General features: G+C 45.0%; 1 protein-coding gene and 2 pseudogenes across 1 annotated transcript; 1 reads left to right on the forward strand and 2 right to left on the reverse strand.

Annotated features, from left to right (window-relative positions):
- Window positions 1-10,189: 10,189 nt before the first annotated feature.
- On the forward strand, window positions 10,190-22,543 carry LOC136495665 (protein ALP1-like; annotated as a pseudogene).
- A 12,415-nt stretch (window positions 22,544-34,958) lies between these two features.
- LOC136496880 (cysteine proteinase 1-like) lies at window positions 34,959-39,805 on the reverse strand (annotated as a pseudogene).
- A 7,025-nt stretch (window positions 39,806-46,830) lies between these two features.
- LOC136496991 (3-oxoacyl-[acyl-carrier-protein] reductase 4-like) lies at window positions 46,831-54,607 on the reverse strand. The gene is made up of 11 exons (XM_066492772.1): window positions 54,195-54,607; window positions 50,874-51,016; window positions 50,312-50,365; window positions 49,016-49,096; window positions 48,869-48,914; window positions 48,690-48,784; window positions 48,587-48,619; window positions 47,917-48,051; window positions 47,739-47,832; window positions 47,116-47,198; window positions 46,831-47,031 (listed from the first exon to the last, which is right to left on the reverse strand). Exons 1-11 carry the CDS (start codon window positions 54,349-54,351, stop codon window positions 46,999-47,001), a joined length of 954 nt encoding a protein of 317 aa, XP_066348869.1. The 5' UTR covers window positions 54,352-54,607; the 3' UTR covers window positions 46,831-46,998.
- Window positions 54,608-72,089: the final 17,482 nt, after the last annotated feature.

Raw genomic sequence — 72,089 nt, forward strand, 5'->3', positions numbered from 1 at the left:
TAGTGACTCCGTCTGAGTCATTTAAGGACCGATACGCTGTACGTCCTCATGTCATGTTGAACGCAGCCTAACACTTAGCTAACCGGATAAGTCGTTCCGACCGCGAAGCCTAGTAGCTTGATTTAGGCCGGGAACGCGAGCAGTGGCGGCACTCTAGAGGTAGTAAGGATGTGCGGAGAGCCATTGGCATAAGTCCAAGGCGGGTTAGAGTCCTGAATAACCTTGGCAGAGTGGTTCTTTGAGAATGCCGATCTGTTCGGACCCGTGACTCCTGAATTGTACCAAAGGTGACTTGTTGCGACCCTGACAGGGGAAGCCGGGTTTGTGTTTAGGAATACCCCTCCAGCTGGATAGGAATCGATTCGAATCGCCGTCTCTCCCGGATAGTGAGAACTTGACTGAGCAGTGGCAACGTAGATTCAATTAATTTAACGATATGGTTAAATGGATGATGATAAGGTTGCCACAATGAATACCTGATATGGTTATTAATGTTTGCACCCTAATAAAATGATTGCTTAGTACAGGTGCTAATATAGATGATAGGTTAATGGCTAAAAAGTTACTGCTAGTTTAGGTTAAGAGTTGATCATTATTACTTATGCTTTTCTACAAAAAGAAAGTGTCAGTCAGCTCCACTACATTAAGCTTTGCATAATCCTTGGTGTCATTTGTTTGGTTTTCGACGGGTAAGTCTAGCTGAGTACATTCCCGTACTCAGGGTTTATTCCCTCTTGTTGTAGTTGACCTTCTATATCAGAGATTCTGCAAGTATTGTCTCCACCCGGCAGGGTGATGAAGACTAGATCATGGGCATGATCTCTTTTCTCTTATCTGAATGCTTTTGCGGTCTGTGATCAGCAAACCAGTATGTGTATTTGAACTCGGTGTGTGAGTTAAACTATTTGCTTCCGCATGTTTACAAGACTTGTTTTGTAATAACAATGACTCTGTGATGATGTAACCTATTTGCGAACGTATGCGAAATGTTGTAACGTACGATATGTTATGTTGAATTACTGTGATCTTGGTTGTATGCAAGTTGGTTTGAAATCCTTCGAGATTTCGGTTGACTACCGGGTTTATATGGGCTCAAGTTCGAGAATTTGATCGTTTCGGCGATTGTTTTTGTACTTGTGCTCTTATAAATTGGTCGGTTCCTGTGACACTCGCTACCCGCCCGCAATCCACACTAATGTAACCATAAAGAAATGGCGGCTCTAACATAGATTTGTCTCAATATGTCATGTTGTTGAAAAATCCTGTGGTAGCATGGGATGATCGACACTTTAGTTTTAGTTATTGATTTACGCATCACGCATTAACTAATATTTATGGGGCTAGAGACTTCGCTAAAGCATGCACATAAATAGATGAATGAGAGATTACAAGGCAAGGAGATACAGATCTGGGGGTTGACTCAGAACTTGTACATAGGTCAGCTCACTAATGCTTAATAACCAATAAATAGTCAATCAAGAGATATGCACCAGCAAACAACATTATACTTAAATAGTGTATTAGGCGGCAAATGGCACAGAAGAGGAGGCCCACGATAGATTCTCTGCAACAGGTAGGGATCGGGGGTTATACGCTCTTTTCTATAAACAAAGTAGGCTTGTGATTGTCCGCATCCATCACTCAATCATGCAATTAAAAGAAATGGTTTACTTATCTTCTTCTAAAGGATGGAATTGCTAGATTGTCAGTAATATCAATTGAAGGAAGAAGCTAGTCCCACTTAAATTCGAAAAGAAGACCTCTATTGTGACAGAAGATTCCTCGCCCACAGCATCTCACTTATTGATTGGAACATGAGAATTCCATACTTTAAACTTTCACAAAGACGATGATGATGGGAGAAATCCGCTTTTCTCGATCTTCAGTACACCACACAATCAGTCGAGCTCAAGGTCTACATTTCCGAAGAAAAACCAACTAAAGACTTGACTGATTCACTGAAAAGTGTTCTTATCGAGAATCTCGATCATCGGAAACTAGTAAAGAGCGTGTATATGCCCTTGATCTATGGTAAGACACTAATGTCAACTGTTAAGGATAGTATCATTGCTAAACTATCTTGACATATAACCCGTAAAGAAGGGTTTACAGCAGCCCAAATCTTCTTTAAGTATTTTCGCGAGAAATATAAGACAGTAGATAACTTGATACAATTAATTCGGGATATAGCTTGGGTAGTCACGTCAGCGAACCAAGTAGTTCGGATCCTAAATGAATTTGTGTACTTTACAAGATTATCTCTGCCATGAGAAAAAAAATGTATATGTACAAGTATACGATAAAGTCAAAAAGAAGATGGATAAGAAAAAAATCACAATGGAATGTTGTGACCGGTAAAAAAGACCGTCGTAAGAGTGTTACCGCCACATTTGTCAATTTAATCCATCAGAGGGATGGGTATATAGCAATGAAATTTGTGGAATCTCTTGATATGGATACACCTATCTATACTGTTCATGAGAATTGTATATCTACAGCTAGACATTGCGAGAAATTCCCTGACTTCTATCTAGATGTCTTTATCAAGATGAGATCACCCTTGTTAATAATCAACCAATTGAAAAAAGCTAGAGGCTCCCTTCATCCCTGGGGCCCACTAAGCATTCGATTAAACACCTCTCAGAGAGACCTCCAGTTGCTCCTACTATCCCTAGAAGCTGATGTTGGTTGTTGGCTTTCGCGGCAGTCAAAGCTCCATTCGCGCGAATTCCTATATTTCTTTGTTCGCTAATCAGAACATTTCCATGATTCCTTTGTTCAAAACCAGATCCGAATCCGAGTGACTGGCCTTTCTTCCTATTCGAAAAGAAACAACTACTGTCACTCCTGCTCCAAAGAAAGCTGATCAAGAAAGCAGAGCCATAACTTCACCTGCAACCCAACCCTATGCTAAAGAAGGTGCAAGAAAAGCTTATGCTGGTGCAAGAACTTACCCTCTCTACGAAAGAGACCTTCCCACTGCCCCAGCGCCCACTTCCTCGGACGAGTTATATTCCTTTTTAGCTATTTCACCCTGTCTCCGCTTCTTCTATATCTGATGATACCTTAGCCGAGGACGAAAACTGACTACGAGGAAGAAAACGAATGAAGGCCGATTTCCTTTTCCCGGTGGTGGCTACCTCGACTCCAATAACAAAGAAGAACTGTCTCCCGTACTACCAATCTAGACTAGACGAAGAAGTTTCGATAGCCAGCCCAATCTGAGTTCATCATGGGTAGTACTATCTTCCAGTGCCATCTTCCTAAACCTATCTTCCTGAGTGGGATTTCTCCTAGCCTTCATTGCATTGACTGAAGTCGCTTACGCTCTCTCGACTATTCGCTTACGATCTGATCCTTCTTTCTAGGATTTCTTCTATCACGGATAGTACGAGTTCGTAGTCCTTTGCCTCTGCTTCGCTCCCAAGTGCTATTCCTTCAACCCTTGATTCCTATCCTAATGACGGGAAAAACCTATCATTCATATCCGGAACTGAGCAGACGGACTAAACAGTTCCTCGAAAGCAAGGGTGGTTGACGAGCCCTCTTACTCCCTTCTTCTGTACATCAATACTGTTCCTCCATGGTTGCTCTCCCTAGTGCCAGTTTCCTTAGCAGCTCTGATTCTCCTTGGCCCCGCTCCGCTCCTGGGTAGATGACAGCTACAACCATCCTCCCTGGTTTTTCTAACCAGCTCACTATCCGAATTCCGTTGCTTGTAATTTCGAATGGGAGTATACTTTCCTTTTCTTCATACAACCCCTAGCCAAGTAAAGGTGAACCTCCCTTACCTAATATAATAAGGTAGAACCCCCTTTCCATTGATATCCTACCTCCTGTCTTCCTCTCATTTTATGCAATTATGAAATCCACCACCATTTCATTAATAGAAATGCACATTATCTTTATATAACCCGCATAAAGCTATAAATTATCTTTAGTTTGAAGAGGTACCCTTTTTCTAGGACTTGAGGGAAGGCAGTACAGTGGATCCTCAGCTACCTTCGTGGCACAAGCAAATATGATGTTTCCGTTTGATCAAAGCAGAGATGGAATTCCCTTGATGATAGCCTTTATTTTCTGATTGGAATAGAGATCTGAATGAAAGTCGGTATCTTGCTTCATTCAAGTTGGCAAATCCTCCTCTTGATGGCAATCGAGGGGAGAGCTGGTGTTGAGAAAAGAAACCTATTAGTTGAAGGAACGGATTTCTGTATCTTTCTTGTCTGTCCCCTTCTTTCCCTTGATCTTTTCTGCCATCCCGACCTAGTATGGCATATTTCCTTATCTTTTTAGATGGGATGGGCCAAAGATACAGGTTTCTAGTCCGCGGAGGACAAACTGAATTCAATTATCCGAGCTCCCTTCGGCCTGTAGAGAAGTGAAGTCATCAACCCTATCTAGTTCTGGTTTGCGAAGGAATAAAACGCGTACAACACTAGCAAGAAGAGACTTGCCAAAGAATTCGAATGCCTCACAGGATCCTGCAAAAGCTGAGTCCAAAAAAGCACGAGTCAGGGTCGGCGGTTTCAGATTCAGATAGTTCAGTTCAATCATCATCTGACACCTTTCGGTGCCATTCCTTTTGAAACTGGCGTTTCTTTTGTCAAATAATTCGATGCCCCTGCGAAAAACCGAGTCAAGAAAGAGGTAAGGGCCGGGTCAGAGGCGGAACAGACATTCAAAGCAACCGAACCATAGATCCAGCTTTGCAGGACAAGCATAACGAAAGTAAGCATTTGGCCAGACATTCAAATAAACCCTATATCTAGAAATCCATCATCCCTGTCTGAACAGTCTAAGCATCATATCTTTTTCTTTTCACTTCCGCTGCATCGTCCAGGACATCAGAAATAGCTTGCATTAGCAGCATCTCGCTACAACTCCCTTGGCAACCCTAGCACCAACAGGAACAACTCAGTTCAAGCTAGCAACAACTAACAATTTATACTTCCTTGAACAAGAGCTTGCTTTTAGTTCACGTTAGCTACATTTGTTTTAATAGAAAGATGGGAAAGGCTAGGTTAGCAGAAGACTATGCTTGTGCCACAAACTTATTGCTTCGGAGAAGCATTTCTTCAATGAATCTTACTCAGTACAGTATTCATAAGGGACCTGTATCTAAATATTATGTTCTAACATTCCTATTTTGGTTGGCAGTTTCTCAAATGAAAGAGCACAACCCTTTCCATCACTTCTCTACATACTGGCATTCGGAGCTAGGAGCAGAGAAGAGAACTTACAAGTAGCAAAGCAGAAATACATTGGAATGAAATGAAAGAGGGAGGAGCTGATGCATCGGCTACCAAGCTCAGCTAGGAGGAAGCGGGTGGTATTGGTCTTGAATTCAAATCAGCAAATAAGTACTTTGAATCTCGAATTGACATATAGTAGGAGTGAACTAGCCTGATCAATAGTCGAGAAAGCTTAAGGCCCAGTATGGATTGTTTGCCAACTTCACAGATCCGAAGTCTAGTGTTACAAGAGATAGTAGCCCGGAAGACGGATTGCTAGAAAGAACTACATGTTAGAGGCGCAGGATAACTTTTTTTACTAGACTCTGCCAGCCGAAGGGACAAGAGAGACTATAGCCTGGTCCGAAAATAAGGGCAATATGACTAACAAGACCTGCTCTGCTCAGTGATGGCAGGAAAGCTAAGCTGGTCTTATTAGGTTTTGTAAAAGGTAGAAGCATGTTTTCGTCACTCTATAGAAGCCGCAATCGAACTGTCATGAACATCTGGATGGGTGGGTCCTTTGATTAGTATTTCTCATATCTCCTCTTCTCAATAGATACAATCATCATTAGCTGCATTCTTTTTAAAGCTTAACACATTTCTTTTCTTCACTTCTGGCCAGAACACCCTGCGGGAGTACGCCACTTGCTCAAGCCTGGGCAACAACAACAATCAGCTTTTTCATCGCAGCAAAAACTCGTATCAAATCGATATGCGTTGGCAGGAACAAGCAGAAACAAGTTCGAAGCCAGGGCACTTCTGCTCTAGTAAACCTCTTGTTGCTACACCGGGACAGGGCCCATGCATTTACAACTCATTTACTAGATTGACATGCTCAATCGACAGCAGCAAAAAGTGGTAAGTATGGGTCCCGAGAAGCACTCTGCAGGAATGTTATTATAGTGAGTGCTCCGCACTAAGTTAGGGAAGGAATGCTTTTACCTACCATAGCATAACTAGACACTTGCCTCGGGAACATGTCTCACTCCTTTCAGTCGTTCAGTCACTTTCAGTTCCTATTTTGAACGAAATGGCTATGTTTTAATATGTTTTTTATGATCTGATCTTAGGTACGCTTTTGTTCCCTTTTCCATCAGAAGATAGCAGTTTGCAGAAGGTTTTAGCCATGCTTTTGCCCCTTCTTCCCTCGAACTGATTAAAATTACATAAAGGATAAGAATAATGATACAGATAGCTTATACTATCAATACGAGACTCTCTCTATTATACGGGGTCCAATAAAAAAGTATGAAATAGGAAGCAGAAGAGCTGACTGTATGAATGAAATAATCTAGTATTCCAATCTTTTTATCCCATGCCAAAGGGGTACAAATGATAGTCGGTATCTTCATCGTACTCTCTGGGGAGAGGCTTTGAACCTGCTTGCGTCTACCAATCTCTTCTCTTCAAGCCTAATTCTTGCTGAGGATCAGTTCCCTTCTTTTCTGATAGGACATGGCTTCCTTTCTTTTCTGATGGGTCGGAGTAAGTAAGGGCGATTGCTGATTGAAAAGATAGCTGCAATGTGTGTTGACTGACGTGCCCAATATAGATATGGCAAGGCGCAAGGGATAGCCAGCTTTTCCCGAAGAGAATGGGATGGATATGTTGCAACAGGAAGCAGCAGAGGGCAGAATCTATTGATTGAGGAAAGGATTGTTATCCTACATACAAAGGAAAGAATCCCGCCAAACCAAGACAAAGTACGGTCTTCCTCACTAGTTGCTACTGCCCTTACTAGTTTAGTTGCTATTGCCCCCACGCTAAGGGCGCTATTGGTCCATGTGATGCTTGGTTAAGTTATTCACCCGCTTTCTTGGACTCTTGGTAAGCTCGTATGATTATCCACCTTTAGCTCGTATGATTATCCACCTTTAGCTCGTGGGTTGGCTCTCCGATTTCTATCGCGACCTATCAATATTGGAAAGTCAAGGTAGTGAAAATGCACACCTGCTTTAGTAGCCAGAGTGAAAATGCACACCTGCTTTAGTAGCCAGATACAATACAGTTGAGTGCTCAGTTCTTCCACTACTATACTTGCTTCAGAACAGGAAAGGGGCGCTCCGCTCCTATTCCTATCACCCTAGGTATCTTCCAGCATTCGATTATCTTTGCCTTCAGCTTGGAATGACTAGAATGGCTACGGCTAACTCTATTTATCTGGAATGGCTGAGTCAAACTCTCTATTGATTTGGGATTGCTATGCTTGTGAAAGTAAGCTTTCTCGTTTTCGAGTTCTTGCTTGACAATGGATTGACTATCACCAGATCCAAGCGGTAGTATCACAGGGCCCTTAGCTATTGTTCTTGATGAGAAATGGTAGGTCTCCTGCTGAAACCCATTCTCTTCAGCTCTATTCTGCTCTTGTCTGAACTTTCCACTAATCTGGCAAAGGGCAGAGTAACCACTTCTCTTACTGATACTGAATCTAGTGAAAGTCTAGTTAGAATGTCTGGGTGTGTCGAATTGAGATAGAGTTGGATGGCTAGTTAAGCGGGGAAGCTATTCGCTGTAAGACCAAAGATGCTAGGGCACACCCTTTCTTTAAACCACCCGGAGATCATCCATCTATGTCTTATTCTGAGATCATCTATGTCTTATTAATCAGGTAGTATGTGAAAGTAAGGTCTCCTATTGATACCACGAAGTCAGGATAGGCGCAAAGTCTTGCCTCAAGATCAAGTCTAGTGGTTCCGCAAGGGTAGCAAGTATGAAGCATTTCTACGGCTTAGTCAAAGAAGTAGGTTTGTTTTGGAAGGATAGATGCAATGCGTGTTCCCTCTAGATATTGTTTAGTGTCAACCTTGTGCCTAACTAATAAAGTCGAAATAAAAGCAAAAAAGATTGGTCACAATAGCTCCTTTTAAGGTTCTCAACTAATAATAGATACGCGGATGATTCCACTCTCTATCCTATGCCGGTCCTTACCTTCTCCATTGATTTAGGTTACTGCGCAGGAGCTTCATCCAGTATATCTATGGCAAAAGGGTCGGGCAACATCAACGGAGAGAGAGGAAGCCGCTTGAGAGTTGAGGAGCTGGTTAATGCCTTCCATAAGATGGGTAAATGATGAGACTACATGTAATCCATGGCTAATACCACCATTCATTGTCTATCCCTAGCCTTGGTGCCAACCCACAACGAGAAATCATTCATTAGGAGCAGGATACCTATACTTACCCATCTTTCAGGACCCTATATTTGTTTATTTCGTTCATTAATTTGTTAAAAGAGCCAACCTAAATTCGGTGAAACCAAGGCGAAATTTCAGGTATCTTTCTTTTCCGACTCTGCTGCTCCATTCAGTTCTGTTCCACGAGCTGATGGAAAAGTACAAAAACAAGAGGAAAATGCACTATCATTGTCTATTATCCACCTCTGCATCTATTCTTTCTTAGCTAAACGGGTGGAAGATCCATCCAATTTGGTTATATCATGGACTCGAAAAATGGATCTGAATGTGACTAAAATGCACGATCTTCACAGGTATCACTTTTCACGATACCTAAACCTAAAAGGTGGAATAGCGATTTTCGAACCATGAACGAGAAAAGGCATGAGAGAAATATTGGCTAGTAATTGTGAAGCCCCAATTCTTAACTGGAAGGGACACCAAAGGACTCTGCCCTCCCTCTCTATTTATCCAAGAGATGGAAGGGCAGAGCTTTTTTTTGGTTTTTTCATCTTTTCTTTTCATCAAAGAGTTGAACAATGAAGATAGATGGCAAGTGCCTGATCGATTTGATCAGGTCATGTAGGAACAAGGTTCAAATCGTTCATTCGTTAGGATGCCTCAGCTGCATACATCACTGCACTTCCACTTGACACCTATTTAAACGGCTCGTCTCAGCCAGCTACCTTATCCTATTTCCATACTTCTAGTCGCTCCATCCCCGTATGGGTGGAGAACCCGTCGCTGTCTCGGCTGTGCTACCGGAGGCTCTAGGGAAGTCGGAGGAGAGAGCACTCATCTTGGGGTGGGCTTACTACTTATATGCTTTCAGCAGTTATCCTCTCCACACTTGGCTACCCAGCATTTACTGTAGGCACGATAACTAGGTACACTAGAGGTGCGTCCTTCCTAGTCCTCTCGTACTAGGGAAAGGTCCTCTCAATGCTCTAACGCCCACACCGGATATGGACCGAACTGTCTCACGGACGTTCTGAACCCAGCTCACGTACCGCATTAATGGGCGAACAGCCCAACCCTTGGAACCACCTATAGCTCCAGGTGGCGAAGAGCCGACATCGAGGTGCCAAACCTTCCTGTCGATGTGGACTCTTGGGGAAGATCAGCCTATTATCCCTAGAGTAACTTTGATTCGTTGAGCGATGGCCCTTCCACTCGGCACCGTCGGATCACTAAGGCCGACTTTCGTCTCTGCTCGACGGGTGAGTCTTGCAGTCAAGCTCCCTTCTACCTTTACACTCGAGGACCAATGTCTGTCTGGCCCGAGGAAATCCTTTGCACGTATATAGCACTTAGAAGAGTGACTTCTCCCCGATTAGGGTTTAGAGTATAGAGAGGATGCCTTTTATCAAGAGTGGGCAAGATTGCCTGATGATGATAATACGATCCCTGGTTTATGGGAGAATCCTACGATTAAGGATAGTAAATGGGTTAAATCAATAAGTTTGGGTGTATTGGTCTGTTTCTGTGTAACAGTCGGTGTACTCCCGAATATCAATAGTCTATTCTGATTCGTAAAGGAATTCTAAGTAAAATGTTAGGAATTCTAACTAAAATGATAAAGAATAGAGACTTTATCTTATTTCTGGTAAACTGAGTCTCCTTTAACAACAATAAGTGAACTCAGTCAAAATCCAACCAAAACGTAACAACAAGAAAGAATAACAAAGATATCATGTTAAACTTCTTAAAACAATTTCTTATAAATTACATCGATGATTTGGATTCATTATTGAATCACATCATTGACAATACTAATATTATGGTGGAATTGGATTCTAAAGATTCAGGATCAAATGAGGAATCTAGCTCAGAATTAGATAGTGAATCCAATACAGAGATTGAGGAATGGTTAAAAGATTGGATTGGAATAATCGCTAGTATCTTTGGAGGATATCGTTCAAACGATGGTGATAGTGGTGATAGTTCAACTAGTGGTGATAGTTCAACAGGTTCTAGTTTCCCTGGGGATTCTGTAGGTTCTAGTTTACCTGGAGATTCCGGTATTGAGAATCGGGCAGGAACTTCCTGGTTGTCTAGTTTGTTGAGTTAATTTTGCCAGTGTGATTGACAAAATCATTCTGAAACAATTACTCTATTTTGGTGGGACATCGATGGATTATATACTCAGTTGGATAAATATGTCAGATATATTCGGATATATAACAACGTGGGCATTTAATTGTGTGGTTCTTTATTTCACACGAATCTGTCTATCTTATTTGATTCGTTATATACGACATTTTATAGCTCAAATAAATGAACTAAATCAAATTACTACTATGTTTAGCTTATCAGCAGTCAATATTCAGAATATTGTATCCCCAATTCGGGATGAGATACATTATAGTAATAGTCATAGGTGGAATGATCTAGAAGGGGAAGAGAAACAATGGGCTCTGAAACTAAATAAACCTTATCTAAAAAGTAGGTTTCAAAAGCTCGTAAGACAATTAGGATTGATGTCTCTGTGCTGCAGCAGCGGCCATCGTGATTTGTTTTCTAGATACTTCCATTATACTCAAATGGGAAGCGGATGTAAATCTCTTGTGCATCATGGATTTGTTAGTAGCATAACACAAGTTAGAACTTGCACTTTTGACAAATCAATCCATAAGTTTGTCTGGGGTTTCTTTAATATCCTTGTATTATCGGGGATAGGAGTTGTAGTTTGGTATAGGTATATTCCGTTTGATTACCCCCCGGATATTGGGATTCCCCAAGAAATAGGTGACCCATTGGCTAATGTTAATGCTTTTAAGAACCCGGATGCGGTTATTGATGGTTACAAGAGGGCTACTTTCTTGATCAAGAAAGACATAATGAATACTGTTATTAGTACATTTCAGCAAGATCCAACCTTTAAGGAGATTGTCGACTTGAACGCCAACGTGGCCCACTTCGACTTGGAGAATGAGAATAATATTGCTACGATGCTTATTCTAGTGAATACCTGCACAGCCATCATGGTAGCAAGCCTTATAGCGACCAAAGCGTTGGTTTTACCAGCATAGCATAATAAGATGTTAACCTTGAGATACCAGTCCGGATGGTTGGGAGAGTGAGTGATACCCTGGCTGGGTATCAGGAACGGAGAATAGAGGACTTAAAAGAGAGTTAAGACTATTCTTGGGAATTCGTCGAGAATTCATCTTGATGTCTTTGATTCAATTCTTTCCTAAGAGAAATACATTCTTCTTTTCCCTAAACAAACAATCCTATTCTACAACCCATCAGTCCTATTTGCTGAAAACAATCCAAACAAGTTCTATAACCAACGCCGACGTAAGGACCGAGTCTGGATACTCCCTAGGTTGTGCACCACTTCGGGAGCGAATAATTATCAATCGAGAATACGCTATCAATCGAGAATACGTAAAGGATCTGGTATTACAGGTAAACACTGTACTCCAAAGCAATGAAACCAACAGGGAACTCTATCATTCTAGAGAGAGATATTGTTTCCTCTCGGAGAGGGAAGAATATCGGAGTTGAGATAGCCTTTCCTGAGTGGACCTATTCGATTTCACTATGGACTATGGACAGTTTCCTTCTAAGGACTATGGACAGTTTCCTTCTCTCACCCGTAGTTCCGTCTTTTGTTTTGGTTCTCTTTCTATTCCTTGATTGTTTTTCTACAAAGAGATTCGTTAGTGGGAGAGGTAGGATTCGAACCTACGTAGAAGGATACCTTCAACAGATTTACAGTCTGTCACTTTGAACCTCTCTATCACTCTCCCTGGGATACACCCTCCTCATGATAGTCCTCTGAGCGATACCACGAATAGTAACCTTTTCCTCCTCATGATAGTCCTCGCTCCGGGATTAGTGTATTGGTTGGTTTCCTAGGCTCGTTCATTCACTCTAAGGGTAAAGCTCCTTCTGCTTTCAAGAAATAAGGCACAACGGATCAATCTCATCTCAAAATCAGAACAGATCGAAGGAAGCCAAGAAATTAGTACAGTTAGTTGCAACCTAAGAAAGTTCCAATAATAATAATGATTCTAATCTAGAAATGGAGAAACTAAACCATTTAAAACAAAGAAAGATTGCGGACGAAAAGGAAGTGCAGTAGTGATTCTGACTGTGAGCAAATAAAAGGATGAGTACTGGCCAAGATGGAATATAATGCATCATGAGTTCAGTACATGCATGTGGTTGCAGCCTTGCCCTAGCTAGAAAAGGTCTAGCATTTTATACCGAACAGAAAGCAAATAAAAGCAGATGGGCTTGAATAGCAAATAAAGAACGCGTATACATGCATTTCACCATAGTAGAAATATAGCTCACTACTTACTAAACGAAAACGCCCTATATAGGGTTTGAACTACCCTTAGCCAACACATGATAAGCATATCTGACTGCTGCCCTGGACTACCGTGATCTGAAAATCTTCCCATTGAGATTGTACGGTGTCACCCCAGTTGCCTCTGAACCGCTTTCATGTTTGTCCTCGCGTTGTGCTGAAGCTGTCAGACCAATGACCATGTCAAAGGTACATCAGCCAGTACAGGCAACGTATGCAGGCACAGTTTGCATGCTAGCACCTACTACATGGGAATATATGCGACCTCAGAGATGTCTCAAGTTTACAGCGTACATGAACATAAGATGGCTCTTTCCCGTGCCCTTCACTGCTCCTCTCTCCTCATTGCAGCGTTGCTGCTCATTTTCCCTTCATCTGCAGCATTGTCTCATGCCATCTTTATCTTTCTCTTAAACTAACTAAGTATTATCTCAAATATGTCTATGAGGTATTTTTACTTAATGGGAAGTAGGCATCTCATTCATAGGCAAGAGCAGGCCGGCCTGAAGGCATGAACTGAAGGCAGGCAAGAAGGCATTAAATGGCTTTGAAGGATGCGGTGTAGCCTGTGCGGAGTACAGTATCTTTCTTTCTAGAAAAATATATGGAATCCGCGATCCTATCCTATTTTTTTAAGTAATTTTAGCATTCGAAATTCTTTTCTTTCGCAAGAGCACTCAAACATAGATTGAAGATCTTCAGTTCTTCGGTCGGCAGCCGCTAGTCAGTAATAGCAAGCTGCAGGCTGTCCCATACTACTTTTCCTTTGAATGTTCATTCTGGAATTGAATGTCACAAACAAGACTCATACTTCTGACTTTGAACAGCTTGAATCAGGAGCTGTAATCCGCAGCTTTAGAGATAGGGGCGGCAGTCACAGCATTGGCAGCAGTGAGCAGAGGTCAAGAAGAAGAAGCGGTAAGAGCAGTTAGAGAGCAAGCAGCGGCTCATCAAACCTTTCTGTTTCGGTTACAGCTCAAGCGGTTTGTTTTCAAGTAAGGTACTCAAGCAAGCTTTTCCTCCTGAAGACAGAGGGTGAGCTAGCAAAGAAAGTCAGCAGTTAACCGGAAATTTAGGAAAATTATCATTTCGTAAGTTTTAGTAAGGCCAGTTATGGGAAGCAGGCCATGGAGAAAGAGAGGAATCAATCGTCCAACGCTATGTTAACAAATACGTGAAAGGTTTTATTATTCCATACACTTGAACGCGTTCCTTATCAATAGGTTTCGGAGAGACGAGCAATGATTGCTTGACGATCTTCACTGCATGAGACTAGACTTGACTCAAGCTTCATACGAAAGCATTTACAGAACTAAAGCCGTTAAGCCAAGTCAAGCGAAAGACTTATTCGAAGAAAGCTTTAAGAGAGTTTGTTGTCCCATGCCTTTCTGATGGTGAACCTCCTCCCCTGAAAAGCAAGGGTTACGCGGGAATGGAATAGCTCCGGCAATGATGATAGTCTTCCTATTTCTATTGCTATTTCCACTTCAAAAGATAAGTAAACTAAAGGTGCGTGTGAGGCAATCAACGAGTAGAATGAGTTGATCAAAGTCACATCAGTATTTTGAAAAAAGGAATCTATCCCATAAGAACTGCTGGCTGTAAACGCGACTTGCTCTGCTCCTCCTAAAACCCTTTTCGATAGTAAGATAGATATAGATCTAAAGGGCCTAGAAGGGCAAGCATGGACCGAATAATACACATACTCTGTCTAGATAGACGATTTCTTCTTTCATTTCAACTCAAATAAAAGCACTTTCTTTCAAGCTTATTTGCTTAAGCTGTAAAGAAAAGAGCAAAGCAATTCCAACATAAACTGACACTATAGGATCCTCTAAGCCTTTCTATAGAACCCCTAAGTAGGGAAGAAAAAGAAACTCAAAACTAGCACTACTAACACAGGCTGAAGAGGATGACCTCAAAAAGAATACAATTAAAGATGTGGCCTTCCCTCCAAGCACATATATGGATATGGAGCACTCTTTTCAACCTGCACTTTGAAAGCCAAAGCCAAGAAAGACCATATCAACGACTCTCCTAATTTTAGGATAAGTAAAAGAATTCACATCCAAGACAGAAAGAGAAGGCAATTCAAACCTAATGGCCAAACATTACGAATCCAAGACAGAAAGACTTATAGCCATAAAAAATAACAAGAGAACGAAAACCACTCCATATTCTACTGGCCTGCCTCTCTGATCTACTATCCGCCTGCCAAGGAAGCACCACTGAAGACTGGCTTCTCCGACCTTCCACCCGATCCTAGGCGATCCCGGATCGACAAGCCGACGGTGTGTATTCCCTATATATGGATGGTAGGAACGCTTCAACTGCAGAGCCCTGAATGCGTCAGTGAGGTTCTCTCTATGAGAGAAAGAGAGGTTGCTAATCTTGGATCAGACTGGCGTGTTGGTATTATTGATAAGGCTTGGATTAGCAAATTAGCACTGCTTGAGTTTTGGTATTCGAAATAGCGAAATACATAAATTATCTATCTAAAGTACGTCTCCAACTTATCTTGAGCCATCAGTCAGATTGAATGCAGCGCCCTGCCGACAGCTCCTGACCTTTGTTCCTATGGGGGAAAGAAGGTGTGGCTTTGGACACCAAACTCTTCCATGATGCCGTTCTTCTTATAGCGTAGGTAAGTGATCAATACAGACAAAAATCACACCCATTGGATCCATCCTGATATGATTGGGTGATTTGCATGCGCCAATGCTTTTCAAGGGAACTTATTATGTAATGAACATAATTGACCTTATTGCAAAATCAATGTCTTACTTCATGGATTCGAAAGAATAGGAGAATAGTAGCCTGACAAACAGTCGGTTTAGTCTGATTCAGGTGCCAATTCAAGTGCTTAATCAAATAGAACCCCTATTGATTTGCTAGTTGATAAGGTAAATATCCAGCCCACTCAATGCTAGGCGTAATGAGGATAAGGGCCTCCAAAAAACTTCTTTTCGTTCTATGAACTTTAAGGTGTATGAAGTCTCATAGTAAACTCTTGCAGCGGAACGATAGAGACTCCATTTCACTTAGGTTGATTTCATTTAGGCTGGAGGCAGACCTAAGTCAAGGTAATCCTCCTTTGAAACACTTTGGTATTGCTCCTAGATAGATCATAAGACAAATAATCAATCAGAGCACAGGGAGCCATCTTATTATCTTTCCCTAAAGAAAAACTATGGTGGATTAATTGATCTTTACATCAGTTGATGAAAGAGCCAAATGTAGAAAAATGCATGTTGGGTCTTTGAAACAGTTCGAATCATTTCGATAATAATCCGTTTGATCTGTTTTACCGAGAAGGTCTATGGTTCGAATCCGTATAGTCCCTAATATATACGTATTTTTTTCCATTTTAGGATGGATATCTTATGTTTCCTTTAGTATAGTTTGATTTTCCTTATTAGTAGACTCGACGGTCTATTCCGACATAGAATAGAGATAAAAGCATTACCATAGGCTCATTCATCGAAAATCATAGAGACAGGAAAAGAAAAAAGAATTTTGATCAAATCAATAGAAGGAAGGATCCCTTACCAGATTTGAATTCCATCCTCCTTCAAATAGGATATGCTCTAAGTCCCTAGACTTTCTTATAATGACTGCAATGATTTTCTCCATTTTGCGAATTCCCATTTTTGGTATTTTTGATTTCAGGACTTTTAGCCTCGGTTAGTGAAGGACCAGAAAAGATTTCTAGTTATGAATCGGGTATAGAACCCATGGGGGGGCTTGGTTACAATTCCGAATACGCTATTACATGTTAGCACTAGTTTTTGTTGTTTTTGATGTGGAAACGGTCTTTCTCTACCCTTGGGCAATGAGTTTCGACGTATTGGGTGTATCCGTTTTTATCGAAGCTTTCATTTTTGTGCTTATCCTAGTTGTTGGTTTAGTTTATGCATGGCGAAAAGGAGCCTTGGAATGGTCTTAAGTGAATATTTAAACAAAAAGGAAAAGATTCCATTGACACAATTATGAGTTTGATTGAGTTTCCATTACTTGACCAAACAAGTTCCAATTCTATTATTTCAACTACACCAAACGAATTTGCTTGTTTTAACTAAAAAGCACAGTTGAGCAGGAACGAAGTGTGAACATAGGCACAAAAACAACGTTTTGGTGATCCTGTGTAGTTGCTTGCTTTCTGCTTGAGCTACTTTCACTGTGAAGAAGAGGACTTCATCTCTTCACTTACCCAAGGAAACTTGGAAATAACGCGTCTGGCTTGGAAAGCTAGTTAGGGATATTTGATAGAGGAAGGACCCGTTTCGAGTAGTGAACGCACCAAGAAAAGCCTTTTAAGCCATGCTTGGTAACGCACATGTCCTACTCTACCTGCATCGGGACTGGTGAGAGCCGGCGATGCATGGAATTTTTGAAACGCTCTACTTCACTAAGGAAGATACGTTTCACTTTTCCGATCGGAATTTGAACTCTGGCTGGTTCAGGTTATAGTCAGAGGAAATAAGAAGTATGGTAAGATGAATGAAAGATAGAAATATAGGACATATGCTTTATCGCAGAACATATATTTGCTTTCTATTCGACAAGAAGGACAAGGAAAAGATAATGGATATGGAACATAGGTCCTGGCACTATTGGAAAATGAAGCTCTCTCAGTTCAAACATATGAGTATATTATGGAAGTCTTGAAGCAAGATGTCTTTCATCCTAATTCGCATTTTAGGCCTATTCCACTTGACTCACGACTGCTCAGAAACTAGTTCGTAGATTTCGCTTCAACAACTCGATCTTTTAAGTCGCTACTCACACGGAATCCCAAGTTCGGGGCCTTCGTTCTTGTGAAGACATACCGCTTTGACAGTTGGGAGTCAACCATCCTTTACCCGACCAAATTGAATAGCCTTTTACCACTCAGCCCAATAAACCAGCTAAACCAACCCAACTAACGTATTTACTTTATAACAGTTGTTATCTTTCTCAAGATTCTTTTTTATACAACAAGCTTGCCCAGGGCTACCACATGCACCATCAACCACATGATCTGGGGACTAGTTTTGCACATTTTTTATTGTACCTTTGGCAATAGGAAGTCTGAACCGACACCCCCTGTCCCTCGGTGTGAGTTGCAGCAACACTCTGGTGGAAGTTATCCACCTATCGATGGTTAGAACCAGCTGAAGCCGATTGAAGCGTTCTTGATACATTATTGCACATCTCAAGCACAAATTGGATTTCATTGAGGAAACATTGCTCCACTGAGGCGCTCCGCGGACGCTTTTTATTTCACTTTTATTCTATGGACGTTGAGGCTGAATTGCACAAATCATGATAGATATTTATTGGGCTTACTTTTGCAAAATGGCGCGGGTACGAAGCAGATATGGATAAGACTTGGATCGGATAAGGCTGCTTCGGATATTCTTCAGTTACCAGTACGAATCGGATATTCCCAACAAAAGATATGGATACCAGTATGTTGCGGATAGAATGTAGGTGAGTCCCTTTGGAAAGCTGAATAACTGAACTAAGTAGAATTGATTGCTAGGGATTGTGTTCTCAAGGATGGCTTTAGCATTGATCCATAACAACCTAGGATTCAGCTCAATCAGAACATAGAAGTAAGAAACATCCGTATGCTTTCCTGGAACAGAAGCAATAGCTACGCGACTACATCGGAAAGTCTTTGAAAGAAGTTGCAACGCTCTCTTTTCCTTGGATACGAGCTGCTACTCAATGGATTTACCATTGGGGCATTTTATTGACCAGCTTTCCAATCAATTAAAGAAGAGGCAAGTTATTACGTAAGATAATAAGAATAGTGGAGTGGAGACAGTGAACTGAACATAACACTAGAATAGCGAACTTAACTTAATTAAGCACAGTACTATATGTCAATTGGTCGTTGCATTTAACCTATATTGACTAAGCGGTATCATTAACAACCTACCTTTCACTAAGAAGCGGTACCAACCCTGGACTTCCCGAAATCAATGAAGGAGTTCATTCAGCACCGAGCCGAGCGAGCGTAGATTCAATATGTTGATTGTACCGAACGAAGGATTTGCCTTATCACGAAAGCCACATTCGTTTCGTTTGAGGAAGTCACACGTCCTGTTCCCTATAAATAAGGAGATTCATTCTTTTTTTCAGAAATCCCCTCTTCTTCCTCCTCAAGCCCCTATCACAAGACCAAGCGGATCACATCCTGCAGAAGACTCAGAGCGGATCTATCTAATGGCATGGCTGGCTATCGGATGAGATCTATTCTCGTGTCACATCGCTTTCTTTCTTCTCCCTCCATTTTCTTCACTACTACCGCTCCTACACATAAATCAAAGAAGCATTGTGGAATAGTGGCATTTCGTTAATGGCGAAAATGTTCTTAGTGAAAGGGTTGCCTGCGGCAAACTCAGAGCGGTCTCTGAAAGTGAATAGGAGCATAGCGGTATCATCCAAGCCAAACACGTCTCCTCAGTCAAGCTCGCACAAAGAAGATCAAAAACATAACAACTGATTTCGCTTAATGCATGTCACCCACCCGCTCTCAATACAGCAAGTGACTCTCTCTCACAAGACAGAGAAAGATTACCGATTCATCCAATTTGATCAGAAGTGAGTTCATTGTTGTTGTATAGCGAAACCTTTCCTTGACAAAACCATTCTCAGCTAATAGAAGCCGAGCTATCTATCCAGATCAGGGTTGAACAAAGCGAATGGAAAAGCCAAAGAAAACATAAATCCATTGCGATTAGAAACCTATGACTCTACAGCCAGGGCTCGATGGCGATGTAAGATAGAAAGAATGGGGAGTTAGGGCTTCGGTTTCCTCTGTGGCCAGTTCCAATTCCAAATCATTTGTCGACATGCGGACTCACTTCTCTTTTATGGGATGAAAGCCCTTGTCTATTTACATGGGTGAATCAAGTACAATAAGTCAGGTCAGAGCTTGTGGTAGAAGATTGGGCTCTGCTACGCAGATCCACTCAACTAGGAAAGAAGTATGCATTGCTGACTGACTGTTTGAACGATCCTAGTTACTAGTAAGTAGCTAATCAAGTCAGAGTAGGGTGGTCGAGAAGCTTCTTGCCGGTGCCCCCCAAAGCAAAGCACAGACTCTAGGCATGCAGCAGTGCAGGTCGTAGCCTCGCAGGATCCGCTCGTCGTGGCTGCTCCTTGCTCACTGCTCGCCGCGGCTGCCCTTTGACCGCCGCCTGCCGTGGCCACTCGCCGCAGTCGCCCGCCGAAGCTGCTCGCCGTGGCCGCCCGCCGCGGCTGCCCGCCGCGGCCGCCCGCCGATTCGCCGAAGCAGCTGCCTGTCGCTGCCGCCCGTTGCGCGCGACCTTCCCGTGCTAGTGGCCCGCCACCGCCCGCACCAGCCTGTGCGCGCGCCGCCGCCCGGAGCAGAGCCGCCACCTCCCAGAATCGCGAAAAGTTGAAAAGGAGTCTTTTTTTCCCTCGCTCGGCCGGCAAACTACCGTAAAGGGACTCAGTTTTACAAGTTTACAACAATGCCCCTAAGAGCAACTCCAGCCCAGCATGCAAATTGGGCCTCTATTTTTTTCATTTGCATGTTGGCCTGCAAAAAATAGGGACCCAAATTTGCTTCCAACTCTAGCCCAACACCCTATTCCAGCCCAAGAACGCCTCACACACGCGCCGCCGGCGCCCCACACATGCGCCCCGCCCACGCGCCGCCAGCTCCGGTGCCTCGCCTGATCCACGCCACTGACGGCGAGCCGAAGCCCCTGGACCACACGAAGCCGCCTCGACATCGACCGCTGGAACCACCTCGCCGTGCGACGCCCTCGCGCTACGCCGTCCCAGCCACGTCCCAGCTCGCCATGAACCACGACCCGAACGACATCTTCACGAGCCCTAGTGAGCAACCCCTGCCCAAGGCCCTTCCTTTCCTCTATGTTGGACCTCCCATGCCTGTCCCAGCCTTCGCGCATCGATGCCCCTGTCCCGGCCTGTCCCGGCCTTCACGCCCCTGCCCAACTCCATTTGTTCTTGTTTTTTTATTTGATAAAAAATTTAGGACCATTAACTGATTGATTTGTTGGTAATTAAGCGAGATGACCTAACAACTTGTGGATAAGTTATGGTACAAATGATACTACTGACTTATCTAATAGACTAGCACCCATCCCACAAATGGCGATCAGAAAGTAGTAGAAACATGGAGGAGAAAGGTTCAGAAACTCCATATCTATAACCAATTAGACCAGTTCCAGACTTCCTATTATGTAGTAGTCATGAAAAGGCAAGGTGAAAGTACAACCTGAACCTTAGCTTGTCGAACCATTAAACACTTTTTCTAAAAAAAATCCTGTTACAGGATTGGGTTGCGGCAAGTACAGGACTTTAAGCTAATGAGTACAAAAGAGACAGTTTTGTTCTGTCTCTTGAATTTGTTCTTGTTGCACTAAGGTGGAAGATGAGATGTCGAAATCAAAAGATTACACTTTTTATAGGTAGAAGAAAGCAATAGCAATACAAACTTTTCTGTTAACTTTTTCCCTTTTTTTGTTGCTATGGCAGATGTCAAGGTTTGGAACTAGAGCTCGTCGAGGGTGGGATGAAGAGGATGAATCTGATGATGACGACCTCTTCATCATTGCTGATCTTCTTGAGGGCTCAAGGAGAAACAAGCACAAGAAAAAGTTTCGTGGATCGTTGCTGGGTCGCCGCAAAGTGCCACGGAACATTTCTGAAGGTCACAATCGCATCTACCTAGACTACTTCGCGGACCAGTGTGTATACAGTGAGAAACATTTCAGAAGGAGGTTTCGGATGTCCAGGTCGCTCTTTCTGCGGATAGTGGATGCAGTGGAGTCTCATGATGACTATTTCCGTCAGAAGCCCGATGCCATCAGAACTCTTGGCGCCTCTCCCATATAGAAGGTTGTTGCCGCCATTTGGATGCTTGCCTATGGTATTTTGGCCAACTTTTTGGATGAGTATGTGAGGATGGGAGAGAGCACAATCATTGAGTGTCTGAAACATTTTGTGAAGGCTGTCGTCGAGGTCTTTGGTGAAGAATACTTGAGGGCCCCCAATGCCCAGGACACAGCCAGGCTGTTGGCAATTAATAGTGCAAGAGGGTTCCCAGGAATGCTTGGTTCCATTGATTGCATGCATTGGAAATGGGACAAGTGCCCAGTAGGTTGGAAAGGAGCATACGAAGGGAAAGAAGATGGGCCAACCATGATCCTTGAGGCCATTGCATCACAAGATCTATGGATCTAGCATGCATTCTTCGGCCTTCTAGGTTCTCTAAATAATATCAACATTTTGCGCCGCTCTCCACTCTTCCAAAGTCTGACCTCTAGGACGGCACCACAAGTGGAATACATGGTCAATGGAAACAAGTACACAATGGGGTACTATCTTGCTGATGGGATATACCTAGCCTGGGCAATGTTTGTCAAAGCTTTTCAACATCCACAGGGCAACATGAAGATCCACTTCACAATGGCTCAAGAAGTAGCGAGGAAAGATGTGGAAAGAGCGTTTGGGGTGCTCCAAGCTCACTTTGCAATTGTGTGGGGTCCTACAAGAATGTGGCATAAGGAAGATCTATGGTACATAATGCAAGCTTGTGTAGTCTTGCACAACATGATCATTGAGGGTGAGCGAGATGAGGAAGATGATTTTAACTACCATCAGGAGGGTGTCCCTATGTTGCAACCTATGCACTACCAACGTCGTAATCCGCTTGTGCTAGAGGACTTCCTGAAGATACACGACGAGATTGAGGATAGGTCTTCACATGAGCGACTTCGTGATGATCTTGTAGAGCACTTGTGGGCAATTCATAGTTCAAGCTAGTGATAGATTTCAAGCTTGTCCCTGTCTTGTAATGTTAAAAATTATTCTCTGGTGCATTGCCATCTTTCTACAGAAAGAATAGGCTAGCCTCTATTCCATGCTCTGTACCAGAAGGGTATCCATAGTAGAAAAACACTCATTTCCCACACTGATTTTGTGCCTCAGAAATCAGAAACAATTGCACACCCATACCCCCAAAAATCGGAAACAATTGCACACCCATACCCCTAGAAACAATTTCAAGAACTAAAGACAGCAGTCAGATAGCTGTTCACATTTCAGGATATGCCAAACTCCAGTTTTCACCTTTCAGGATGCTGCTTCTTTCTGGACTACATTCAAGAACTAAAGACAGATAGCACAAAAATATGAAATAGATGTGGCTTAAAATAAAACAGCAGTCACATGCAGTCCAGATAGTTGTTCACATTCAGCTAGCATCTAGATAGATGTTCACATTCAGCTAGCATCCAGATATAGAGACAGACATAAGTTCACATAAACTTAAGAAATGACCACTAGCACTCCACTCTCACCAAACCTACACTCCACTCTCACCACTAGCAGTCTCGCCTACACTAGCACTCATCGCCTTCGCAATCTTCGCTCTCTTGGCCAACACATATGCCCTTTGATCATCGTCCATGGTGGTCACATCACAAAACATAATTTTCTGTTCCTGCTCCCACTGCAGCCGCTGCTCCTCCATCTCAATCCTACGCTGCTCAAGCATCATATCCTTCTCCCACCTTTCTTTCTTCATCTTATGTTCCTCGGTCTTCATTACCATCAAGTTTTGCATCATATCCTTGTACTCGTCATCTCCTTCATTCTTTTTCAGCTTCTCTTTGGATTGCTTTCTACCCGGAGGTCGGGCTTTCTTGGCAGAAGGGACTGAGGAGCTCTCTTGGCCTTGGGCGGTTGACTCATCGTCTTGTTCACTTCCTACTGGGGGTTGAGCTCTCTGGACTTGGATGGCCTCTTGTTGCCTTCAAGTGTTGATTCAAACTTTTGAGTATGCCTCAACGTGAGCCAGCAATGTTCGAATTAACAATTTTTGCCCTTCGCTTTTCTGGCATACCTTGCCTGGGCTTCAAGCAGCTGCATCAAAGATCAAGTGCATGATTAGATATATAGCAATGTCAAGATATATAGCAATGACAAGGTATGGGATGAACCAATTACATGCTCTTTGTATGGAATGCCGCTTGGATGATGACGCTCGACCTCCTCGTAGTAGCCTTGGAATTTCATGCACTCCTTTAGTATGATCCCAAAGCGATGCTCGAGTGAATTGGGGGTCCTATCGGACTCAAAGTCCCTATTGCTGTGGAAATCATTTCCGATCCTCTCCCAATAAGTTTTCCCTGGCTGGTTATTCCCTATGATAGGGTCATTGCTGATATGAATCCAAGATTTGCAAAGTTGGATATCCTCAAGATTAGTGTAGTTGTTGCCTCGCTTGGATGATCCTTTGCCGCCAGTACTTGGAGTGGCATCCTGCTGCCTCAGCACTTCCAAATCATCATCCGCTTCCTGTGTCAATATGGTTGTGAAATATCCTCTTCCTCTTCCTGCTGCACTTGAAGCCCTTGGTTCCTGCAAAAAACATAAACTCCAGATTGTTAGTTCAGTCCCATGCAATGTAATGCAAGTGCAAATTGCAACATGTCAGTTCAGTTTGTATTCAAATTGCAAGTGTACTAGCAGCAAAATTGCTGGCATGATGGATGATTCATTCGACAAAAACCTTTCTAAGCTGGCTATTGCTGGATTCATTCAACATAAATCCTTCTTAGCTGGCTATTGCTGGATTCAATCAACAAAAAATGTTTCTTCTGCAGGGATATTTCATATGGTCTCCCACTCTCTCTCTCTCTCTCTCTCTCTCTCTCTCTCTCTCTCTCTCTCTCTCTCTCTCTCTCTCTCTCTCTCTCTCTGTTGTTATCTGTTTCAGACTTGCACCAGCTAGATGGATGGATATACCTCCATAGGTTGACCAGCTCCTGCCTACCTTCGGTGTTGTTTATCACAACTAATGCAAATGCTAATTTTCTTTGGGTCATAGTCAACGCCTCTTCATTCAGTCCAGCCCATACCCATCTGTCTGTCCAAAAGAAGAACAAATCTAACCATGGTGTGTCCTCCCTATGAATAGACTACCTGCCTGCCTGCTGGCCGGCAATCTTGAGTTTTGGAGGCATGCTGTGTCATATTCAGAACTTGAGGATATTTTGCCCCTCTTTTTTGATCCGATACATATATGCGTCTGAAACCAGATGCAGGCTTCCTAGACTTAAATTTTTGCTCATTTCATTTGATGATATAACCAAAACCAAAAGGTACTCTACCAGAGTTGACAGAATTGATGATATGGACCTGCTTGTGTTTGCATTGCAATTTGCACTTGCCATGTTTGATGATATAACAACAGTCACATGGCATTCTGGCTAGACAGCTAAACACCAGGCAGTTAACAAACATGCTACAATTGTACTATATGTTCTCATCGTGGCCCAAATTGCAGACAAGTGAGCACGCCTCAGCCCTTCAGAAGCTCAAGTATAACACAGCTCAGAACCAAAACAAAAGCAAAATAATGGCTGCCTAATCTGAACAGGCACATGACTGAGCTCAATGTGGAACAAGCAAAAATAGGTGAGTGACCAGCAAGAAAGGCCAAGTATCTTCTACAATGTCTATACTAGATTTCTTTTTGTATTGTACTTGTATAATGTTACAATTAGTAACACAATCTTATAGAAAGTAATAGCACATACAAAAAAGATCAGAGAACATATGATTGTGATTGTCATAGCACATGCACATAGCTTATCTAAAATGTTTACCAATGAGCTCTTAACATTAGCACAACTCACCGAGTAGTCATCAGGCGTCCAATGGTTGGGGCTGAAGTCATCGGCAACCTCATAGACGTGTGCTGGTGATGTTGTGGTGCTGCCGGCGTCCTAGGTGGCGGCGTGAGGCTCCGTGAAGGTCAACGTGTGAGGACCGAGTTGAGGCTGCTCGTTGGGGAGCCGAGGAGGTAAGCCGCTACCGCCGCCGCCGGGAGAAGGATGTTCTTGGGATGAATGCGGCGTCGGACGGGGATGCGGCGCGATGAATGGGCGACGTCGCGTGCGAGCCACCGTCGGACGGGGAGGCAGCCCACCTTTGGAGAAGCCACGGGACGCGTCGCCGTCCATGGGAGAGGAACCGGTAGCGTGGTGGGTGTCGACGTGGTGGGCGTCTTGCTGGTTGCGCTGCTGCTGGTCGTCAGCGTGGTGGGCATGGAGAGGAGGAAGAAGAGGGGCGAGCACGGGGATGGAGGCTGGGAACGCAAGCAGGGATGGAGAGGAGGAACAAGGACGAGGATGGAGAGGCGGGGATGGAGAGGAGAGGCGGGGATGGAGAGGAGGAACAAGGACGAGGACGCAGACGCAAGCGAGGTCGCCGGACTGGCGGGAACCGGTGGGACGAGGAGGAAGAAGAGGGGCGGCGGGAACTGGTGGGACGATGCGGAGGCAGGCGAGGACGCGAAGGAGGGCGGATCCATGAGCTCCACGGCCACGATGGAGTCCAGGCGGCTCGCCGGACCGGACCTCGCCGGATCCCACGGACGGCGGCGGTAGGGTGGCGGCGGCGGTGTGGCAGTCGAGGTGTCGGGCGTGGGGAATAGGAGCCCCTGGTTCCTGGGGGCCTCCAACTAAATTTTGGAAGGTCTCCTAAAATGGGAGTCCAAATAGGAGGCCCATTGGAGTAGTTTTTTTTTACTTGAGCTCCTAAAAATAGAATAGGGGCCTGTTTAGGGACTCCACTAGAGTTGCTCTAAGTAGATAAGGTCTCCCTGAGTGCACAAAAGGGCAACTTTGGAAAAAATAAAAAACCCACCGGTTCGCATGGAACCGACTGGTTCACTGGTTCCATAAAAAACTGGCCAGTTCAACTGGTTTTTATCGGTTCGATTGCACATACGGTCTTTTAAGTGGATCAAATCTATTTAGACTCTGATTCGGTCTTTTAGCGGTCCGATTGTGGCAGAACCTCCTAAGTTATAGGGCCCACATGCACCTGTCACTGTCCGACGACCTTTGACATTTATGCATATGTTTCCAATAACTTAAAAAGACTGTCGGGTGTCCTCGGGGAACCCCGAATCATCCATGATTTCCGAGCAGGATCACGTTACAGAGTCATTGTAGTATTACAACATTTATTCAAATATATACATCAGAGTAAAATAGCGGAAGTCTTACGATAACTTAGTTTACAAACCAGTTGTTTCAAACCATACAAACTAAGTTCGATAATTATTACAAACCATAGTAGTAGTGGAGTGGCATAATTAATATAGACATATCACACAAAATAAACATCCTGCCCAAGGATCACACATTTACTTCTCATCGTCAGAACGAACGATAGTCATGCAGCACGATCCAAAATAGATCTGCTCATGAGGCTCACCTGCAACAAGGGTCAATGAACCCTGAGTACGAAAGTACTCAACAAGACTTATCTGAAATATTAACTGATAAACTCAGTAATGCAGGCTCAGGGATTCAAGGTATGGTTTTAGCAATAATCAAAGTTATTTTGCGTAAAAGCTCTTTGACAAAATTCTTTGTTTCTACAATTTAAACTTCATAAAATCATATACAAAGATGACACAATCCGCAATGAGATCATGAAACTTCATATCAAACACCTTCATCAACCATTCTCAAGTTCCAGTTATTAATACTACAATGATGAGCAGTGAGTTGAGTCTCCTTAATCGAGGAGCAACGATGATTCGAACCGATTAAGCCCAGCTGGGGATTCCAGACCACACGACATATGTAGGTCCCCGACCTACATATACCAACCTACCCTCGGATCCCCTAAAACAAGAACGGGTCCGCGCCACCCGAGAACACAGTACTCCACCATTCCAGCCCATGGCCACGTGGGTACACGCTATTCCCGCCATCTCTCCACTCCTAGTGCACGAGTAGCCATTCTCGTAATAGAATTGCCAGTTCAGGCTTACCGGAGTATGTGGTTAGTACTACAAATTCTCACCTCATACAATTCAATAACGGACGTGCCTTAATCGACATAGGCGGAAAGAACCCGCTCACAAGACCTCCATGTCTTGTGGCTCACACACACCGAGTCCGCTTGGTCTAGATTTATTACTCCACATTCCCATATCACATGCTAATAAAGTTAACCAATGTTCTGTTTAAAACTTGCAGGTGGCAGGTAGTCACCCGACTTTCATCGTTCTACGCATAGCTAAGCAAAACTAGGCATATACGATTTTAAAAACTGGTAATATGGTAAACATGGAATAACAAGGGTGGCAATGCACCAATTAGGCTCTTACTTAACTCCTAATCACTTAATGCAGTAACGGAAAACAAAAGCGAAATTAATTTGTAAAACACAAGGTAGGGTCGTATGCATCCGGGGCTTGCCTTCGTTGACGGAAAAGTCTGGTTCCTACGACGTTTCACAAGTATTCGATCCGACCTCAACAGACGGATTAACTTCTTCCACGACTTGATTAACTACCACGTGTTCACCTTCGTTCACTACACGTAGTAACAATGCTATGTTTAACATGATGCGGAATACGAAACATGATGCTCTATGATGGATGCAAAATTAATAATTTGAATACAACTTTCCTTCGCGGTACAGTTGCAAGTCAAACTAATCAAACCTTTTTCACAACACCCAAATCAATTGCCAAGGATCATTATCAACTAATGCCCCAAGGTCATCACTCAATCCAAAAGTCCAAACAAAAACCTAAATCATTAAAAGTTACTATTCGCTTTTATGAATTAATTATTTAATTCAAAATTATGAAATAAATCAACTTATTCTAATTGAGCTCAAAATTTTAGTACATGTTCATTACATGTTAACTAAGTGGCAAAACAAATTTCATAATTTTTGGATAAATAGATAAGCCTGGAAAAATCATGGAAATCCATTTATTAATAAATTGAGCAATTTTTATCACATTCAAAAAGTACTGAAAAACATTATTTCATATTTTTATTCAATACTATACATCACAGAGAGGTCACACAAAAATTTTCATAATTTTTGGAGCTCTAAATAAATCTACACAAAATTAACAAAAACAGACACTATTCATTCAAATCTGAAAATAGAAAAATCATTTGAACACTGAGTCACTGACAACGGGTCCCACATGTCATCTTCAACCTCCGACGTTGACCACGGCAGCGATGGCTCTAACCAGCGATTTCTCGCCGACGGTGAGATCAACGGCGACGGCCAACGTACCAAAATGATCACCAAGCCTAGGCGCATCGATTGACGTCCCTATCAGCACTGATTACGGCCTTACACTAGCTCGTCGTCGGCCATGGCGGACGCGGTGACACGGCAGCGCTACGCCGGCGACTATAGACCGGTAGAGGTCAAACTAAAGGTCGAGGAAGCACTAGTAGCTCACCCCGAACACGTTGAAGCAAGGAGCAAGGTCGGAGAAGCAACGGAGAGGCGTGACGACGATCTCGGTGATCACGGTGGAGCAACACGTCGTCGGCGATGGTGTACCGGCGACTGCAGTGATCAAAATGAGCAACCAGCTATGGATTAAGTACTACAGCATCGAGACAAAACAGAATCAGCCAAAACCAGGGACGAAGATGCACCGTATAGCTCTGGCCACGGCGAATCGCGCTCGGCGGAGGAATTGCCGGCCGCGAGGAAGAAGACGATGCAACTCGAGTTCCCGACCAAGACTAGCCGAATTGGTGGGTTGGCTGGATGCGCAAAGATACGGTGAAGCTAGAGCACGCTTTGCCAAGACGGCAACGGCGCTAGGTCGATGGCAAAAGCTCGACGGAGCTGCGGCGGTGATGACTGGAAAAACAGAGAAGAAAGAAGAACGATGACGACGGCGTTTTGGTTCTTATAACGCGACTCAGAAGCTCAAGGAAGCCACGCAGGAGACGTCTCCGCGCCAGCGCGAAGCCGAGGACATCCACGTGCGCACCTGGAACGCCAAAGAAGGTCGCCGGCGGTGTAGCCTCGGTGGTGGACACTGTTCACAGTAATTACAAGTTTGCCATTCGCCAAAATTCTCAAATTACTCTCAAATTTTCATAACAACTCAAAAATCTCCAAAAATAAAAGTTGTTCAAAATCAAAAGTTCTACAACTTTGCTTTTATAACCATCTCATGATTCGATCTAGATTTTGAAATGAATTTTTGAATTTGAATAGGGAAATTTAACGAATTACGCCTTTTTGAATTACTCAAAATTTTTCTAAACAACTTGAAAAACTCCAAAAACAAACTTTGTATAACTTGCCAAGCTCTACACTTTTGCTTTTGGGACCAACCCCAAAATATGCTTAGATTTTGAAATGGATTTTCAGGGTAGGGTTTAAATGTCGAAAAGCGGGGTTTTCTCGAAAAATTCAAAACCCAGACAAACTTTGAACTTGAGTCAAACAATACAATTCAACACTCATTACACAAATGTAAACTTGTTTTAATAAATGCACATCAAAGTTTTCACCAAATGCCAAATGCTTTGCAATGCATATGATGACATGTCAGATTTTAATATTTAGACACCCGAGGTGTTACACCGATCCTAATAACTATGGCCATAATAAGGATAACAAATTAAACCTTCAAAGCATATAGATCTATAAACGCTTAATGAGATCACGGGAACATACTATGATCATGAAAGCTCAGACGATCGGCTAAATAGCCGATGCAGACATAACATGCAGCCGAAGACTATGCTTGGCCATAAGCGAGGCTTACTACCTGAATATTTCCAATCTATGATGCTAGTAGTGGGGGATGCAGCCATAAAAGCACTTCTAGACCGGATTTCATCATGCTTATACGATGCTCTACCTGTGAGTACACCATGTTCCCTGGTTGTGTGGTAGCAGCGAGAGGTGACAACACCGTCTATCCTTTGTAGTCCATACCAAATTGAGCAGGTTCTTAAATTGTAGGAGCGTAGTCGCATCAGTAGAGTTATCCTTTTGCGGTGCTGTACTATCTAAGCGGCATCCCAAACTGTAGAAGAGTAGAGTTAGTCATAGCTATAGTTAGGTGTATATATATACTTTGACCATGTAATAAGAATATCATAAGAATCTACCTCACCCACTGTTTTTCTGAGTTAACTAGTTTACAATATCTTAGTGATCTATCCCCTGAGTGCCATTATGCTTAATTCCTATCATTACCTTTACCCCTTGCTCTTGCTATGATTGTATGTTGACTAATAGATACTTCTTTGATATACAATAATCTTTACTCCATTGTTTACCTATGGTAAAATATAAATAACAATACCTGGAATACTCTCGGTAAAATGATACAATGGTATTCTATGCGCTTGTGGAATCCTTCATATTCTATTTGCATTTATAAATACTAACAAACATTTTGGCACCGTTGCCGGGAAAACAATTGGCGTAAAGATTTAGGTCATTAACATACCACTAGCTTTAGTAGGATTACCCTTGTTCTGTTGAATTGTGGAATAAGACAGGACAGCAAACGCTATTTCGACCTTCTAGCAAGCTTCCACAAGAAAAGAAGAAACATTGAAGAACCTAGGGTGCCTGAACATTCAAGATCCATCAACATTGGAACCCTGCCATCTCACAGGTATATATATATATATATATATATTCTCTGACCATGTGTAGATTGGATAAAAAGGTTGTCGTCACAAGAATTCAAATCACATCTCAAGTGACAGAAATAGACGTTGCACTACTGACAAATTCCATCATGTGAATCATGGTAAGTATGATCAAGAAAGGTGAGATAGTATTGCTCATGGACTTTAAACTTAATGAGTAGTTATCTTTTAATTTTTGTATTCCATTTCATGTTTACTTTGAATAATTCATGCATACACTTCCGCTTAGTCTAAGTTTTCTCATATCAAATCCACAACATGTTTAGTTCCTTGCATACATCCATATTGCTTGCATCTTTATTAAAAAAATAATACATTACTCACCATAAGCATGCTCTTTTTCATCTCTATTTGAATAAATCTCTATAGTGTTTTCATGCTACCTCTGTCTGCTATAGTATGCTTTGGTTTGAAAGTACTCGACATACTTCCATTGGCATTTAAATTAAATGTGGTGCTTAGGTTGAAACGCCTTCCTTAATCAAAATTAGACATGGAGTCTAGTTTGGTTATTGAACTAAAAGTTGCTTGTGTAGACACTGGATATTTTATTGGACTAACGCCTGCAGAAAACTCTCAAATTCAACCTAGATAAGTCAAAAGATGAATTCATAATCAAAGATGAATCAAGGCATGTGATGAACTCAAATAACTTTACAGCGAAAGAAGGGTCATAGCATGCAACCACTCAACCATTAGACGTGTATAAACCCGTACGCCTATCAGATCAAATCTACTATCTTTATCAGTGAGGTCAGACCTAACCGATGTAGCCATAATCATAGTTATTAGTACTAGACCAGAGATCGAACCGGCAAGACCGTCGGTTCAATGGTTCAATGGTCCAACTGTTTAGAACCGGTTGAACCGCCCACAAAGCCTAAGCTCACTAGCAATGCTCAATAACAAGGAAACTAATGTCAAATTAGAGAGCGCAAATTACTTAACTATACAAACTAAGCAATATGACTAACAAGGTTACTCAAACCAAATTAGTCACGCAAGGGAGCTATTTCTATGCTACACAAGCAAGAAGGTAACTATCAAGCTACACAAGCTAACTAATTACAAGAGTAACTACACAAGCACAAAGTATGAAATGTAAATACAAGCTTGTGTTAAGGGGAACGTAAACCAATGAGAAGACAAGGATGACACGATTATTTTTCTCTCGAGGTTCACGTGTTTGCCAACACGCTAGTCCCCATTGTGTTGACCGCTCACTTGGTGGTTCGGTGGCTAATTAGCATCATCCGTCAAGCCCACACTGTTGGGCACCGCAAGAACCTACCCACAAGTGAGGGTAGCTCAATAACATGCTCTACTAGTGTTGCTCTTCGTGGCTCTCGCACGGTGAGCACGGTACCCCTCACAATCACTTCTCTGGAGCACCGCACAATCTTCTTGCGTGCTTCACGATGGAGAACTCTCCACCAAGCTGTCTAGGAGGTGGCAACCTCCAAGAGAGGAAACAAGCACCACCGGCTTCCAACTCGATCACCTAGTGCCACTCGATGCAATCTCATAATGCAAGGCACTAGAATCACTCACTCGCAATCGGATCGCACTCTTGCAAGCACAAGTGAGTTAGAGGGCATCCAAGCACTCCAACACAAGCCACATAGGCGTGAGGGTGCTCAACAACCAGCCCAAGGCCGGCTAGTGCTTGGTTTTATAGCCCCTAAATGATCGGACGCTCCACCCAGAGTCTAGTCACTATGATGCAGCCACGTGTCACTATGGTTCAACGCTGCGCGTTGATTCCCAATGGCTACTTTTGTGCACGCGCCTCAGCAAACATCGGACGCGCTGAAGCAACGACCGAACGTAGCTTCCCAGCGTCAGATCGCGCGCGCCCGCGCACTGCGCCAGCAACGATCGGACGCACAGCTAGAAGACCGGACTCGCACCAACGTGGAGTCCAATCGATTCTAGAGAAGATCCAGAGCCGGCTTTTGATGACCGGACGCATCCTGTCAAGTATGACCGGACTCTCACATGCGTCCGGTTCTCTCTGCTTCACGTTTTCAGCCGAGGAATAGTAGAGCGTCGCGTTTCGGTCTCTGCCAAGGGGTAAAGTTCGGTCGCCTTAGCCCGAGCGGTCGAGCCTAGGGCCAACCACCAGACGTGTCCGGTCCCTTTATGGACCACGTCTGGTCATCCCAGTGACCTTCTCACTTCACCATTTCTTCACCGAGTTAATTCGTTCCAACTCCAACTTCTTCTCCTTTGTAAATGTGCCAACACCCCTAAGTCTACACCACTATGTGTATGTGTGTTAGTAATTTCACAAACATTTTCAAGGAGTTAATTGCTCAATTCACCACACCACTCGATCCTAGCAAAGATGCAAAGTTAAATCACTCGAGTGGCATTAAATGACCGATATGCAACCAAGTTTGCCCCTCTTGATAGTACGGTCCATCTATCCTAAATTCGGTCATAAAATTCTCTACACACCTATGACCGGTGAAATGAAATACCCTAGGGTTATACCTTTGCCTTGTGCATTCCATTCCATCTCCTCCAATATCGATGCAACACATGCACCAACATGATCACAAATTATATGACCCACTTCATATCATCACGTGACCGTATTGGTTCATCGATCTTGACTTCCCTTGCTCTTCACCGTTGCTTTAGTCCATCGGCGCCAAGTCATCACTCAACTTGCCCTTCACACTTGCAACCGGTCCATCAAGCCAAGTCTTGTCTTGATCTTCTCCACCTTAGTCACATGACTCAATGCCATGTCTCATATGCAATGAGCTCCTTTATCACATGTGCGAGCCTTGTAACATGTCCAAGCCATTTCACCTCCTTGGCGTAGGTTGCTCACACATGATGTACTTTGTGGACTAATCACCTATGTATCTCACTCAAACATATATTAGTCCACCTAAGGTTGTCACTCAATTACCAAAACCAAACAAGGACCTTTCAAGTGGCCTCCTAAACGACATGTTAAGGGGAGTTGTACCTAGTACACTTGCCACTGAAACATTCTTCCTTCTTGCTATTCTATGTAGACCTGGAAATTGTAAACTTCAAGGCTCTTGGCTTATCCAAAGATCTTCCCAAAATCTAGTTTGGTTCGGATTGTTGACTTTAAACTTTTCTTTTTCTAAAAAAAGATCTTTAACATCCATAAGACCTGTCCAGAAGTGAGTCTCCTGGTTGCTTCTTCACTTGAGACAAGCATTTTGTGTTTTTAAAATACTTATTTCTTAGAACCTTTTGCCAAAGGCGATCCTCGTTCAAAAGCTTGAATAATCATTTGTTGAGTAGTAGACACAATTTTGGACCTTAAGGTTTAAAACTCCTTACCCACCCAAACATTTTGGTCGCATACCCTATTTAGCAAGTCTGTATTTCTTCTTATGTTCGTCGCACTTTTTTCTTACCCAAACAAATATAATATTTTAATTTAAGAGTTAAATACATGAGTGGCGCACCATTTACAAGTTAATTGGCGTGGGCTATCTTACCCCGTGGGTCAAGTTTTTTTTTTCAAGTTTAGAAACGTGTGGTATACTACCTAAAAGGTGTAGAAGATGATGATGCATGTAACTCTTTTAATGACAACAAGTCTCAAACTAAGGAAGCGTTTGGTACAGCTCCGTGGACGGTTTTTGCGCTTCATCGACCAAACACTTGTTCAGGTGCGATTCAGAATGAACCTGCATACTTTCTGTCCCATGTAAAGAAATAAGATCCATGTATTTGATCTATAGCATACTTTTAGCATATGTGCAAACACTTGATATTTTACAAACATTACCAATGCTAACACATAGCAAGTCCCATGCCCCAATGACTATTCTGGTCTGAGAAGCATAGACAATAAACCAACCCAAACAAACATTAAAGCCATCGAAAACAATTTCACATAATACCATAGGCAGCCCTCAATGACAAGAGTTCTAGTGTAAGATCAAATCAAATGCAGTGGTATGTACAGACAAGAGGACCAACAGGTTCCTATTCCTTCTTAGAGCTGTGAATGGCAGTCACAGTAGAGACCATGGAATCAACACCGCACTTATTTTGCACATGTGGACCCCTACAAATCTTGTAGCATCCATTCTCACCCCAGTTCTCACCCCAGGAGTTCTTTATAATCCAGTACGGCTTTTCCTTGAAGTGGATTGGCACATAACCAGCCGATCCATAGCCGACCAAAAGAACACCATGATCCAGATGCCTTCCACAAATGTATGGGCATGACACACCACCAATGTATGTCTGCATGAAGACTGCATTGATACCAACTGCAGGAAACAAAGGATGATAATGTGTGGTTATATTCATAGGCCAATTGTGAAAGCTACAATGATCAAATGTTTTTTATCCTTACTTGCGAGTGGACCATGTTTAACCAAATTAGCAGCAATTTGATCTTCATTAACAGATACAACACTGAAATTGTGCACTTGAGCAACTACTTTGGACTTGTCAAACTTGCAGGTGCTGTCCCTCCCATTGTACGGATAATCTTTCTCTCTCTCTAGGCCACCAACTTTCTGGAGATAGCTGAAAGCAGTAGTCATCAAGCCACCATTGCATCCTGAGTCACATGAGCACGGTTCTGATGGATCACACTGTAAAATTCATGACAACAACAGAGCACATGAATCAGAAATGGGGACCAGCAGTACAAGTTTTCAGTCATGTAAACTTATTTCTCTCAATCGTCTTAAAACTAAAATACCGTTTGAGTCGTTGGATGCTGATGGCTTGATGCTATGGTAAAAAAATAAACAAGAAGTAACAAATTTTCCAATTAGACAATTGCATCCCAAGGGAAGCGTTAGAACAATTTATACATGAAACTGGAAGATGTTTGATGCTGCTACTGCCTTTATTTGCAACAAAGAAAAGTTCCTTGTGGCTAACAGCCAGCCACATTTACTTAACTTAATACAACCAAAAGGTGGATACAATCAAAGTATCAAGAGCCTTTTACCTGTGAGTGTCAGAGCCCGGCAGGGAGGGGGGCCCTGGGTGGCGGCGGCTAGGGTTTGGGGGACTAGAGGCGTCGGGACAGGAGAGAGAGAGAGAGGCGCAGGGGAAGAGGACCGAGGCTTAGAAGGGAGAGGAGGGGGTAGAAGGCCCTTGGCCTATTCAACTATTGCTTAAGATTGAAAGGTTACATAGCCCTGTCTTTATAGTCCTGGGAGACTTAGCCCCTAAGCAATCTAACTTATCCTCCAAGCAAGCTAATCCTAATCCTCCCGGATCTGGATGTCCGCGGCGCGGCGGGAGGCTGCCCCTCCGCTGGTCGCGCCCCCCTCCTGGTGGCGCAGTCAGCCCAGACCTAGCCGGCCTGGGCCCTCTCCTGGGCCCTCCATTAGGCGTATGACAGTGAGCCACTAAAAAAGTTTGAAATTCCAGATCTAAGGGCAGACCTAGTGCTGGAGGCTCCCACATGAGTGGGGTCTGGGGAAGGGAAAAACCGAGGCAAGCCTTCCCCCCGCAAATTTGCGGAGAGGCTGCTTCGAACCCGCGACCTGGTGACTCAGTGAGACAGCTCTCACCACTACACCAGGCCTGCCCTTGTTGAAATTCCAGATCTACCACCGAAAAAGCTACAGTGCCTAACGTACTATCCCTAGTGACCTAGGTGCCACTGCAATTAACTCCGTTAGGGACTTAGGGTCATCAACATCCGTGTTGACCAACTCTGAGCTATATTGCCCATGAATCTTCTTTTTGTAGCATCGACTTCTCCATCTCTTCCCATCCTCATCTCACTCACATCCTCTTCTCCTGGTGAAATCCCTAGCCCATGGGCATAGCGAGGTGAGCGGCCCGCACGCTGGTGGCAGTGATGTGGACAAGGCGTTGCGGCGAGGGTGTAGGCTGACACAGCACACATGTGGATAGCAGCAATGCGAGCAAAGTGGGTAGGACCCAAGTCTAGAGAAAAGTTGGTGGATGGCACGCTAGGCGCCACAACTTTCTTTTTTCTTGGCAAATCTAGAATTTCGAACTTTTTTAGTGGGGCATATAGGTAAAAAGCTCAAGAATCAATGTTTAGCTTTCTTTCGAACTAATCGTAGCTTAGCTGGTTAGATTCCTTGCAGTGGAACCTATCCACCCATGTTCAAGTAATCAAGTTCTTGACTTGATATGGGTGCTTATATTTTTTTGAATTTGTTTTAGGATTTAGCGGTGTTATTATTTTAGTGGTTGGTGATGTGGCCCTGCGACGCCTATGATGACTTCGTTAACCTTGAGATTTACCAACTTAGTCTTTCGAAAGTGGGTCTTAGAGTAGAGTGTGTACGTATTTTCATACAGGTGAGTATGCTTAAATATATGTGAGCACCCACTATATTTTTCAAAAAAAATAGCTTTCCTGTAGTCCTACATAGTCAATCTTTTTTTTTCTTTTTCTAGCAATTACCTTTATATTTCCTACTTAAGTTTTTTTTTTAGAATCTTACAATTTTCCTACTTATCCCTACCAACCAAAACAGAACGAACCCATAAGGGCATCTCCAATGTATGGAGACGAGGTTGGTCCTTTCCTTTAAATGGGTCCTACATCGATTAGACATCATCTGTTATTCTAGCTGCAGTGTTTAGAACCAGAGCCAGCTCTACACATGGGACCCATGCTGGAAAAAAGTTGACCATCATTTCCTTCATGCAATTTCCCTCCGCATCTGGTCATTCCCCATCCTATTCCCTTGTCCCATGCGCATTGCCCAGCTCTGCCCGATCCAACCGATCCCTCGTACGCGTCGCCCAGCTCTACCTGATCTATCCGAGCCGCCACCTGCGGATCTGTGAACCCCTCTCCTCCCTCGTTGAGTTCCATGCCTACCAGCCACGTGTCGTGAAAGCAGTGAGGGGCCTGGATCATGTGCAGTGAAGGCAATGAGGAAGCCCAACAAGCCTTGGCGACGTCGACAGCAGGCCCTTTAGCCTAGTTGGTCACCTTGCGCCACCGCCGTGTGGGAGGGAGGACTGTTTTGGGATAATGGGAATGGTTGAATGGTGGTGGTGGCAAGGGGGCTGAGACTGGTTGAAAGTGTTGGGAGTGAAATTGAGCATATGCTGGAAGCTTGTGTTACCTGGTCTGGGAATTTTGGTATCAGAGGAAAGCAACCTACTAAAACTTTCCTCTGAGGAATCCATATGGACAAGGAAATATGATTATGGTCTTGTGTTGTTTTGACTTTGCTTCACTCTTTTATGCAGGATGTCGGTTTTGGGAAGAGAGGTGGCAGGTTACTGGGAGGATTGTTGGAAGAAAGGAGGTAAGCGGTCAGGAGGAGTGTTGGGACGAAGGAGGCAGGCTGTTGATGGCTTTGAACAAGGAGAAGGTTGTGGGACTTTCAAGTAGAAGAATGCTTTTGAAGAACAATGCTATAGCAAGCAACATTGCATTTTTTTAATGCAACGGTCAAGTGAATTTGGATTTAGTTGAAATGTGAAACAAAGTTGTTGGCTTTTGGCCTTGGCCCGTTGTAGCCGTTGTTTGCGTCAGATTCTATATATTCTTTTATTCATGAACCTCCCTCAGTCACAGTGTAAAAGACCTGCTCCTATAGGAGTATTAAAATGACACCGTAGCAGAAGACAACACGATAACAAAGGGGAATATTCTCCCATCATCGTTTTGGTCCAATAGAACAAGAATAAGAATTCGAAGTGGAATTTTACTAGTATTGATAAACGAGAGCTACTCGCAGGTCTCTAGTGGATACCTCGTGGTCGCAGTCGACCATCTGCTGCTCGCTGAGCACCTCGAGCTGGCCGGTGGCGAGGTAGTGCGCCCCCTCCAGCGCCCCCGATGTGCTGAACGACCAACACGACCCGCAGGAACCCTGCAAACAAAGAAATCCACTCTAAATCAAAACAAATCGATAAACTTTGGCCATTCCCCATTGAGCGAATCCAAGAAGAGGGGACGCGGTTATGGGATTGGATTGAAATCGTGGCGAAGGAAGAATCAAGGACGGCACAGGACCTGGTCCTTGACGGGTCCGACGGCGCTGTGTTCACGCCAGTCAAAGTCGGTCGGGAGGCCGTCGGTGGGGAGGATAGGCGCCTCATGCGCCGACGACCCCTTGAGCAGGTCCCGTCCGGAGGAGCGGCGGAGGCCGAGGAACTGCCGCCGGAACTCGGCGGGGGTGAGGTCAGAGAACTTGGTGACCCCGTGCACCGCCGTGGGGTCGAGCCGCTGGTGGCGCCGCGCGAGGAGAAGATTGGCCCTGAACACGGACATCCGGTGCGCGTGCTCTTCGTCGTCGCGGTAGGTCTTGCCGAACCGCCGGACGAAGCTCGCGAAGTGCGTTTCAGCTCCAGCTCGTCGTCTGCGCCATCACCGACCACCTGCTCGATGAGCGGATCCTCAGCGGCGGAGGCGTCGGGCGAGCAGAGCGCAGCAGTGGAGAAGAGGAAGGCGAGGAGGAGGAGGCGGCGGCGGCGAGCCATGGCAATTTTGGTCGTGTTGAAGGTTTTTTTTTTTTTTTCCGGCTGTGTAGTTGGAGTGATTAGCGGCTCGGGTTATTTATGTCTGAGCTTTGTGTTGCTTGGATGCTTTGCGTGGACGCAATCACGCAATAGCGATTAAGGCTTTGTATATACTCCTTATTACGTGTTGTGTCGAACTACCATTCTATCAATACCGTGACCAGGACATCAATGGTAATTTGTAAAGCTACCTGTAGCAAGGTGTTGGATCCTATTAGCATTTAGCAAGGTGTTAATGCTAAATCCGACAATCACCCCAGCTGGGGGCTAGATCGTTCAAGGTTGCACACGGTCTAGATACACAACGAACATAGTTCTAAACGACAAGGTCGACAACAAGTCAGCACGTTCAATTTGATGTTCGTTGTTCACTCGAGAAATCCACCAATGTCTACCGAAAAAAAATGTTCCTTCATTCCGCTAGTGATGTTGCTTCTCCTTCTATGTAAATTCAAGCAAACGCCTCTTATGCATCTCCATTGAATGTGACTTGATCCATAAATTCAACATGCTCAGCATTGGTAGCAAGGTTATCCTCAATTTGGTCGAACTTCTCATGCACATCATTCACGACGAGATCCAAGAGAAAGGAAGGGTTGTTGACATGAGTTGCGTGGGCATTGATGTTCAACTCAACAATTGGCTTCCTCCTTATCAACCAAGTACTCACCAAACTAAGATACTTGCGGTAAAAGACCATCCTGTGAGTCTGGACTATTGTTTTGGAGGCGCCACGGTGAGGCGCGACGCCCGACCCCCTTCACAACGCCTAGGCGTTTGTGGCGAACGCCTAGGTAACGCCATACACACATTGTAAGGCGTTGTAAGCTAGAATTTTATATACTAGTGCAGCACATACATACCTCATTTGTTGACAATTCTTGAGCCCATGTTCCTTTCTTTCCTTTCCAAAAGCTCTTCTCCCATGTAGCATCCATCCCCCTTGAAGGAAACTGCATGACAATTACAGAATTCAGCAATCAAACAGGTTATCAGTTGCTGAGAATTAAATAGGAAACAATACACAAGAGGCAAGATAACAAATTAGCAACCATTAGTGCATGCATGAGCATGACGAATGACATCATAGTCTGTCTCAAATAGTCCACAAACTTAGAATGAAGTACTGAACTCTAAATCATACTAATTAAGTCAACTACACCAAAGCCATACAACAGGAGTGAAGGACAACACAAAAGTAGTGCATGACACAAAAGAATCCATCAGCAGGAATGCAAATCTCTGTTTCAGCACTCAAAATCCATCATCAAACTCATCAGGATCAACAGCCTTGTCTTCTTTAGTAGCTGGATGCTACATAAAAGAAAGCAAGAGCATTACTAATAAGTAACTAATCAAAGCAAGAGCCTTATGTTTTTTTTCTGTACAACAGTAAACTAAAGAAAGAACACAAGTGAATGGCACTATGGCAGAGACAGACATTATACTAATCAAAGAAAGATCATTGTGCTTTGTGTTGTAGCAGGGTGTGTGATAGCCCAAGCATAAGCAGCCATTGTATATGTGAGTGACAACCCATATTCAGAGCAGAGCACGAGGCATAGACTATAATATTCAGAGCAGACATCAGAGTACACGCCTTAGATATTTGGGAAAGCAGAGAGGAGGCAGGGGGCATACCAGGTGGAAGGGGAAGTACCCAACGAAGGTGCAGACAACAGGCCAGGCGAGCGAGCAGCTGCCAAGTGCCGACGGTCGACAGAGGCGCAGACTCGAGGCAGAGTCAGATTGCGGACAGAGATGCGGACTTGAGGCAGAGGCAGAATCGACGGAGGTGCGGACTGGAGACTGCGGACGGTCAACGGCTACAAGCAGCAATGTGCGATGCAGGGCTGGCTCCGCGGCAGGGGCGGCCGGGCGGTGGACTGGAGCAGAGGAGCAGCCAAGCGGAGCTCGAGGTAAGCCCGCCGCCTTCTCTCTTCCTCTCCCCTCGCCCGCACTCGCGGTAAATGCGACGCGCGGTCGATTTCCCGCGCGTAGATCATATCTGGGCAAACGCGCGGTTGATTTCCCGTGTCTCTTGCTTTTTCGCGCGGGCGCACGGTCGATTTCCTGCGGGGCCGTGGTCCTTTTGGCGCCCTTCCCCCGCGAGTTAGCATACGGCGTCCGCGGCGCGGCTGTAGTTGTGGCGCCCCCGACGCCCAACACCTCTGCCACGCCTTGTCGCCTAGGCGACGCCTCAAAAAACATTGGTCTGGCTACAACAGCTCTTGGTCCCATACCCCATCCATCTGTGGTATTACATCAAGCACCTGTTGGACGTTGTCTTGTTATGGCACTCTGATGAATACTTGGAGAGAAGAACTTGGTAGGTTTCCTATCGTAGCAAATTTACTGCCATGTCTTCTCACCACAAGGTCCTTACCACAGCTATTCCTGCCATGTCTTCTCATCACAAGCTTCTTGCCACAGCAATTCATGTCCATGGACGAACAACTGGTGGGTGTGCCCATCTGGGTGGACCACCACACCTGACACCGCTAGTCCCAACCTCCACAATGGTGCTAGTGTCACCCACACGAAGTCTTGGGCACTTAGGGGTGTTTGGATCTGGTGACTAAAATTTAGGAGGTGTCATACGGGGTGTCATATGGGGTGTTCGGCTGCTAATAAAATAACGAATTTATTAAGTCTAATTAATCTATCATTAGCACATGTTTACTGTAGCACCACGTTATCAGATCATGGACAAGGCTTAAAAAATTCATCTCGCAAAAAAGTCTCAATCTATGTATTTAGTTTCGTAAATAGTCTATATTTAATACTCCATGCATATATCCAAACATCCGATGGACAACAACTAAAATTTAGGAGGTGGAACCAAACAGCATCTTAGGAGTGTTCTCCTCCTGTAACCCTATTTGGGAAGTCTTTTTTTTTTCTTACTACGTTATTCATGTGAAAATAAACTCTATGAAATATCTGTAACGTTCTTGCGTTTTAAAGATACTTCACTCATCACATCCGTGACGAACACAGCGGATATCCAGCACTGTAGCAAATTTTTTTTTTAAGCCTCTCATCTTAAGTACAGCCGTAGAATCTGTTCGAATACAGACACACACCACCACACACACGCACACCTCACACACATGGTATACGAACAAACCTACAACTATATACCTAGACAACGAACGCAGCTCACCAGACTCTGAGTGTGGCGGACACGTCACTTACCATTGTGGCACGTCTACGCGAGAGGCAACTGAAATTATTTAGGGAACTACTGTTCCCGGGTGAGACACCGGCGTCGAAGCCAGGCTTCAAACACGGGACGCACACCAGCGATCTTAGCCATCTGTAGCGAACTTTTTTTTAGGGGAGGGGGGTGGTTTTTTTTCAAGTTACAAAAATATCATTACAATTCATATATTTGAAGATATGCCATTATAATTCCATCTCTTCTTCGTCTATGCCATTTTCTACTGCTACTGCATATAAGGGCCCACTGTCAGTTATGTATGTGTATATGAATACATACGGATGTCAAGTCAACGTCTTCTCCGTCTGACCGAGCCCGCTATCGCTCTCTGCTCAATCACCGCCGCAGCGCTGGCTGCCATCGACCTATGAGCCTCGCGCGGTGTCCGCCGCGGGCGAGAGCCGCTCCGCTCACCTGCAGGCCGTTGCGGCCGAGCGCCTCTGGCCCCCACGGGCAGCCACCGGCACGGGAGTGTTATGCACCCTCTCCATCGACGGCGGCGCGCGCGCGGCCGACGGGCTCCTGGCCGACGCCGCGCTGGTGCGCATGGAGGCCGCGCTGCAACAGGGCGCTGGCAGCCCCGCGGCGCGGCTAGCAGACTCCTTCGATGTGGCTGCGGGGTCCGGCGCGGGAGGCGCCCTGGCAGCCCTGCTGTTCGCACGCAGGCGACCTATCTGCAGCGCTCACGAGGCGCTGGCGTTCCTCCTCCGCCGCGTGCTGGCGTTCCTCGTCCGCCGCGTGCGACGTCGAACACTGCGAAGGGGAGCGGCGTCCGCGGCGACGGTAGCCGGGGTCAGGAGCCTGCTCGACGAATCTTCTTGGCGCGGCGTCAGGAGCTGAGGAGCCTGCTCGACGAATCCTTGCGACGCGGCGTGGCGCTAGCGGCCTGTGGTGTTGGAGAACCAGAGCAGCGGCGACGCGGCAGTGCCCGTTGGTCGGCGCGACGCGGTTGGCGACTCGGACGACGGTCCCCGCGGCAAGATGCCGAGGTACTGGCGAGATGGCTTGCTTGGGTTCCGGCGCGAAGAAGCTCGCCTCCTGCCCTCACGATACCCCCGGCACCGCACCCGACCGTGGTCCTCTCCTCGGCCATCTCCCGCTGGATCGCCTCCACGGCGCGCGCGAACGCGCCGGCGTTGCACGGCAGCTCGCCTCCAGCAGCGCGCTGAACAGGCGGTGGTGGACACCCTGAACATGCGAGGAGCACGAAGAGGAGCCGTGTGTTCGGCGGCGTCCGGATCGTCGAGGCACTGGAGGCCGTGCGGGAGGAAGAGGTGCGGAGGATGCGGCAGCGCGTGCTGGAGATGACGCCAGGGGTGCTATACCGGCGCCATGGGAGCACGACCGAGCTGAGAGAGGCCGTGAAGGATGCCATCGCCCTCGCTGTGGATGGCGTGCCGCATAGGATTCGGAGGCGGACCACGGGCGAGCGCTGCCGCTCCATTCACGCGCAGGTCGCCGTGGGCTGCTCGTCCGGAGTGGGCGGACTCGGTTTGACGGAACAGGCGGGGGACTTTGACGTCCGTACGAGTTCCTGTACGGATGTGTACCTGACAAATGGACCTTTATACGCGGCAACCGTAGAAAATAGCATTGATGGAGACGACATAAAATTATAATGACAGATTGTAATAGTATTTTTTCAAACTCGAAGAATTATAATGGCTTTATCAAAATAACCCTTTTTTCCTCTTACGTGCTGGATAGCAGATCAGGTTTTTTTCATGCGCGAAGCGCGGGTTTACCTGCTAGTACCACCTATCACCCGTGAACGCCGGCGATGTTAGACCAACGACGTGAGCATTCAAGGAGGAAAATTGGAGATCTCAGTAACACAAGGAGGGAGGAAGATGAAGATGAAGATCACCTTCCTGACCCAACTCGTGTTTCAGAAATTTTCTCTGTCCTTTTCTATTGGTGTGCTGCTGCTTTTTGTTAGGCAGTGTTTGGGCCCAGTTTAGTTGCCGAAAATTTTAACAAAATGACACTAGTATTTTCGTTGTTATTTGGCAATTAGTGTCCAATCATAGTCTAATTAGGCTTAAAAGATTCGTCTCGTAGATTTCGTCTAAACTGTGTAATTAGTTTTATTTTTTATTTATATTTAATGCTTCATGCATGCGTCCAAAGATTCGATGTGACGGGGAATCTTGAAAAATTTGGCGTTTTGGAGGGGAACTAAACAGGCCCGTTAAAAGACATGGTGGGATGGGGATGATTGCGTCTCCATTTTTAAGGGCGGGACGGGGACAGGATCTCATTTGTTGTTTGGTTAAGAAGGGATAGGATGACTCTATTTTTTATTGGGTTCGGGGACATTAAAAGTGAGGATGAGCCATTGATATGTAGGACCCACCATTCATCAGTTTTTTTTCTTTTTTGTTCTTTTTCCTTCTTCCTTATCCTTTCTTCTTTGTTCTTTGAACATGAACCGCTCGCGACCCGCGGCCGTCGAGCCACACGCTCGTGGCCATCGAGCTGCTCGCCCGCATGCCGCCGCCACCCGCCCAGCCGCTCGCGCCACTGCCGCTAACTCATGACCTCAGGCCAGCATGCCGCCCACTCACGACCATGGGCCTCGGGGCTGGAACTCGCCCACGCGCCGGCAGGCACGGAGCTCAGCCACACGCCGTCGGGGCAGCTCGCTGGTTGCCCATGCGCGTCTCCTCTTCGTCCTCCCCACGTGCGCCTCTTCTTCCTCCTTACGTGCGCTAGTGAAGGCCGTCCCACTTCCCGTGACTTCGTCCGCTGGATTTTGAGTAAAGATGGCAATGGGCAAAAAAAAAACCGCGTACCCGCGGGCACCCGACCCGGCAGGCGCGAATACAGGCGTGAATCTATGCCCGCGGGCACGGGCACGGGTAGAGAGTTGTGCCCAATGGGCAAACCTACACGGGCAAGAAATATACCATGCCCGCACCTGCAAAACCGCCAAATCTGCACTGGCCTGTGGGCCATAGCAGAAGCGATATATATACTTCAGTTTTAGGGTTTCTATCTCAACTTCCCAATCCCCACTCCCCAGTTCCCCACCAGCGCCGTCGTCGCCCACATGCGACTTGTGAGTCCGCATCGGCAAGACTACAACCCCGCATCGGCTCCTCCCCATCGACCCCACATCGAGCTCGTGCGCGTCGTGCCTCCGGGCTCCAGCCTCCCCACTCCCGCGCAGTCCCTTGCCCGACGACGCCTCCTTCACTCTTTGCTCCTCCGACGGACCGATGCCTCCTGCTCCTCCATTCCACGACGCGGTTGCCTCCCTTCTCCGACCCTGCCGCGTAGGCCGCCATCTTTGCCCCACAAGCCGCCATCGTCTTCCCCGCCGCACAGGGCCGCCGTCTCCGCCTCGCAGGCCGCCATCGTCTTCCACGCCGCAAGTTTTGGCGGGTATGCGGGTATGCCCACGGACAAGCCTTGCCCGCGGATAGCAGGCACAGGCACATGTTGCTGCCCGTGGCGGGCACGGGCATAAGATTTTTCTCGCAGGCGCGGGCGTGCGAAGCCACTATCCGCGCAGATATTATCCATTGCCATCTTTAATTTTGAGGGACGAGAGTCAGCCGGATATGCTCCAAATATTCCAGGTGGGATGACTCGCCCCTTCTCTCTGACTCCCATCCAAACAACCTCAGAACCAGGTCCATCCCATCCCATCCCATCAAATCCTTCCATCCAGACACTACCTTATATACTCCTTAATAATCCTACTGGCCTTGGGCTTGGGCTGTGACTTGGGCCAACGGACTTGATAGCCCATGCACATATTGATACGGTCCATCGCACTGCTTGCATGACAGATAACTCGTAGGAAATTAATCAGCCAGGATCCCAGTCAAATAGCATTGACAAATTGACACATATCATGACATGAAAACACACATTTCAACTTCCACATGCATGATTTATTCCCAGTGAGTATTACAAAGAAAGAGAGAACCCTAATTTTGTTGTCCAAAATCGCCCGTGCACAAGGGAGTACAGTACCATTAAATGCAAAGCAAAAGTAGAAGTGCATCAAGCTAACTCAAATATTACATTACCATCCCTCCGTCAATTGTAAGCACCTGCGTGTAGCAAAGGGTTAACTGAGATGTTCAGAAACAAAACCCTGAAAAGTCAGGGGCATATACATTCGTAGTTTCACACACCTGTCCGGTCATATAGCTAGCTGCGGGGTTAAGGGCCAGGAACTCGACTAACCCTGCAACTTCCTCTGGTTGGCCATATCTCCCTGGAAGTAGCATAATAACGTGTAGCATTAGCGCTTAGTGGTGACAGTCTGACAGATGAATCATGTGCCAAAAAGAAAAGAAAAAAGGCCCAAAGCAATATGATAATATGCTATTTGCATATTCTGCCAAAATTAATGGATTATGGTTCTATAAAATGATGCTTGAGCCACTGTGTACAAACAAAGTTTGGATCTCAATTTTATATGCGATGAACTACCTAAATATGGATTCCAGTTCATGGCTTTGCTTTCTAATTTCTTACAACTCTTTTCTTACAGTGTTTCTAAAGATAAAAGCAATGCTAACTCTTATTATCCTATGCTGGTAATTTGTAAGTTGGGGCCGCTTTTCATCTGTTAATAAATACGATACCAGGAATGACCTTCCTTTCATGATCTATCAGAATACTAATACCAGTAAGTAACTTTCATATTTGGAGTGTTACTTGACAAACAAAAGTAGCAAAAAGTCCCTGGCCAAGGGTGCACCTTATGATGCAATCCAGGGAACCAGATGATCAGACAGCTTAAGATGCATACCTAATGGAATGGTTGACAAGATTTTCTTCTCAAGCTCTTCTCCAAGTTCGGCAGTCATATCAGATGCAATGAACCCTGGTGCAATAGCATTCACCTGCATGAATATTCAGAAATGCATCAGAAGCCAGACTAGCCAAAGTTACAAGGGAGCTAACAATGAAAAGATAAAAGTTCAGACATTGATATTTCTGCTTGCATACTCCCTGGCAACCGTTTTCGTGAAACCAATCACCCCAGCCTTGGCTGCACTATAATTAGCTTGGCCAACATTGCCAGTAAGGCCAACGACAGATGCAATGTTGATAATTTTTCCCTGCATTTTTACATAAAAATACACACATTACAACACCTTTTTAGAATGTATACAAAACAAATACAAACATAACTCATGATAACAAACTATCAGCCCATTACTGAGGCACGACTCAATAGTTATGCATTACCAATGTGAGTCACTGACTGGTCTAAATTCTTAAGGTTTTAATCCCTTTCAGTTATTCATAAACACAAGGTAAACAAACGATGCAAGAAGCCACTAATTTCTTTGTGCTTCTGAAAGAAAGTTAATATATCCTGAGTCGTGACTGGAAACTGTGTAAGAGGAAGAGTTGCAACAGTTGTTTACTAATGAAGCATGAGTATTGCAAGAGTCCTGACTTAATTCTTATGGTGCTTTTCTAACTAATTTGCCAGCTACCTACCACCATTCATACATGCTTCTAATCCTAGGTTCCATTTGTACTTTCAAATCCTGAAACCCAGTTGTAAATAAATAAACTTAAAAGTTCTAGTCCAATTAGCATTCAGAAGAGACGTGCAGACCAATTTGAAGAGCAAACAGATTGTACCTTTTTCTTCTTCATCATTACTTTTGTTGCAGCCTGCAATGAATATGTTGCTGTAAGATGCATATAAATATAAATCATAAACAAAGAAAGATTGCAAACTTACCTGTGTACACAGGAAGACGCCTGTAAGATTCAGATCAATTACATCTTGCCACTGAGATTTCTTCATCCTCATCAATAATGTGTCTCGTGTAATCCCTAATAAGAAAATATTGTTCACTTGCCAAATAAAGTCAAACCAAACAGGGAGCTAGCAGTGTGCAATCTACCATGGGAACATACCTGCATTATTTACCAGCACATCTATTGTTCCCCATTTATCTAGAGCCTAATTCAATTAACACATGAATCATAAAACCATGGTAATAAAGATTGGTGTGTTTAAAAGTGAAATGGAACATTTCCTTTCTGTAAACAAAATACACTCACTGCTTTCATCATAGATTCTACATCAGCTTCTTTTGAAACATCTCCTCCAAAGGTGATAGCCTCACCACCAGATGCTTCAATCTGCAAAAAAGACAATGTAAGCATCTGACTGAGTACATGTTCAAGATGGAAAAGAAAAAAGATAATAAACTGCCATGTCAATGATTGCTCTCTAAAAATTTCTAGGCAGACAACTGTCACCAAGTTTCAAAGGATACTTAAATAACTAATTTGCCTTAATCGTACAAAAAGGTTAATTTTAATTAACTACATTCAGGAATCACCTTCCTATCGTTTTTTTGGTCTGCACTCCTTGCATTGTTGTTGTTACTATTCTACTAGTCAAAAAACAGTAACAATATACCAGCGAAACAACCAAAGATAGTGCAGAATAAGAATTGACATCACATTTTTATTTGATTTATGAGATAGAATTAAAGGGGCCTATTTATTTGTTCTGATATTGCAGTGCCTGAACCTTGATTGCTTCTGTTGGGTTTCAACTCTAGCCTACCCCAACTTGTTTGGGACTTAAAGGCTTTGTTGTTGTTGTTGTTGTTGTGATATTGCAGTGCCTCACAAATGGCAATGAGAATTAAGGACAGTGACATTATCACATCACTAATGATGATAGTGTATGATGTGAATTAGGTTAGAACTTAGAAGGTAAGCATTTGCCAGAGTGAGGGTGAACAGCGATGAGTTAAGTTAGAATGTGCAAAAGAGAGTTCTTGAGGCAGAGTAGAACTTGGACAGAGGATATCCTAGGCTGAGGGCGTATGTGAGAGACTACAGGGGAACCTTACTTTGATTTTTTATTATTCCTAGCTTAATGAAAACAGCTTCAATAAGAATTAATAGGCATCCCTAACAACCTAACCAACAAACACCATCTCTAAGCAGCTAACATGGTAAACCATGCAACAAACACAATGTCCATGTGGCTAACAAGCCAACCACATGCACTTATGCCTACTAAGTACTAACAATTTCTTAAATCTTAACTGATGCATCGAGTGTTGGACCAAGGCCCAGCCCACAACAATATATGAATTCCTTTATGGAGCCAACCATGAAAGAACATTTGAGTCTGAGATAAGGATTGTACAATGCTGAGAATCAAGGAGAGCCATAGCAGCAGTGATATTGACTTGTAGTGAAAACCAAAGCAATTTACTAAAAACGGTTACAATAAATTGGTTATGCATCGCTTGATTGTCTCTCTGTCTGCTTTCTAAAGAGTTTCAGAGAAACAAATAATACCCAACAAAGTAATTTGTGAATGGACATGCTCACCTCTTTGGAGACCTCTTCAGCCTCTTTCGAGGACCGGGCATAGTTTACCAGAACCTAAAAGTCAAGCAAGAGTCAAGTCCCTGAGATTAGATCAACATGTAATCACATCAGAGAGAAGACACTTTTTATCTGGAGGCAGAGATGCATTAGCCTGTATCTAGGCTTGTGCAGTGCAGTTTGCCCATGTTCGGTTGTCCTCAGATATGCAAGACTTGCATAGTGCTCAAAGAGAAAGCAGCTCCAATGCATCATTAGCTAATACGTCAGATTTGGTCATATCAGGCAACACAGATTTGCACAAACCGATGGGGCCACACAAAAATGAAATATTATCACCTCTCCTACCTCTACTAGAAACATGAGACCTATATTAAAATATGGAGGTGACTACATGCAACACAATAAAGCAGCCAAACACAATTTTACTAAAATGCAGTTTGCCTATGCAGGACAACCAAACACCAAGACATTGCATACGTTTATGCTGACTTGGGTTGTGCTGCATAAGGTCTAATGGAGGCTAAGGCTAATGCAAGCAACAATCACAGCCTAAGTTGCTAACCTTGCATCCAGCTTTTCCAAGGGCTAGAGCAGTTGCCTTTCCAATCCCTCTAGAGGCACCTGTAACAACAACAACTGGAGCTTCCAGCTTGGTAGCATCTTTTACAACTGCTTGTTCAACAGCGGCAACATGGGTTTGCACACCTGCAGACAGAAGTTTGCTTAGCACTGACTACAAAGAAACAATTAGGTTTGTTTCCAGCTTGCCGTGACAGAAGTTTAAAGAGGATGCTACATTCTTTTTGACTCTTTCTGAAAGAAATGGTTCAACTATGTATTGGTAAAAACATGAATCTGTTAAGGTTAAGGAAAAAAGTTTTATAGAGATAGAACAAGTTTATAGAAACTCAAAAGCAAATCCATTGCATATAATAAAATGTAAATTTTCAACAAAGGCAATAATAAAACTAATCCGCCGTTTTAATGTTTGGTGCAACTGGATCTTTTACTTCAAATTAACATGATGAGCCTAGCTACCATCTGCAGGTTCAACATAACATGCCATTACAGCATAGTGAAGTACATCAATTTATGCTATGTGCTCGTTCAATTATTACTGTCTTCTACATCTTACATGCGATGAATTCTAAGTGTCCAAAACTATTGCCAATGCTTTCAGCCACTGAGGGTGTTGTGGCTTAGGGACCGAAGACTGTAGGAGTGGAAGGTGCGGGGCCTCGGCTTGAAGCCTCGACGATGAACTGGCGGCGCCGTGCTCGGCGCCTGGCTGAAGACTTGCGGCAAGAGGTGGATCGTGAACAGTAACGCCCAGGAACCAAGGTGAGATAAACTCAACCCTAGGCTGACCTTTATTGATCTATAGAGTTTGATACATATAGGACTCAACCTAACCAACTATCCCTATCTTTTAGGACTCTTTAATCTCAACTAACCAAACCCCTAATGACTCTGAATCCCAACTAACCCAACCCTGTGCGCCTCCTGGTGACCCCCCCAGCTCAGCACACGGTTGAGTCTAGCCACTACGGCGTCTATATACTTTGCCGCACATAACATCACTCCCCCCCTCGGCGAACAGCTTGTCCTCAAGCTGAAAGGTGGGGAATTCGGCGCGGAAATCCTCGAGCGGTTCCCATGTTGCCTCAGCTTGCGTAAGACCTGCCCACTTGATGAGAACATGCCAGACCCCGCGACGCAGCTGTGCACGCAAGACCTGGTCTGGCTGGAGCAGTCGACGTCCCTGGTGAAGTGGAGGCAGTGCCGGCGTTGTAGATGGAGGACGGTGTGGGCGCGGAAGCCGCAGGAACAGACATGGCTGATACCAGGTCGTTGTGGCTTAGGGACCGAAGACTGTAGGAGTGGAAGGTGCGGGGCCTCGGCTTGAAGCCTCGACGATGAACTGGCGGCGCCGTGCTCGGCGCCTGGCTGAAGACTTGCGGCAAGAGGTGGATCGTGAACAGTAACGCCCAGGAACCAAGGTGAGATAAACTCAACCCTAGGCTGACCTTTATTGATCTATAGAGTTTGATACATATAGGACTCAACCTAACCAACTATCCCTATCTTTTAGGACTCTTTAATCTCAACTAACCAAACCCCTAATGACTCTGAATCCCAACTAACCCAACCCTGTGCGCCTCCTGGTGACCCCCCCAGCTCAGCACACGGTTGAGTCTAGCCACTACGGCGTCTATATACTTTGCCGCACATAACAGAGGGACCATGTTAAACCTGTATCCAGCACTAGGCAATTTCTTTCACAATTGAACTGGTAGACATACCCTAAAAGTCCGCTTAAATATTCAGCTATCTAGAATGAAATCCTACTCAGGTCTCATTTCTCTAGGTCAAGTTGTCAACAGTGTTGAATTCAGATGCATATCTCGCTGTCCAGCTAGATTCAACCTCACTGTTAAAGGGTGTACCCAGTGCAGAGAGCTCCCGCTCTGTGCGGGGTCTGGGGAAGGGTGTCAGTTGCAAGCCTTACCCTCGCCTGTGCAATGCGAGGAGACCGCGACTCGAACCCGGGAAATTCCGGTCACAGGCGGTAAGACTCTACCGCTTGCACCAGGCCCGCCCTTCATTCAACCTCACTGTTAATCCAACTTAAACTGGAGCAGAATTGGGGATAATAAAAGAACAAAGAAAATAAACGTAAGTTTCTGAATGAACAAAATTTGACTCTCAGTATCAATCAATATAAAAGAATCATGCATAGACACAATTTCCAATTGGAGAAGTTAATAATAATCTACCTCCAAAAACTTAGTTATAGCATTTCACATATATGATATATCACATTTCTTATGTCAAGTAGCACAATATAAGCTCCACTAATATTCAATTACTTCCAATTGCAACTAACAGCCATTAATTACACCTACAATAGTTATCAATGTTTATAGAGATAATCAGCCAGTCCTCATCCTCTTAGTTCTCCCAACCACCAAACAATCTCAGCTTTTCCCATGACCACCACAAACATGTGCGAAGAAACCCTGGTGTTGCCACCACCAAGCAAGTCTGCCTGTCACAATACCTGCACATGGCTATCTGATCTCTACATGTGATGAAACAATGGCATTGGCCAGGTGTGGTAAGCAAGGCAAATAGAAGATCAACATAGGCATCACGGAGGAGATACTTGTGCCACACTTGAGATCATTGGTCACTGCAGTGAAGGCCAAGCACGCCAGTCAAGCACAATATTGACTGGGACAGATCATGATTAAACACCCAAAACAGCTAAGAATAATGGTGTGGCATTAGGCTCAGCCCAACAGTAGTATCTCAACATGCAAGGGTAATATGATCCTTTTATTCATTCGAATCCCAATGCATAGACAATGAACTAGTAGGTTCTGCTACGACCAACGCTCCTTACCAAATTGTATATAGAACAGGTATGAAACATGTTCCAAGTTCCAACTGAACAAAAGGTAATCTGAGTCAAACTTTTCAAGTTTAATTAACAAAATGTAAAACGAATGAAATGGAAGCTACAAATTTCAAAAATAAAATGAACTGTTTAAGACTGTATAATACACACAACCTGACTAACTCCATCATGATGCTCCAATTACTACTTTGTAACGCAGGTATAACAAAACAGAAGTAATCCTGAATATGAGCTCGCTAATCCACATACTATGCAAAATTTCACCTAGCGAACATGGATCCTAGGCTGCATAAGCAACCAAGGAAGCGTTCCAGCTTACAAAATATGAAAAGCACATCATTTCGCTCGCCATGCTAGGTACAGAAGCTAGATCTCGGCACTCAACACCAACAAGACGACACTGAGCCGCAACACAGCACACCCTTGAACGAGATCAGCTCAGAGTCAGAGAGGGGCCCTCACCAGAGAACCCGCGGCCGGCCCGCAGCGTGGGCGAGGAGCGGGCGGCGCCTCCACCAAACGTGACGAACCCCCGGCTGGAGGCGGCGGCAGCCCCGGCGCGTGGGGCAGCCGGGGAGGAGACTGCTGCTGCTGCGGTGGCGGCGGCGGCGGCGGCCATGAGAGAGCGTCGGGACGCGAAGGCGAAGAGGAGGCGGGAAGCCAGAGGGAGCAGTGTGCTTTGGAGATGCAGGCGGAGTATTTGTAGCCGTGACGGAGCAGGGAAGCGGAGGAGACTATTGGGGCTGGGGCTTTGGAAGCTCAGCGAGGACGGCGCGGCGGGCGGAGCACACGAGGCGAGGAAGGGGACGGGGACGAAGGCGGGTCCGAACCCGGGGCTCCGCTCTTCGCCCAGTGGACCGAGCACGTGCAGGCCCACGGTCTGGCTTGGATCATGTCGCAGGATTTTTTAGAAAGAAAAAAAAAAGTCCATTTTAAGTTCAGTTTCCACCCTCTTACCTTTTAAAACAGTTCATTTTACTAGGTTACACGTAGTTTTTAAAGACGGTTTTATTTTTTTTCTTTTTTATTTATTTTGGTTAAATATTTAAAAAATTATAATAAATTATAGAAAAATCATAAAATAGAAAATTCAATGTCGTTGGACTCCACATGAGTAGATCTACACAGTAAATATATAATATGGTGTGCTTTAGTACAAAGTTTTGGTTGTAGCTTTAGATCTATATTTTTCTTGTAGCTTTAGATCTATATTTTTCTGTAATTAATTCATAGACTCATATATGTAATTACTCAAACATAAATCCGCGCTAAAATGAAAAAAAAAACATATTTTCTTCCTCCTGTGCGGCACAAGGCTGGGCTCTGTGTTGCCTGCCATGGCTGGCCTCCCATGCCGCGGGACGACGTGGGTGACCTGGGCATCTCTTGTGCGCATCCCGAGCGGCTGCTCGTGGATTGGTTCATGCACCAGGTCGAACTCCTATAGATGCCGCGGGCAATCAGCAGGGGAGGCTGGGCCACGGCGAGGCACGCGTCGACGGCAGGTCTAGGCAATGGCGAGGTGCACGCCAGCGCGAGGCTGGGCCATGGCGCCACGCAGCATGGCTGGGCTGGGCCACGGTGGGCCGCACAGTGGCGGCGAGGGGAGCGCCGATGGCGGAGCGCTTGCCGGGCAGTGGGGCCGGAGCTAGTGCGACGAGCGGCCAGGAAGAGGTCGCAACAAGAAACAGAGGCCGCGAGAGGGAAAGAAAAATTAGATGGAACCAGCATTTTTGTGTAACGATAGACAGTGATACGTATTTTCATCGACTCTACGAAATTAGTGTTTTCTGAGTCCCCTAAGGTGCTCTATGGATTTAGTGGATCTGGACTTCATGAGCTAGGACGTTTGGCTGAAAAAAATAAGAGCAATTTAATTTTTTAGATCTTAAGCTAAGTAGAGCTCTGCCAAATACCTCGTAAAAGCATGTTTGAGATAGCTCCGTTGCTGAGGGAGCGGCCTCCCTTGGTCGCGGTCGCTGCTGGCCTGGCTGCGATAGGATTGTAACACTCGATTTTAAAAACAAAACCAGATACATAAAATATGTGAGCTTAGAAAGTCAAATATCACATATAGCTATAAATAAGGGTAATACCATAAGACAATGCTTAATACATAGCGTATTAGTATAAAGAATACAACCTCAAAGTATAGACAACGGAAAGACAACTCTGATCTTTAGGTGAAGACTCCACTTCCACAGGGACAACTGACTGGTTGATCACAAGCCTAATTCCTCCAAACTTTAGCAATCTGGTACCCATCCGGGATTTTTTCAAAGATTTACAAAGCAAAGCAAGGATAAGTACATGTCGTACTTAACAAATATAACATGAGGTCCATAAGGCTTAAAAGGCTGACACTGATTTAACTGCGATTAGCTTTTAACGAGTCACAATTTTAACAATTGGGTGGCAACAAGTTTATCCACAAGCCCACATAAACACATCATCAGGTAAACATAAATAATGAATAGCATAAACAATAATCATTAGTGAGCATCTTCATCATCCTTATCATTAGTGTTCATCATCTATTCCGTAAGGGTCCAAGGCCGCTCGTGACCGTGAGCACGGCTGATATACCAGTTTTACACTCTGCAGAGGTTGTACACTTTCACTGTGAGTCGTGATTTACCCTTTCGCCCGAGGTCACGAGCCTCTTAACCCACTACCAAGAAAGGTCGGCAGGGTTCACTATGAAGCCTTTTAAAGGCTCGTCTAACAAGTTAGGGTCATTAGATTCACTCGGCAAATAGATATAGAAACCCTTGTCGAATGACACAATTCTATCACGGCTATACACATAAGAGTAGAGGCTATCCTTACCCAATTCGACAAGCCATTCTTACGTCAATAAAGATAACCTCTAACAAGCTAGAAAAGGTCCTTATACTGAGCTAAAGCTAGAGCCATGTGGCCCTCATAATTGTACTGTAAGTCCCGGATATTCGCTTATAGATAAGTTCTTAGGGAGAGGAATCTAGAGCACCATAAAAATAGCCCAATGCTCTAGCCCCTTGTTCCATGTTACTAAAAAGCATGTTTTAATGTTTATTACATATATCATTAGTCAAGTTACAAGATCATGGTCATAAATTGAGCACTAGCATCATACTACCCAATGCAATAACCGATAGGTGACAAAGAATCCAAGATATCAAATAGCTAGAGAAATTTACTACGGTTGCCAAGGTAGACACATGCATATGATTAAAGTGATATTAAGGTGAATAGGACAACAAGAAAGATCAAATACTATACTTGCCTTAAACTTAGATCCTTCTTCAAGCCCAAAACTTCAAATATCTGCTTCTTGATTCACCACGTATAGCTCACCGACTGGGCATGATCATAAAGCACCGCACAAGCATCTGATCAAACATGCATACATTCAAACATATCTATATTAGAACAATACACCAATCGGTTTAAAATAATTTGAAATCAAATCTACGCGTTGCTACGATCACACAGACGCAAAAAACACGCTAATCAAAGCTACGGTGAAAAAGATACAAGCACCGATAGATTTGTTTTAAAAAGAAAACTATAGGCTTTATTTATTTTAATTATAAAACATATATAAGATACTTTAGAGAAATATCTAAATTGTTTTAAGCCAAATTATATTCGTATTAGAAAACCAATATAAGATTAATCTTATTTTATTTATAAAAGACTACGGTAAAAATCCCTAATTGTTTTTAATTAAAAAACTAATATAGATTAATCAAATTATTATTTTATTTAAAAGCTTCAAACATGTTAACCAATATCACTAATACGTAGATTATGTCGTTACAAATCTAACACAACTTGAACAGATCAAATCGGAGTTAAAACGAAGAAACTATGCATAAAATAAGATCAATGGCATTTTTGTAAATATTTGGAAATCAATTTCGTATTTAAATTAAAAGAAAACTGAAATAAAAGATTAACTAGATTGGGCCTCATTTTTATAAAAACTGAGGGGCTAAAACAGATGATCAAAGGGCATATGTTGAAATATTTTCAACAAAGGGTGGACCGCGGGTTGTTTTCAAGGAAACTCAGGGGCCTTTTCACAAACCCGTTGGCGCCGGTGGAATTGACTGGATCATCACCAGTGTGGAGCCACATGGTGGATCGACATAGGCGAGTTCACGGTGACCTGGCTAGCATGGGACAGTGGACCAAGTCCACCACTGTGCCGTGGACCAAAGGGGTACGAATTAACGCGATCTAATCATGACCATTGATCGGAACATGAACGACTGCGGTGGATTGGGCAAGTTTGCCGACCGAAGCAGAGAGCCCAACGTGGTGGTCCATGCCCGATGGTGATGAGCTCGTGGAGAAAATGGAAAAAGAGACTATAGGCCTCGCCTGCGCTAAAGAAAAGCACGGGGAGATAGAGGAGAACAAGGCGAACTCACCTCAGCAATCCTTGACAACGTGGAGAGGACGGAGGCGGCGCGTGGCTCGAGATGGCGGACGACATCGACGGTGGCACCTAGGGCTGCAGCGGCTGGCACTTTAGGGTTAGGTGAGGGCAGTGCAACGCAGGGGCGTTATTTATGAGCTAGGCAGGCTTACGGGTCATGCCAAGCGCGGCGTAGTGGAGGCGGCGACGAAATCCAGCGCGACGACGACTCAAGGTAGGAGACGGTGCTGACAGGTGGGTCCCACCAGTCAGCAAGAGAAAGCGCGGGTCCCGTCAGACAGAAAGAGGGAGAAAAAAAGGGAAGAGCGGAGGCATGGGACCGCTGGGTGGGGCGGTGTGCGGAGTTGGGCCAGCCCACGGAAGAAGGGGAGCAGATCGATCGCCGGGTGAGCTAGGCTCACGTGCGATACAGAGGGGTGAGGCTCTGTATTGGGAGAGCCTGGTTCTAGTTATGGTTCAATACCAAGGTATTGGAGTTGTAATTCCAAATATCAATACCTGGACATCCAAACATCAGAATTCAGGAAACTTGATTCCAATTCCTAATTCTAGGCTCCAATATCTACATCCAAACAAGGTATAAGATATTTCGTCAACCATCGAGCAGCACACGTTTCGCTCTATATTCTTTGGAGAAAACCCTACCTCCGATCTCTCCCTACACATGCTACGGGCTCCAACACTCTGCGTTATGGGTGGTCGGCTATGATTCCTCGGTCACGTCTGTTCCTCCTACACATGCACGGCCTCTAGCGCTCGGCGTTATGAAATACGGGCTAGCCAAGGCCAAGAGCTCAGTAACGAACTAACTGCTCGGATGCTACTTATACCACATATAAATGCGTTAGGGTTAACAATACATCTATTTTTCACCAAAAGTGCTAGCAAGCCACATAAACATGCATACAACATCTACTTAAAACATTTATACAAATGCATAAATGTTTGTTTATGCCGTCGCGCATTTAACTCTCCTCTCTAGTTGTTTAATACAGGTCCCTCTCCACTCAGGCTATTAGGCTTGGCCGTCACTGTCTACCTCGCCGAACAGATCAACGTCATCGGCCAGCTTCTTCGCCGCGTCCTCCACCTCATCCTTTAGCTACTCCTGCTTCGTTGCACCCGTACCTATGGCAAATCCGGCCCCTATCGCCTGAAGATTGATCATAGGGTAGTGGCACCGGACCACCGCTCGGGCATGCATCATGATGGAGATAGCGGTGTCGTAGTTGAAGCCTTTGAAGTTCTCCCACGTCGCCTTGCACCTGTCAATGATGGCATCCAGACATGGCGGCCTATCATCGGGCTGAGGAGCTACCTCCATGTCGATATAGTCCTGCACTGGCCTAACTTCGGCCACCACAACATCAAGTTTCCCCCTCTAGGTTCTGCCTCTAGCTCCAGCACGTCGAACTACGCCTTGGTCCTTCGATGATATTCTGCAGACACCAAAAGGATCCATCAAATGAAGAAATCACTTCAGCAACAACTCCGACCATGAACTACTCACCTTCTAGATCCTTAGCCAATTTCTCTGCTCACCTAGATGCCTTCTCCTTCTCCTCTTGGAGTTGGCCGACGACTTGACGCAACCGACCAAGCTCCACATCTTGCTCTACAAACGTAATGGTCCACAGCAACATTAAGACTGTTCCACAATGCGAGACAAAATTTACCGATCCGTAGTACCTTTCTTCTGTTCAGACACATTTCTCAGCTGCTCAGAGGTATGCTCTAGCTGCTCGGAGCTGCTTCTCAGCTACTCAGAGGTGCTCTCCAGCTGCTCGGAGACGGTCCTCAACTGCTCGGATAAGGTGCCCTTCTGGTGCTCTAGGTCCCTCATGTTTGATTCAGCAAGATTCCTTTCGTGCTGGGCCCTCTAGATGTTCTTCTCCATCAGTTTCACTGCCTCCTTCAGCTTCTTGTTCTCCTCGGTGAGGGGTTCCATCCTCTTGATCAACTGCTGCCATTGTACAGCAGTTCGCGCTATGCCCTGCAAAGCACCAAGATTGTAAAGGACCTTATTCTACAACACCAAAGATGAACACCGCTGACACAATACTAACCTTAATTTGCTTCATGGCTGTGGAAAGGGTGGACCATAGCCTCTTCACCTCCCTGGTGGTGTCCTCCTCTTCCACGACCACAACTTCATCACCTCGCTTGCGGAGGATGCGGATGGCTTGAGGTCATGATTCTTCACGTTTAATCTCCTCGACCTCGTCCTCTTCCTCCATAGCCGGTGGTGCTGCCTGGGGGATCAATGCCCGCACACAGTGACCAACCATGCCCAGCGGCATCTCAGGGCACGTCGCTTGCTCAACTGACACTGCCGGCCTCTGTGCCGCTAATTCCGGCACGACATCGAAAGCTCCCAGGGACTGACTCCTCCGTAGACCGACGAGCACCCGGGGACTCTAGGACGGAGTCCATCCGTAATGTCTCCTCCCTAAGACCAGCCCCTGGCTACTCACTAGCCTAGCCTGAAGAATTTAGGTCCTCCGCACGCCCCGTTCTGCATTAGTTTAGCCTATCGGTCACCTCAACTATAAAAATCGGATAGCTACCGACTCCAAGGCAATGATATTTACACATCAGCTTCTCGATAGATGGTTCTAAACTGGTGCTACCTCCTCGAGCACCTAGGCACTACTCTGGGGTCAACCCGCATGTCCTAGGTAGAGATCTTGTGGCCCCTGCTATCGACGTCTTCTCCGCCTGCTGCTCGGGGACTCCTTCCCCTCCCTCCGATTGCACCTCCACGTGCATGTTGTGCGATGACGCTTTGGTGCTCGGAGGGGGAGCTATTGGAGCCTCATTCTGACCACTCAGATATCGCCACACTCTGCATCCGAGCATTCTAACTGCCACCAAGTGAGATGCCACCCGGCTTGCAGGGAGCTACATCCGTCGTTCTCCTCTTTTTTTGGGCTGGCTCGTTGTTCGCCACCCTTTTCCCTCGAACCTTCTCCGATACCGAGGGGACTCTCCTTCTGACTAGCACCTTCGCCTTTGGATTTGGATGAGGCACTGACGGCACCTTCCTCCGGTTGAGTGGTCGGCCTAGCATCCACTGCCTTTGGCCAATCGCTTCTCGGCACGCTCGAGAAGTACGCCGCTCATTCCTACAAATGGATCTTTCCACAAGCAAATCAGTCCACTGCTCAGCAACGATACAGGATGAAAAGCACCAGGAACAATAGTCAAGATTTATTACCTAAGGAGGTGGGTTCATGCAGTTAAAGGCTTTTGGCTTCCCTAGCACGCTGAACGGCATGCTTGGAGCGACTAGTTCAGCGACCTAGTGTAGCACAGCCTCCTTCGTCAGTCTCTTCGTCCTCTCCCAGGTGCCGTTAGTATGTCCTTTGAAGTCAAAGCCCGGATGAGCCCTCTCCTTACAGGGCTAGATGCGGCGCACTATGAAGCTCACCGCCACCACCACTCCATTCATCTTCATGCCCCTTATTAGCTCATGGAGCTCCTTCACTTACTCCATAACAGCACTAGTCGGTTTCTTCGACTAGCTCCTCTGGTTCTCCAGAATCTGGTCGACATCGCATCAGATGGCAGGATGACTCTGCTTCATGTAGAACCACCTAGCATTCCACCCCTTCAGCGAGGTATTCAACGGCACAGTAATGTATTCGCCCACCATCCCATTATGGAGCTGCAAAGACACACCGCCAACCACTTTTTACTGCCCCTCCTTTCTTCTTCATCCAGAAAAGGTGTTGGAAGAGATTAAAGTGGGGAAGAATGCCAAGATAGACCTCACATAAGTGGATAAACACGGAAATGTGCAAAATAGTGTTCGGGTGAAGATTACACAAGCTCACTCCCCAATACTCCAATAGATCCTGCAAGAAAGGATATACCGAAAGTCCTAATCTACACTAGAAATAATCTTCAAATACAACAAGCTCGTTGGTGTGTGGCATCGGATAGGGCTCACCGTCGACCGGACGCCATTCGGTGGTGATACGGTCAGGAAGAACGCCCTCCTCCACCATCTCATTGAGCTTTGTCTCCCCCATGAGTGATGATACCCATTCATTGTCATGGCTCACCCCAGCGGCCATCTTCTTTGGGTTACCACCTCCCCTCTTCGGCGCCATCCCTCAGATCTAGATAGAAACTGGCCTTTTTTGCAAGCTTTTTAGCCCTAGCGGCGGAGCGCATGTGAATGCGAATGGAGGAGCGTGAGGCTGAGGAGGAAGACAAAGTGGCGAAGTGGCAAAAGTAGGAGTGCAGAGTGCGGCAATGCAGTTATAAAGAAATCATACCCACTTTTCACATGCAAGGGTTTTTGGGAAACCACACCATATTGATTTGCGCCCTTCTGAATTCCCCAAAGCGGCGTGGTGGGCCGTTATCTGGGCTTCCGCGTAACTGTGGCCCATATCACCCATTCTTTGATGCAACTTGGTACTGCACACCAAATATTCACCGACTTCTCCGCAATACCATCAAGGCTTAGTAATTTCTACTGTACAACCATTACTCTGGTTTTTTCTCCATGATTTGAGTAATCGATGCTTCTTGATTTATTCGAGATTTCCACTTGTGGCTCGAGGACTACATCATCATTATGCTCAGTTTCTCACCACACTGGGGACTTTTTCTGGTTACTGTTGTTTCTAACCCTGGAACCATGTGACCATGTCACCTACTGTTAGGCTCGGGGACTAAGTGGGCACACTTCACCTTGCGGTGAATGTGCACTTTTCATTTCAGGGCTCAGCCCGGGGACTGGTTGCCTGCTCAACTGGTTCTCTACCTTTCTTCTACTTTCTAGACCCTAGCACCACGTGACCATGTCACCTACTGCCAGTCTCAGAGACTAAGTGGGCACACTTCACCTTGTGGTGAGTGTGTTTTCTTTAATCTAGAAGACTCCGTGCCTCCCGAAGTTGAAGAAGATTATCTCCCTTTCTCGTGGTCGGACTCTAAGTGGGCACACTTGGTTCACAACGAGGAAATTTTCAATTTTGAACTTGAGCTCCTTACATCCTTCGGGCAAGCCTTACTTGGGATACTCTGCTCGGCGACGGTCCACAACTGCTCGATGACTCATTAGAGTGGTCGGACTATGAGTTTGACTAGTCGGCTTTGTTTACATATGCTCGGACAAGCTCAAGATGATGTTGCACAGCGGATACAAGGCGCTCGGGGACTAGTTGTGGGGGGTATGACCCTGGATACCCATGGTAGACTACATGGGCTGCGCTGCCTAGGGGTGGTCCAGCCCTATGGTAGAACTGCCTAATCTAATGCCTCCCAAGAGTGCTTGTCTTCTATTAGACACTAAGCAATCAAGGGAGAACACTAAATTACACTGATCCCGTCGGGCACACCTCAGGGGAGAACCCAAAAATCCACTATTTTTACATCAGGATCACAAATGAGCTAATAAAGCTTACATCATTCTTAACCATTTCTTACATCACTTTTAATACAACATCAGAGTATAATGTTTATTGTTATAACAACGGAATGTAATCATATTATCAGAGTTATAAACAATTTAATTGAACAGCAGGAATATAAACATGCTGAATAGAGTTATAGCGAAATTAAACATCTATTATGACATGATGAAATATTGATATATAAACTACGACAACAGATTATAAAACTTCCATTTATAAAAATATTTAGTGAGAGTTATAAATAAAAACTATGATCAGTAGCGTAAAGAAAATCCTCTCTGAGCCCACTAGGAGGAATCCACACACAAGAGTCAGCTCTAGCATCCATCTATCACCTGCAATAGAGAAAAATAAAACCCTGAGTACTCAATTATACTCAGCAAGACTTACTCGACAGGAGGAAAGAAAAGACTCCACGGATATGCAAGGCTAGCTGGCTTGTGGGTTTATTGCATCTATAGGAGCATTACTAAAAGTGCGTCCTTATATTCAATTTTTATTAGCAATGCATTAGTTCATTAAATAACCATTCTATATAAGCACATGTGCTACTTTCAAGCAAGTGGTAAGCAATTAGAATCCTTTTTTTCCATCTTTCATCTTTCAGTTCTTACTACGGTGCTAGAGTTTACATAAGCCAGTACCGGATTTTCCGGCTGATTCACGAATCAATGCCCCCAGCTAGGTACTCCAAAAACACATGCCCCGCTTGTACCCTAGGCCCAAGTAGGACCAACCCATCACCCTCCTATCATGGGGTCCAGGTCCTCGTCCAAACTTGGACTCCAAGCCACCGCTCCTGAGTCCCAGACTCAGTGCGGTGCAAGGACCTCCACCATCCCCATAGGCACGCGGCCAGTGGCCCAGCCATGGTGCCACAGGCTGGCCCAGCGCGCGGCCCACCCAAACTGGCCTAGCGATTTTATAAAAACGACCCTGCGTTTACCTTAAACTGATCTGTAGTCCAACATGCATTATTCATGTGAGTCATGTTAATGCATAGAGAACCCTGAACAAAAAATTTACTTCATGTCTTACCCCTCTCCCTCCTACAGTGAAGCAGAGAAGCACTGGCTGACGGTCAATCCTGGTCGAGAAGGACACAGTGCCGGCGGGAAGCCCATCGGCGAGCTGCACGGGCGCCCGAGCAGGGAGGTACGCAACCAAGTCACCGGCCCACGGCGTGGACCGAGGCGGTCTAGCCACAAGCGCCAACGATCGAGGGCCGCAACGGCGGCAGCAGGCCACGGCGATGGTGCTCTAGGGGCCTGGTGGCGCGGCGACGGGGAGTGCTCGGCGCAGGGGTGCAGAGCCGCGCGTGGACGACAGCGCGGTGGCCTGGTGCAGCGGCAGCGGTGGTGGCTCGGAAGGGCAGCACCCTAGCCATGGCACGAATGGAGGCGGCAGGTTGCTGCGGCATGGGTGCACGACGTGGGAAGGGAAAAGGAGGGGTGGCACTGTGGGGTAGCGAGTAGGTTGTGGCTCGAACGAGCGCTGCGGCACGGCGCGCCGAGGGCAGCGGGTCCAACGTGGGACCAGGGGTGTGCGCGCGCTCACGCAAGAGGCCGGCGACGGACAGCAGGTGGAGGCTCGAGGCAAGCGGCCATGGCGGTGAAGCCATACCAGCGTGGATGGCGGCGGTGGTGCTGTGAGGTTCGAGCGCCGGTACTACGCGGAGGAACGGGAGCAGCCGCGGAGTGCGAGGAGGTGTTGTGGCACATCCAGCACGAGAGCAGAAAAAGGAAGGAATAAGGAAGCAGCACGCATGCCAGAGCACAGACACAGGGGATTGGGAAAGATGGCATAGCATGGCCATCAGCTACGTGCCTGTGCGCGCATAGAATGTGAAAGGACATGGCGAGGGCAGGGGCCGAACCACATGCTCCAATTTTAGACACCCGGCATAGTGGACTAGTTCAGATGCGGGTGGATGGGGAAGGCTTTGCAATGCTAGAGAAATGCAGAGCCACGACGAGAACGAGACAGTGATCAATAGGAATGCCAGGCGAGTACGCTACTACGCCACGTGCTAGGAAAAGTAAATGAAGCTGCTGTGCTCGTCCAGTGCATAGAGAAGAGACAAGCCGACGCAGGCAAGAGAAAAAGAAAGAGCAAACAACGACTCGACAATGTGGCGCGACGCAAATAAATTGGATAACTGACGGATTCAGAGCAAGGGGCGCACCACCATATTCAAGCGGCTAGAAGATAGTGAGGCAAGGACAGCAGCAGGGCGTGGGCTGCCAGGGCAAAAAGGCAATAAGCGGGCCCCACCTTACGTATAAAAATATTTCCTCCACATATCACTTTCATTCCTATTTATTTTATTTTAAGTTTTAACCCGATTAACTTCCACCAATAATTATTTCACGCAAAAGTTCATACTTCGCACTAACCCATAGAGACAAAATATTTAAGCACTATTTAATTACTTTGCTTAACATAATTTGCCAAAATTGACCTTTCGAACATAAATCCTATTTCTCGCCTGACTCACGAAAAGTTCTAGTTTAAATCTCGGATTTCGATTTCTGAGCTATCATATATACTATTGAATAACTTTTACTTACCAAAACAAGAGTTGCATTTTCATCTATTAAACTTGCGCTCCAGATTTATTCAAGTACTACATACAAACTATATTTTATTTTGTTTATAAAAAAATGCTTTCATACTCAATCCAACAGAACAAGCCATTCGCCATTTACTTACTAGAATCATTATCGGACATTTTTAAACACTTTTACGCACTAAGTGAATTAACTCCTGATATTTAGTTCAGTCCAACAAAGTGAACCACATAAGACTCACTCGTCATTCCATGTGTGTTTTAAACTTTTAGACCCAAAAATTCATTTTACTAATTACTCTTAGGCATTAACCTTGGTGCTAAGCAAGCTCATAACACCAGAGGTGTTACTACCAACCCCCCTAAAAAGAATCTCATCCTTGACATTCGAAGCAAGAACCAAAAGAGGGAAAACGCGATTACATTCCGTAGATAAGAGATTATACGAAAGATTACACGACTTCGAATACTAAACCACACAGGGATCTAGGGATACATGGTTAAGAGCAACCTAATACAACCGAGACTTAATCCAAAAGTTGAGATAGACGAGGACAATGGAGAAACAACAAGATAATGATTATCCAAAACATGGCGTATGATCAACAGATCTAGAAACAGTCGACTGAGAAGTCAAACATCGTGAAACCTAAGACCGAACAATCCAACGGTGGACTTGAACTTCTCCGAAAACCAGATCTTTTTTTCTTCTCAGATTACACCATCACCTCAGACTGAGGAGCCTAGTCCCACGAATGACGACTGGATCTCGTAGCACTGCTTTGGATTCGAAAGGATGGGGATGAGGAAGAAGAGCAAGGACTAAGGGTATCTCATAGTGGCGAACGGATGGTGGGGCGCAACACACCGGAAGTAGAGGCGGCGTGAATGCGATACAAGATGAGTCACGTTGTGGGGATAAACACGGCAATGGTGCGCTTCCTGCTGTGAGTGGCAGAGAGGAAAATAAAGGAGAAGAGAGGGGGTCCGCTTGATGAGGCAGGCATGCGGGCAGTCGTGTCCCCAAAAGAAGAAAGAAAGGAGAGGAAGAGGGGGGTCCTGTACAAGGACGAGGGCATGGGGGTCGAGCACCGACCAGATGCCAGGAAAAGGAGAAATGCACAGTGCACAAAGACGACGAGTGCGGCACAATGCCATGGCCACGCTAAAAACGGGATGCTAATGGTCCCGACACATACGGTGTTCGCAGGGCACACAGCGAAACAATTCGACAGGCGTAGTGCGGTCAACTAAACACAAGGCTTGGGACATGACGTCCACTCAGGCTTTTCCAAGCACTCCCTACTTCCCGAGACTAACTTTCCTTACTACTCTTCTTTTTCTTTCCCTTCCTTGACCACATCCAGCTTTTTTGTAGACTAAGACCATGTCCTACGTTCTTCCTCCAAAACCACCTCCTCTTGTTTACTTGGGAGAACCCTATTTCATCAACCCATTGTGGATTTCCCATTTGAACACCTAAATATTTCTAGGGGAATATTTTGTCGTAAAAGTGGTATGGCGGTGTAACTTGGTAAAGGTACTTGGTCAATAACCTCGATACCAGCGCGTGCTGAGCAGCGTCACCATGTGGCAGCTATTCCATAGAGAGCCCTCGGTTTCATCGCTGGCACCATAAGCTATTAACCAGGCAACGATTACCAACTTACATGCCATGAAGATGGTGGGGTCATAGACCACAGAGTAAGAGGAGTATTGCAAGGGAAGATTCAAACAACAAGGGTTCCCTTCACAACAAGGGATAAGGAATTCAAATCCAATGGCGGATTTGATTTAAAGAGATTCAAGTGTTCTATTGGGGCATCCACAATTAGTCGATACAGTGTCCTATGTTCTCCAATCCCAACTGGTTTGCTAACCTTAGATTGGTAACTTCTCCAGTAACCCGCTTAACATCACCCTTGAAAACCGTAAGAACTTCTAACAAAACTTAAGGGTAGATGAACGCAATAAACACAGCGAAATAACGAAATGCATATTCCAATGGTCTGATATGGGTACATCATATAGGCATCCAGTCTCCCAATCATGACACATCATTCCCTACAGTCGGATGATCTCAACACTACGAACGGAATACAGTGGTAAGAGTACAATACTAGAGACAGCGACAAAAGGCACTACTACTACAGGTACAACATCCCAAGGCAACTAATCTATTTGGGACCATGCATCTTCATTCCTGGGCTCGGTGGATTCTTCTACCGCCCTGGCTATGGATCTGCCTCTTCTCTTGGTAGTGGCTGAGTAAGAGGAATCAAGGGTTCTACTTCAAACACTTCCAAGGGTGGAGGTGCTGGCGGTACCACAACACCGGTTCTCCTTCTTTCTGGCGGGTGCACAGGGATCCCCTCCAAGATCGAGGAATCCTACCCTTTAGCAGCCAGCGTCCTTCGCTTGGCCTTGGTGAACAGATAGGCCTCTCCCAACTGATGAACATGTCGATCTTTTAGCCTGCTTCAGAGCTTCCGACATGGCAGTCTCCTGACTCTCTGCAGCTACCGCACTAGCATGCGCTTCGGCAAGCTACATCTAGAGTATCCTAGAGAAGATCTCGGCTTCCTTGGCTCGCCGAAGGCACTTCCTTAGCTCTGAGGCTTGCCGGTCATACTGCTCATCTAGAGCAAGTAGGTATGCGGTCAAGTGCACCATGGTAGGACTGTCTTCTTGCGCATCCCGTCCTTGCAAAGCCTCCATGCAAGCCCTCCATGCCTGCCGATTCTTGTTCAAAGGTGGAAAGAACCTCATGGGGGTACGGGCAATGGGCTCTTCATAGATCTGACAAAGGTACTACAAGGCTTTGTGGGCCACAACCTTGTAGGTGTCGACAAAGTAAAACCCAGTTGCGGTCACATTCTAGGCTTTAGTGAGGTCGGGGAACTCTTCACTCTTCCCGATGTAGACTGTAACCTCGCACTACTCGGTGCCATGCTTCTCATACTCATGGCCCTCATACTTGGGATGATATTTGACTACGAGCTTTTGCAGGGTGGCAAGCAGGATTCTAGGAAAACCCTCAATGTTTAGGCAGTAACTACTAACCTAAGCTCCTGCCATTCCAGGCGATGGTTGCAAGGAAGGACTGAGCGAAAAGCTTGCTCAAAGGAAAAGCTAGGCTAGCTAAAGTGCGCCGAGTGGTGGTACCAATTGCTAAGCCAGTCTCTACTTATAAAGGCAGAGCGATCAGTGGTCCTGACATAGTCCACCACGGTTCCTGCGTGGGATCACTACGAATGAATCAACCAAAATTCCACGTGTTTGAGGTGAGCGATGTCTGAGGCCATTACTGACTAGTACAACGGTAGGGCAAGGGTCCAACAAGAGCGTAGAAAAGCATATGGGAAGACATGGGTCACGGCCGGTGTGAACCACGGGTGAACGCGGAGCATGAAGCCACAGTGTAGAAATAACTCTAGAACAGGAACGAGTCAGTCGTGCACAATACGACATGCGTGACACCTATGGATGGCGTATCCACAAGTAATACAGGCACTACGATGCACAAGCAGGATATGCATGAATGCAAGTCCTATATGTTCTTCCACTGTTGCCAATATATAGGGCAACCGTTCTCAGATTTTTGGCACATCGTTCTCTCCCTATAGCTAGTTGATACTATCGGACTATGCTCGGGGTCAGTGTACCTGCAGAAAAATTGATTAAGTGTACCTAAGTCAGCAGAGTGCCATCTATCCTGGATAGATAACCATAGTAATATGACTACTTATATAACTTCGCATAAAGACATCCTATTCTTTGAAAAGAATTTGTTGGTAAATTTTAGTTTGGAAAAAGGTTTTCGAAGCTTTATTTCCTCATTTATGCTCTGATACTACCTATGACAGAACCACCTAATCTAATGTCTGCCAAGAGTGCTTGTCTTCTATTAGACACTAAGCACTCAAGGGAGAACACTAAATTACACGGTCCCATCGGGCACACCCCAGGGGAGAACCCGAAAATCCACATTTTTACATCATGATCACAAATGAGAGAATAAAGCTTACATTATTCTTAACCATTTCTTACATCACTTTTAATACAACATCAGTATAATGTTTATTGTTATTTTGTAATCATATTATCCGAGTTATGAACAATTTAATTGTATAGTGGAATATAAACATGTGAATAGAGTTATAGTGGAATTAAACATCTATTATGATGTGATGAAATATTGATATATAAACTACGACAACATATTATAAAACTTCCATTTTAAAAACATTTAGTGAGAGTTATAAATAAAAACTATGATCGCAGCGTAAAGGAAATCCTCTCTGAGCCCACTAGGAGGAATCCACACACAACAGTCAGCTTTAGCATCCACCTATCACTTGCAACAGGGAGAAATAAAACCTTGAGTACTCAATTATACTCAGCAAGACTTACCCGACAGGAGAAAGAAAAGACTTCAAGGATATGCAAGGCTAGCTGGCTTGTGGATTTATTGCATCTGCAGGAGCATTACTAAAAGTGCGTCCTTATATTCGATTTTTATTAGCAATGCATTAGTTCATTAACTAACCATTCTATGTAAGCACCTGTGCTACTTTCAAGCAAGTGGTAAGCAATCAGAATCCTATTTCCCATCTTTCATCTTTCAGTTCTTACTACGGTGCTAGAGTTTAAACAAGTCATACCGGATTTCCTAGCAATTCGCAAATCAATGCCCCCAGCTGGGTACCCCGAAAACATACACCCCGCTTGTACCCCAGGCACAAGCAGGACCAACTCATCACCATCCTGTCATGGGGTCCAGATCCCCATCCAAACTTAGACTCCAAGCCCCCGCTCCTGAGTCCTGGACTTAGTGCGGCGCAAGGACCTCCACCATCCCCGCCTCCAATCAGTCGGTCTAAAAAGAGCCAAAACCCACGACAAGAGAGCAACAAGTCTTCTAAGCGCCCATACCCAAGTATGTGCTTGGGATAATAAGTCTGTGACTTGTCTAGAGTCTTATGCAACGGCCGGTCCTTAACCGACACAGATAGGGAAAGCAGTATAACCAAGCTATGCCCTGTTGGCCGCAGGACATAACCTCTTACACCCACCAATACCCAAACCATATCTCTGCCCGGTCACCATTTATTATTTCCACCATTTATATTTCCAAGTGATAATAATACAGTAATATATTTTCTATCTCTCGTGAGCGACAGGCAATCACTCGACTTCTACTGGAGTCCTATAGCATAGCAATCTACACGATCCTATCATACTAGTAAGACTCATAGGATAAGGATATATATGCAAGTGGGTTTCATTCAACTCCTTAAAACTTAATGCATAAATATAATTTAAAGTGCAGAAAAATAGGGGTCATGCATCGGGGCTTGCCTGGGTAAGATTTAATTAGAAGTTAGCATTCTATCATGGCGACCGATCTCCAAAAGCATCATTTCTCCAGCAACTCCCGATGACTCCGTGATCCATCAACGTCCCTATTATGATATGCAATGCAAGAAGTAATTAATCAACTACAATCGTGACTCGTAGAAATACGATTTACGCCTCTCAAGTTAACGAGCTAGTTCTAACGACAACTGTACTTAGGCTACATATCCATGTTGTCGAATAAGATGTTATTTCCCAACAAATATTTTAGTTATAAAATTCCAAGGTGTTTCTTTATTTCATTCTATCGATTTAACCATTATTCGAAATAGGGCATCATTATCTATCTAGCAAACTCATTATTCTAGAGCAACAAAATTACCGTGAGCAGCTAATAATATTAGTAATTTACTATAAAATTTTTAGAGTTAATACTATCACCGATTTCTCACAACAATTCTCACAAGTTTATTCTTAGCAATATTAAGCATTTTAAAATAATTAGAGAACTCCTAAAAATATTATGCAACTATATGGATAAATTACACTAACAGGTAGATCCTGATTTTATG

Source organism: Miscanthus floridulus, chromosome 12 (assembly GCF_019320115.1).
Source record: "Miscanthus floridulus cultivar M001 chromosome 12, ASM1932011v1, whole genome shotgun sequence".
Lineage (NCBI taxonomy): Eukaryota > Viridiplantae > Streptophyta > Magnoliopsida > Poales > Poaceae > Miscanthus > Miscanthus floridulus.

Bases quoted from the DNA above. Each gene is read 5' to 3' on its own strand.
- LOC136496991 (XM_066492772.1), bottom strand. From the start codon at position 54,351: ATGGCCGCCGCCGCCGCCGCCACCGCAGCAGCAGCAGTCTCCTCCCCG. The intron at 48,915-49,015 runs GTGAGTGTATTT...TAATTGAATTAG, and splicing joins TAGAATCTATGATGAAAGCA to GCTCTAGATAAATGGGGAAC. The intron at 48,620-48,689 runs GTAAGTTTGCAA...TATTCATTGCAG, and splicing joins GCGTCTTCCTGTGTACACAG to GCTGCAACAAAAGTAATGAT.